The sequence below is a fragment of the Dromiciops gliroides genome, chromosome 1 (assembly GCF_019393635.1).
Source record: "Dromiciops gliroides isolate mDroGli1 chromosome 1, mDroGli1.pri, whole genome shotgun sequence".
Taxonomy (NCBI): domain Eukaryota; kingdom Metazoa; phylum Chordata; class Mammalia; order Microbiotheria; family Microbiotheriidae; genus Dromiciops; species Dromiciops gliroides.
In genome coordinates, this window is record NC_057861.1 from 557,794,515 (window position 1) to 557,866,603 (window position 72,089).

Here is a 72,089-nt window from a genome sequence, read left to right on the forward strand (position 1 = left end):
TATCTTTTGTTATGAAGTTATAGAGAGGCTTCTTACTGATGTCCATCAATAACCATCCAGATCAGAAGAGATCATTTCACTTGTCAAGTCACCAAAGTAATTAGCTATCCTGTCCTGTTTTGTTTTGTTGCATGGGTCTAGAAATATTAGAGCTATAGCTTAAATTAATGAATCTATAAGCCTAGTTTAGTTCCAGTCTTATCATTTCAGCATGATTCCACAGGCACAGTTTATTTTCAGCCCTATCATTCCAGCAATATAGTCTATTTTATGAAGACCAGTCAATGCAAACAAAGAATGTTGGCCTTTGTGGTTTATTTAAGATCTTGAGAAGAATTCTCAAGCACCCATGGGCTTGTCACTGTGGTATTTCTAACTGAGAACCAGGCATTATCTTTCCATCCAATCATCCCAACCTCCATATCTGCAGTGCTCTTCAACTACCTCCATCCCCATCTGCCGTAACTCTTCCTAAGGTTTGATGTTTCAATGACATGAAGCACTTACAAGTCAATTAACAGTTAACAAAAGGTGGTTTACTTTGCACTGTTACAACAGGGGTGGGTAATAAGAATTCAGTAGCATTTAACTTTTCTGGATGATGCCTCTGGATAAAACACCATGGAAATGTATCTGCTCATTAGGGCAGAGTATTGAGATGGATATAGTAACTTTAAAAATCAGAAATCTGCCTATTTTGAGGGACTCCAAATTCATATGGCTGGGACTTTAATATCCACAGGTGCACAGAGAAAAAAATTAAGAAAACAGGGCCCAATGACTTTCTGGGAATACTCTGTCATCTTTTAGAAAACTAATCACTTTCATAGGAGGTAAGAACAAAGCTTGGGAATAAAGCACACTGTGGGGAGAAACTGGTAGGTATCAGTCCTAATAAAAGATTTAACCTGGGGAAAGTTGATACAGAGAGAAAACATTTCATATCAGAAAATGTTGGGCATCCATGTACAATATCCAGTTTTAGGAGAAAAGACATCTAAGATCCTTAGAGTACCTGGTACCACCATTGATGGGAAAACCTAGGTTGAAAGTTGATAATGAATGGAAAATATGAAATAAAATGAGCATTTGGAGGGAAGAGGATAAAACTGAATTGAATAAATTGGGTGACATGACAATTTACAAAACAATGCACTGATAAAAAGTGATCAGTGAACAAAATAAAACTCTGATATCAGGAAATACTTTGACAAATGGAAAGAACTGGGGAAAGAGCTTGTATGGCTATGCTTATATCAAAATTTATTAAGTAAAACTAATCATAGGAGAAAACAACTAATTTAAAAGGTAAGAAATAACAACAATAACAACAATCACATCCTCCTCATTATCAGAAGCAGCAGCAGCATGATTATGTGGTTAGCTGATACAGGTGATGGAGTGCTGGTTCTAGAATCATAAACACCTAAGTTAAAATTCAACTTCAGATACTAGCTCTGTGATTCTGGACAAATAACTCAATGTCTTCTGCCTACATTTCTTCACCTATAAAATAGATATAATAATAGTACTCACTTTACACAGTTATTTGTTAAGGTCAAATGAGGTAATTGTGAAAAGCTTACCCCAATTCTTGGTACATAGAAATACTATATAAATTTTACCTATGACGATGAAGATTAAAATAATAAAATAATAATCAATATTAATTTTAATAAACTGTTGCCTTTTCCAGTATTTTTGGAAGGAATTTCTACCAAAAATGGTATTTAGTATATTCTCTCCTTCATAGGAATTTTTCAAATGAATCACTCAATACCCTCAAAATTGTCACCTATAGTGCAAACCTCCTTGGTTCATATTTGATCTAAGAGTGGTGGTGGCCAGCAGTATCACTGCTGCAGGACCTTATTTTCTAACTGTCTTCAATTCAACCCTTCTGGTCTCTACTTTCCTCTTAGAGATAATCTTTCTTTTAACCCAGTGATATCCTCCTAGTTGAGGGTAAGATTCATTTGCCCTAATTCATAAAAAAATAAGCAGGTTATTTTGGACACTGAGAAGTTCTAAGAAACCCTATCAACTAATCTTCTTCTTCTCCTTCTCCTTCTTCTTCTCCTTCTTCTTCTCCTTCTTCTCCTTCTTCTTCTTCTTCTTCTTCTTCTTCTTCTTCTTCTTCTTCTTTTTCTTTTTCTTCATCATCATCAGATTCTCCTCCTCCTCCTCTTCCTCTTCTCCTCCTTTCTCTTTCTCCTTCTTATTATCCTTCTCCTTCTCTTTCTCCTTATTTTCCTCCTCCTCCTCCTTGTCCTCGTCCTTGTCCTTATCCTTCTCTTTGTCCTTCCCCTTCTTCTACCTCTCCCTCTTCTTCTCCTGCAGCAGCAGCAACTACCACTAATATTTATATAGTGCTTTAAGGTCTTCAAATCTCTTCATATGTATTTATTATTTAATTTTGCTCTCAAAACAACCCTGTGAGTTAGGTACTACTTTCATATTTTATATATGACACAATTAGGGTTAAAATTGATTAAATAACTTGTTAATGTATCACAAAAATAGTAAAGCTATTTGAGTTAGGATTTGAACTCAGTTCTTCCTAACTCAAAATCCACTGTGCTACTTCATTTCTATTTCTTCGCCTTTTCTCAATTTCCTGACTTATCTATTTGCTTCCTCTTTTATGCTATTAGACAACAACAAGACAAGGGCTTAAAAGACTAATTACCATAATTTTCCCTTATGTGAATTTACTGCAATGACATATTATTGCCTAATTATGTTATTTTTTTGCAAAATTTATTTTATGTTTTCTAGTTACATGTAAAAGTAGATTTCAACATTCATTTTCATAATATTTAGAGTTCTAAATTTTTCTCCCTCCCTCCCTTTTCTCCCCTGTCCACAAGACATCAACCAACCTGATGTAGGTTATATATGTACAATCCACAAATGCTCTTTTTATCAGTTCTTTCTATGGGGGTGGATAGTATGCTTCATCATTAGTCCCTTGGGATTGTCTTGAATCATTGTATTACTGAGAGTAGTTAAGTCATTCACAATTGCTCATCAAACAATATGGCTGTCACTAATGTGCAATGTCCTCCCAGTTCTACTCACTTCACTAGTTCATTGAGTCTTTCCAGGTTTTTCTAGGATCGTGCTGTTTGTCATTTCCTATAGCACAATACCCTTCCACTACAATCATATACCATAGCTTCTTCAGTCATTTCTCAATTGATGGACATTCCCTTGATTCCCAATTCTTAGCCACCACAAAGAATTGCTATAAATACTTTTGTACAATTTTCTCCCTTTTCTCTTTTTCATGATTACTATTGTAAATTGTTTCCCTCCATCCTATTCCCTTTCCCATGATATTTACTCTATTATCTATCTTCTTTCACCCTATTCCTCTTCAAAAGGGATTTGCTTCTGTCTGTCCCCTCCCCCAATCTGTCCTTCCTTCTTTTGCCCCTCTCTCTTTATCTCCTTCCCCTCCAATTTTGCTGCAGGGTTAGATAGATCACTCCACCCAAATGAGTGTGTATGTTATTCCCTCCTCCTTGAGCCAATTCTGATGAGATCTGTCATGCTGACACAAATCCAGTCCCAGGAAGGCCTCTACAGAGAAAGAGAGCCCCCCCCCCCAAGCCTCTGAATTGGCTAGAGCACCAATGTCATCTGGAACTAAGCTCACAGTCTGGTGAGAGGGCTGAGCCCTTGGCAGGGGGGAGGTTACAGGAGTCTATGCTGGGGCTGAGGCAGAACTTGGGTTTTTCACCCCTGCCTCATTACTTTAAGAGATATTTTTTGGATATAGCTGCTGAAAAGTACTTTAACAGCCAACCAGGAGGTTATAATATATGTTTTCATAGAGTTTGACTGTTTGTAGTAAAATGATTGAATTGATTAATGTTTTCCCACTGGGATTTAATCTATTACTAAATTAATTTTTGAAAGTGTACTTGGCCCAATTTTCAATTCTCTGTTTGCTGCTGAAGGAAATGTACTTATGGCAAAATTCATAGTTTCCAAAGGTCCTCTACTACATTTTCCTAAGCCTCCATAGAGATAAAATAAAATCAGAAAATACGTTTTGTAATGAGTTTTTTGTCAAGTTAAAAAAAAGCAATAATAACAACAAAACACACTTTTATCATAATTCAAATTTACCCAAGAAACAAATTCACAAAGAGAGCATCAGTTTACATCACAGAATCACTGGAACTCAGCCTTAGAAGGGACCTAAAAGGAACGTTAATCTTATAATCACTTATTTCATCTTCAAATTTTAAAAAAATGACATCATCATTAAAATTACTAATATTAAATAACACATGATTAAATGGTTATCCTAGAGACATCACAATAGAGATGTTCTTCAGACTTGACTCTGAACCATTAACAACTATCATTCCAATTCAATTGTTTTAGCCCTTTATGAGTCTGCCTAACTGGCACAAAACTCTATTTTGTGCCAAAATAAAATATGGCTGAAACTGCATTGTGAAATAAAGTTGTACTATGTTTTGTTTATTTGGTTTGATGGAAACACCAAAGTTAATTTATGCAGAGTAATTCCCAGTGTGCAAAGTTCATCAACCAACATAATTTAACACCTCATGCCTTAAGAACCATCTTAAAGAATTCTTTGGGGGTGGCAAAGAAAAGGCAGGAACTCACCTTATCTCTGCAGAATTCCCCTCCAAATAACTTAAAATGATACTTCAAAATGAAACCTGCAGTGGTAGAACACACAAAAAGAGAGATCAAACAAGTTCCCAGCTGAAGAAAGTTGTTAGGAAAAATCTGTCACACCAGGGTGAGAGTGGAGAGAAGTACAGTGCAAGCTGAGGCAGTGAAGGCCACACCATAAGGAAGTCAGCAGCAGACCTTGGGGGCAACTGAATCAGCAGCAATAGCAGACTTCCAGAACTCTAAGCCCACAGACAGTGAGAAGGTCACACAACTGGTCAGAAGAAAGTTATATAAGTCTCTTTTATGGCCTTGGGTATAGGAATATATTGAATTGCCCATAAGCAGATATGGGTCATAAACTTGGATCAGAGTTGCAAGGTGAGAAGAAGAATTAGCAAACCAGAAGTTGAAATTACATGAAAGTGGGCAACCTGCTTATAGGTGCAGGGCAGAAAAGAGTGCTTGTGGTCACTCACAGTCCAAAGCATGGGCCAGGAGAGTAGTAAAGCCATCTCTCCTTAGATTAAATCACCATGGAAGAACTAAAAAAGTACATATCCCTGTAATTATCTCTGAAAAAAAGCACAAGAAAAACCTGAAGCTTGGGACCATCTCCCTCCATCAAGGAGACAGAGTTCCATTTTAGCATAGAGGTGTGATTTAGAGAGAGATAAAAGTCAAGAAATAGGAGTGAAAACAAAAAATTAAAATTATTATGCTGATAAAGAACTCAGAAGAAGACAATAATGGCAAAAGAGAAATATGAAAAGACTACAAAAATATGAATTGGTCTCAGGCCTCAAGGAATTCCTTGGAAGAACTCAAAAAAAAAATATATATATATATGTATTGTTGGTGGGGCAATATCTTGCCCAGAGTCATACATCTAATAAATGCCAAGTTTCTGAGGCCAGATTCAAAAAGATTTCCAAAAACAAAAGGGAAATAGAGGAAATAATGGGTTAAATAAATGAAAGTGATGCAAAAACTAATGAAAAGGGAGTTAAGAGAATGATAAAAGAAGCACAAAAAGTACTGAAGAAAATAGCACCTTAAAAAAGTATAGGCTGGAGCAGCTAAGTACCACAGTGAATAAAGCACCGGCCTTGGATTCAGAAGGACATGAGTGCAAATTCAGCCTCCAAAACTTGACACTTACTAGGTGTGTGACCTTGGGCAAGTCATTTAACCCTCATTGCACGACCCCCTCTGCCAAATAGTGCAAATGGTAAAACAAGCACAAAAGTTCACTAAAGAGTACTCCTAATAAAGCAGAATTGGACACATGAAAAAGATATACCAAAATTCACTGAAGAGAACTCCTTGAAAAGCACAATAAGCCACTTAGAAAAAAATATGGACAAAAAAATCATTGAAGAAAAGAACTCCTTAAAATTTAGAATTGAACACATGGAAGCCAATGATTTTTTGAAACATTAAGAAACAAACAAAATCAAAAGAATGAAAAAAAAATAACTATAGTTATATAAGAAATGATGGACAAGATACTATGAAAAAAAACACTAAAAGATTTACATGAACTGATTCAAAATGAAATGATTAGAACCAAGAGGACATTGTAAACAGTAACAATAATACTATAGGATGATCAACTATGAATGACATATATTCTCATCAATACAATTATCCAAGACAATTCCAGAGCACTTATGATGAAAAGTGCTATCCATCTGCAAAGAAAGACCTAATGGAGTCTGAATACAGATCAAAGTATACTTAAAAAAAACAAAACACCTCTCTTATCAAGGGGAATGAGAGACTTAATGCAGTTACTTTGGGACTCTTATTAAAGTAGAAGGTGAAGTAATTTTCTAGGAATATGTAAAGAACAGAGTTAGAGATTTCAGGAAAGAAAAAACTTGGACAGTTATTTTAGGGAATGCGACAATGATATTTGTTATTTACTGAATTTCCCTTCAAGTATCCTAAGTCCACTTTCTTTTTCAGAATGTTTCAATCTAGAAGATTATTTTAAATACCAGGAAGTAAGATACATATTTAAATAGAGTGTATGAGTGGCAGAATATAAAAACTTGGAAGTATATGTAGGAGATGGAAAATGAGAAGAGACAGAAAGATCATTTTATATGGAACTAAGGGATAAAAGATGAAAACAAGAATTGATAAGAACAGAAGTAAGGAGAAAATGCCACAGAACCTTTGTAACTAGGAAGAAATAGCTGAAAGATCACACTAGTATATAATCAGAACTGGAAAGGATCATAGTAGTGTTGTTTGCCCTTCATTCTTTTTGTTTTGTTTTGTTTTGCGAGGCAATGGGGGTTAAGTGACTTGCCCAGGGTCACACAGCTAGTGTCAAGTGTCTGAGGCTGGATTTGAACTCAGGTCCTCCTGAATCCAGGGCTGGTGCTTTATCCACTGTACCACCTAGCTGCCCCCATTTGTTCTTCATTCTTTTTTTTTTTTTTTGCAGGGCAATGAGGGTGAAGTAACTTGCTCAGGGTCACACAGCTATTAATTGTCCTTCATTCTTGAAGAGGATCATGGAAAGTGAGTGATTTCATGACTTGCACTGAATTGGACTTTTAAGTATGGGAGGACTGTGCAAGGTTACTGACCTCACTCTCTTCCAGAGCCATCTGGGTTCAGTTTGCAAGACATACATCAGGACAACTGAAGATGTCCCAAGATTTTTTTTTTTTTTTTGGTGAGGCAATTGGGACTAAATGACTTGCCCAGGGTCACATGGCTAGTAAGTGTCAAAGGTCTGAGGCTGGATTTGAACTCAGGTCCTCCTGAATCCAGGGCCAGTGCTCTATCTACTGCGCCACCTAGCTGCTCCTGTCCCTGGATTTCTAAGGCAATTGTGATTAAGTAACTTGCCCAGGGTCACCCAGTTAGTGAATGTCTGAGGTGAGATTTGAACTCTGGTCCTCCCAACTTCAGGGTAAGTTATATTTAGGTCTGAATATTTCTATGCTTATATTGTTAAGGTAGTTATTCTTTTAAAGGCATACTTTTATATAATTTAATTCAAAAATTATATCATTTATAGCAGTGAATCATGAGATCACAATCTTGGTTCAAGTCCAGCACTAGTCAGGTAGTGTCCCTCTCATCTATGACCTAGTTTGACCTAGAACTCCGGTTCAAAATTTCAAAAATTGGGGTAGCTAGGTGGCACAGTGGATAGACCGCCAGCCCTGGAGTCAGGAGTACCTGAGTTCAAATTCGGCCTCAGACACTTAACACTTACTAGCTGTGTGACCCTGGGCAAGTCACTTAACCCCTATTCCCTCACTAAAAAAAAATAAATTTCAAAAATTAATCTTGTTGGTCAGAAATGTATTCAGAAGAACATATTTGGAAAACTCCCAATCCAGTCTCACTACTGATAAAAAAAATTCAGGTGTCATTTTTTTTCTATAGCAAAATTGAAATAACATTTATGGAAATTTATATTTTCTGATGTGCACAGAACAAATAATGTTCAAATTTTGATGAAGTTAAATAAGATTTTAAAATTCCATCTTCATAGTATACTACAATTGTTTGAAAATTTGCAATATCTCATAAATACTTGCAATGCAGTGTCTTGGTGTGAAAAGTCTTATATTCTAAGACTTTAAGAGTATTCACCAATTATAATATCATAAGATATGCTCAGTTACATTCATAGTGTGAATGATAAATCATTATCATTCACATTTTATTTCAGTGCCTTCATGAAACTCAATAGTCTATTAAAAAGTATTGTGACAAATGTTTTTTGTAAGTATTCTTTATCCAGAACACGCTGGTTTCCTACTCTTTGAACTTGATTTCAAACTAACTAGACAAGCAAAGGTCACTCATCCTATCTGACTTTGGCTGCACAATTGTGACAAATATACAGTCTCAGCGATGACTGCAACTATAGTCATTAAAGAAGTATGCAATAATTAAGTATTTGGCAAGATCAGTCAAATGTTCCCCCCAAAGATATGGCAGTCAGACTTCTTGTATTAAGATGATAAGTTGTATAACCAAGTATGTTTGAGGTAATACTTTGAACTAACAACTTCATAAGAACTAGAATTAAGACCCTAACTCTCTAAAAACTAGCCCTTCTATGACAATGTTGCTCACTTTAAGAGGAAAAAAAATTGATTAGATTCAGTTGACAGTTATATTAATTTCTAATATAAAGAGTTTCATGTTTACCCTAAACTTGGAACTTACATGAATAATGTCTTGATGAAGATATCATCTTGCTTGATAGTCTGGCTTGTTTTTTAGTGTCCAAATCTTCTCCAAACCTGCATGTAATTTTCTGTCTCCGGCCCCATGATTTCCAACATAATTTAAAACTTGCACAAGGAGACATTCTCATTATTTTTGAGGACAATGGGAATCTCCACAATTTGTGGAAATAGCAGTGAGGTATATTTGACAGAGCACTGGATTTGAAGTCAGGAACACTTAGCTTAAAATTCTTCTCAGACCCTTATTAGTTATGTGACTATGGGCAAGTTACTTAACTATTTTGAGCTTCATTTTTCTTGTCTATAAAAGAGAAGCATTGGACTTGGTGCATCCCTTCTACACCTGTCTATTATCTTATTATTCTAATACAACCAATCTTAGCACAAACATGGGACTCACTAACATAAGTACTTTTTGGTGAACTTCATCTTCCCTTTTAAAGCCAACAAAAAAAAATCTAGAAAAAAAACAACAAAAGGTTTATACCAATGGTCTCTATTCTTATTTACTTCTCAAGCCCATGCCATCTGGTTGCTGACCACCCTGACTTAATTTAAACTATTCTTTCCAAAGTTTCATCAGTTTTAGGGCTCTTAGGCAATAAAGAATCTCTGTTCCATTTAGTCCTCACAAGGACCTGATCAGGGTAAAATTAAGCTATGAGGTAATGTAGTGTTTGATAAACCCAAAGACTCTAGCTTCTGGGATAGGAACTCAGTATTTGACAAAAACTGCTGGGAAAACTGGAAGATAGTATGGCAGAAATTAGGCATAGACCAACATCTTACACCTTATACTAAAATAAGGTCAAAATGGATACATGATTTAGACATAAGAGGTGATACCATAGGTAAATTAGGAGAGAAAGATCAGATCTTTGGAAAGGAAAACAGTTTTTGACCAAACAAGAGATAGAATATATTATAAAATGCAAAATGGATGATTTTGATTATATTAAATTAAAAAATTTTTGTACAAACAGAAGCAATGCATCCAAAATTGGAAGGGAGGCAGAAAGCTGGGAAACAATTTTTGAGGCCAGTGTTTCTGATAAAGGCCTCATCTCTAAAATATATAGGGAATTAAATCAAATTTATAAGAATCCAAGTCATTCCCCAATTGAGAAATGGTCAAAGGATATGAACAGGCAGTTTTCTGATGAAGAAACCAAAGCTATCTATTCCTATATGAAAAAATGCTCTAAATCTCTAATGATTAGAGAGATGCAAATTAAAACAACTCTGAGGTACCACCTGACACCTATCAGATTGGCTAAAATGACAAAAAAGGAAGATAATAAATGTTGGAGAATCTGTGGGAAAATTGGAACACTAATGCATCGTTGGTGGAGCTGTGAACTGATCCAACCATTCTGGAGAGCAATTTGGAATTATGCCCAAAGGGCTATAAAGCTGTGCATACCCTTTGACCCAGCAATTCCACTTTTAGGTCTTTTTCCCAAAGAAATCATGGAAGGGGGAAAGGGACCCACATGTACAAAAATATTTATAGCTGCTCTTTATGTGGTGGCAAGGAATTTGAAGTTGAGGGGATGCCCATCCATTGGGGAATGGCTGGACAAGTTGTGGTATATGAATACAATGGAATACTATTGTGCTGTAAGAAATGATGAGCAGGAGGAGTTGAGAGAAATTTGGAGGGTCTTGCGTGGGCTGATGATGAGTGAGATGAGCAGAACCAGAAGAACATTGTACACAGTATCATCAACATTGAGTGTTGATCTACTGTGATGGACTATATTCTTCTCACCAATGCAATGGTAGGTACAGAAGAGTTCCAGGGAACTCATGATAGAAGAGGATCTCCAAATCCAAGGGAAAAAAAAAAAGAACTGTGGAGTATAGATGCTGAAAGAACCATACTATTTCTTTTGTTTTGGGTGCTGGTTTTTTTTTTTTTTCTATTTTGAGGTTTTGCGTTACTAACCTGATTTTTTCTCTTATAACAGGATTAATGCAAAAATAGGATTAATGTTATTATGGATATATATATGTGTGTGTATATATATATATATATATATATATGTATATAGATATATAGATATAACCTATATCAGATTACCTGCTGTCTAGGGGAGGGGGAGGGAAGGAGAAAAATCTGAAATTGTAAAGCTTGTATAAACAAAAGTTGAGAACTATCTTTACATGTAACGGAAAAAAAAAAGAATAAACAAAGAAAGATATTTTAGGAATACAGTTTCTTTATCCCTTTAATGCATCTAAGTACTGTTTAAAGGCCTAACATTCTAGCTACAATGTCTAAAATCTAATGAGTGGTCACCTTAAATTAGAAGCTTTATCAAGAGTTTAGACTTTAAAGTATTTATTAAAGTATTACACGTGAATAAAGTATGAGATTTGCCTGCTCTCCCTATCCTGCCTGTCTCTCCCGCCAAGCCCCTGTCCAGCCACAAAAAAAAGCCTCGCTCCTCCCAGAAGCCTGCTGTGAAACAGCAAACAGGGCTGTCCACACACACAGCTCTAAGCTAAGTGGTTGGTAGCACTGATTGACAGGACCCACGAGGTAGCAAACATCACTTCCAGACACTATAGTCTCATGGTTTATTTTCAGGCCAGAGCTCATAATGTCCCTCCCAGCAGGGGGTGTCATTCCAATTCTCACAACTGTCAATATGTGAATTGGTAGAAAATGGCTCCCACAAATGGAAGAAATATCTTAAAAGTTTCTTGTCTAAACATCCAACTCCTACTCTCTACCTCTCTACAAAATAAATTAACAAACATGTGAAGCACCTATCCCATTTCCTAGACATAGTAATAGTACTTTATTTTCTATATTTATTTATTTATTTGTTTATTTATTCATTCTTTCATTCATTCATTCGTTTATTTATTTGTTTGTTTGTTTGCTTATTTATTGATTGATTTATCGATTTATTGATTTATTTTTGCAGGGCAATTGGGGTTAAGTGACTTGCCCAGGGTCACACAGCTAGTAAGTGTTAAGTATCTGAGGCCGGATTTGAACTCAGGTCCTCCTGAATCCAGGGCCAATGCTCTATCCACTGTGCCACTTAGCTGCCCCTATTTTCTATATTTAAATATACATATGTGTTCATTTTGATATTTGTTTACCTATATCAGCATTATCTCAGTTTTATGTTCCAGAACATCCCAGGTTAGGCCTTTTCAATTTACTTTATATAGCATCCAAATATAGGGATGCATACTGATAAATGCTTACTAAAAGTTTTGGGAAAAAAATGATAATTTACAAATGTTTTGGAGTATTTGTTTTGGCTTGGATAAAGTGGGAACCAAATTCACTTATCTCTTCAATCCATCTCCCTTTTGGGATCTTTATATGAATTGAGCTCACACTTACCATTCTTCCATATGTTAAGGCTTGATAGGGTAGTGATGATATGAAGTAGAAAATGACACAGAAATTCTTTTAACTGACTGACCCTGTGGTTATAACCCCCTTCTGGGAGGAATGTTTCAAAGCTACCAATCCTCAGGGTCCCTGTGCTTCTCATTAGCACTAATGAGAATTGGACAATGAAGCCTTGTGCACTGAGATGAATTTTTTAAACTAATGATTGTTGTTTTTTTTTTTTCATTATTTTACAGGATGGGATTTTCTCTTTTGTGGCAAAAGAATAGAAATGTACATTAGATTCTCACATTAGCAAGGCCTTTATCTGAGGAAAGCGAACAAACTAAAAGAGCAGTTTTAATGGACTGTTGAAATTGCAAAATATTTTCTATCCTAAGTCATATAGAGCTTCTTCAGTAATTATAAGACCTCTGAGAAATAATTTAGAAATTTGGATCCAACTTTTCTTTAAGCCATCCTGATATCATTTTGCAATATAGAATTTTTCCCTTGTGGATTTTGATGCTTTATTTAGTAGGATTTTTTTTTCACTATTTACCCAGAAGCAATACTGTGATCACTATTGTCAATGTTTTACTTGTTTTAATGCAGTCATTTCATGTAATAGGAACATTAAAAGGATCATTTGAAATGTATTGTACACATCCTCAAGATCTGTTCCTCAGATAAACAGCTGGATTGTTTTGAATACAATATGTCATTTTCACCTACAAAGAAAAAATACTAGCTTCTGAAATGCATTCAGTGGACCATGACTTTATCTTTACAAATGTGCCTTGCCTTTACCTTTTCATACCCTGCCTGAACATTTCTATTTGAGTGCTAATTTGTCCTTCCTTCTCTCCTTCCTTATTCCTTCCTTCTTTCCTTCTTTCTTTCCTTCTTCTTTCTTCCTTTCTTCCCTCTCTTCCTCCCTCCTTCCCTTCCCTCCTTCTCTCCTCCCTTCCCTCCTTCCTTTCTTTCTGTCTGTCTGCTTTCTTTCTTTCTTCTCTTTCTTTCTTTCTTCCTTTCTTTCTGTGTCTTTCTTTCTTTTATTTATTTATTTATTTTGGTGGGGCAATGAGGGCTAAGTGACTTTCCCAGGGTCACACAGCTATTAAGTGTTAAGTGTCTGAGGCCAGATTTGAACTCAGGTCCTCCTGAATCCAGGGCCAGTGTTTTATCCACTGCACCACCTAGCTGCCTCCTCTTTCTTTTATTTTTAATCAGCCAGTTGCTTTACTGGTAACAGTAACTCCTGCTATTCAAGTATGCTTAACCAATAGATATGTACAACTCACCTTTTATAGTTTTATAGAGAGTTGTTTAGAGCACTGTGAGGTTAATCATGTTGGATCTAGTCACATGCCTAATATGTCATGGTAAGAGCTCAGGGTACATATTCCTTACTCCAAGGATAGACCTCTATAGACTATGATATGCTCTCAGGTGTCAACTTATACAAATAGAAAATATGAACATATTGGTGCTTATGGACTTAGTCTTATATAGTATGCCCCTTTGTAAGGTAAAGTTGTCTATTGGTAAGAGAAGTGAATTTACAGTCAGAGGGGAAAGGTTTAAATCTAAATTCTGTCCTTAATGATCTCTGGGGAAAGTCATTTTATCTCTCTGAGCATCAGCTTTTTTTTAAAATTTAATTTAATTTAATTTTTTTTTTTTGTATGTGAGGCATTTGGGTTTATGTGACTTGCCCAGGGTCACACAGCTAGTAAGTGTTAAGTGTCTGAGGCCATATTTGAACTCAGGTCCTCCTGACTCCAGGGCCGGTGCTCTATGCACTGTGCCACCTAGCTGCCCCTGAGCATCAGCTTTTTCATATATAGAATGAGAAGGTTATACTATCTGATCTCTAAGATTCCATCTACACAAATGCCAATGATTTTGAATCTCATAATATCTCTGTTTATTTTTACTATATTTTTGGGGTGAGAGGCTCATGATTAGAGTTTCCCATCCAATAGCATATCATCCTTATTTTTTTCTTTTATGAATTTACTAATATATATATATATACATATATATACATACATATATATATATATATATAATTTGTATTTATTCAGTGCTTGGTCTAATTTGTGGAAGAAAATATGTGGAAATATAGATAATAAAAACATTTGTTCACCAGTATAATCAAAGAAAGCCAGCTCTTAACATTGATCTCCATTTCTATAATAAAGTGGATATCTTTACATTCTGAGGCAATAAACTGCCAGAAAAAATAATACTGTGATGCCTTTGAGGCTCAGGACTAGTTGTTGAAAGAAGCTGAAGGAATGGAAAGTGGAAAAGGCTGGTAATTATTCTGTTCTTTCTATACCAATACCATGCATTGCCCTGAGTAAGACATATATACTGGATGTCCAAAAGGTGTTTGCCTTGGAAAAAGAAGCCATTTTGGGAACTGAACAAGCCCAGTCATGCTTAGCTGATATATCTTAATGATAACTTTCTTTAAATTCTAATAAGGTAATAGAAACAGCATGTACTTACATTTTGCCCATGTGGGTAGAAAGAATTTCCTGTGTCTTTTTGGAACTAAAGGGAATAAGCAGTTTTAGGGGGAAAAAAAACCCAAACAAACCTGATTTCACTGTTTTCTTTGCTACTGCTAAAGATGACTGCATATTTATTAGGGTGTAATATTTCATTGCTTATTATGTTTTGTTTTCTAAACATAATAGAATTACAATATTATTTTTATTTTTGAAGTATGACATGGCACAAATTTTGCATTAGGGCTGTGCTGAAAGAGAAAATAGAAGGAAAAAACATGGGTTCTGAGAAAGTCTATCTCTGTAGTAACATATAGAGGGAATCACTTATGACACTGTTTTTTCATTTTGTTTTGGTTTGTTTTGGTTAGGTTTTTATTTTTTCCTATAACTGCTCAGGTCTAGGCAGATAACAAAAAGCAAAAAAAAAATCCTTCTTTAAAATGAAATAGTGTTTTCCTAGTTTATTTTTGATGTGTGGGGTGCCCAGCTAATATCTCTCTAGCATTATAAATACTGTTTTCCTGCTGGTTTCTTCTGTTCTATGCACATAAGACAGTCCTACCAAAATTGTCTTTCTTGTCAATGCCCCAGATCTTCTGATGAAACTCAAATTGTCTATTTCCCATATTTCTAAAAAGGCTAATCATTAGGGATTCAGAAACCCTAGGATTTCAGGCTTCTTGGGGAAAAGCTTACATACAAAGTCACTGTAATCTGAGTTTGATTTTATATATATATATATATATATGTATATATATATATATATGTATATATATATATATATATATATATATATATATATATATATATACACATACATACATACATACATAGGGGTCAGCTAGGTGGTGCAGTGGACAAAGCACTGGTTCTGGATTCAGGAGGACCTTTGTTCAAATCTGGCCTCAGACACTTGACACTTACTAGCTGTGTGACCTGGGCAAGTCACTTTACCCTCATTTCCCTCCAAAACAAACAAGCAAATATATATATATATATATATATATATTTACCCCTGGGCTTATGGGGAACACTAATTAGATATTATCTGATTCTAAACTAGAATTTGAAATGCAACACATTTTTTAACTGTCCCAATCAGCAATGTGAAGTCTCAAAATGCTACATTTTCAATTCACTCTATTAAACAAAATTCCCACCAATTATTTTGATGACCTTCAGATTCCCCAAAATGTACTGAAAGGTAATTGTTGATATCAGCATTTTAAAAACTAAAATACTAAGATCTAAAGACAAGTATTAATCCAGAGTATTTCAGGTGAACAAAAAATATCTTGGTCCTAAACAATTCTGCATTTTATTTATTCTTATACTTCTTTGTATAGTATCTTTCCTATTTCAAAGCCAAGTAAAAGGACTCACACTGTGTTTCAGACTCATATTCTCATTGAATTCTTAATATCAAAGAATACCAGTATGGTACTCATATTTTCAAATTTTGCTTCACTGGTGTGTGTGTGTGTGTGTGTGTGTGTGTGTGTGTGTGTGTGTGTGTGTGTGTATTTATGGCAAAAAGGGAATGTTTTCAGTTACATTCACTGATCAAAAGTTCCATAAAATTGTTATGGTGGACTGGCTAATATTCATCCTCTAACAACTGAGCCAAGTGGTGTGTTGTGGAAATCTATGCCCATTAAATCTTTATTCATGAAAAAGTTATTCTGGATTTATTTTGTATTGTACTCAATGTAGAGGGTAATACAAAATAGTATAAGAGATGGACCATGACCTCCTGAAATGAACAGTCTAGTTAAAGAATATTATACGTAAAACATTAATACTTTTAGTTTTCTAAAGTACTTTTTACACAAAAAAATATATATGAGAAGTAAGAGTATCATCAATCCCATTTTATATGTTAGCAATTCTTTCAGGCACCCTCCTTGAGTGGTCCAGCTCTTGATATTCTCCCTATTTTTTACAATCCATTCCAGAGAGAAATGTGTTGAGACTGCATAGCTGCAGAAGATTATAATAAATAAATTAAGGCTGGTCACAGAAGATTTATGCCACAGGGGACATTTTAAAAGAGATATAATTTCAATTTGTATCTCTACCTAGAACACTTTCACTTTCCACTGTGAACTCTGATACCTTTTAGTTTATTGGGATCAGAGCTGACAAATTTGAGCTACTAATCTGACCCTAGTGGTCAGACTGGCAAAGATATTAGAGACCAGCAATAAAATAACTTTAGGTACATGCTATCAGAGATTTGAGAAGAGGGCCCAAAGTGTCTGGAAGGCAGGGTCTGCTCAAGTAAATATTTAAATTGTTTTGTTTTTCAAGGATGGGACCATGTTTGTAAAGAGTAGGGAAGCAGTCAGTGAAGAATACATGAAAAACTCAGAAGACTGGGTTTTAGAAATTCCAGGAATACGGTTTGAAAGAGATGAGTGATGATAGCAAAAAGGGAAAATTGACCCAAAGGTAGATGACCAAGTAAAGGTGAACTAGTTGGTGAGGATGAAAATAAGATTACAAAAACATAGAGTGAAGTGAAAAAGTAGGAGGTTATTGTCAAATAAAGGGATATCAGAATTATTATTTACTAGTTTAGAACACTTGTATGTGATAATGAATTCAATGGTACAATACCATGTAGACTCAGGTTAGTTACCTCCTTAACTATGAAGCCTTGTCTGATAACTACAATAATTATAACTTTTAACCCTAATAAATTACCACATATTTACTTTTGTATGTAACGACAATATCACATAATGGAATGTATACTCTTTGATAGCAGGAACACTTTTGGTTTTGTCTTTCTGTCCCCAGAAACTAACAAAGTGCTTTATATTGAAGGTAAGTAATACGTTTCTTGAATTATTGTACTTATTGTTATACATATAATTGAAATTTTGTACAAAATAACTCTTAGTCTTAGAGTAAGAATAAATCAAATCAATGTAAAACCAACAGATAGATAGTAACTTTAGTGTGTCCCAAAAAGAGCAACAAATATGTTGAAAGAAAAAATAGATAAAAGTTCTAGACTTGTTTAGCCTGAAAGAGAGAAGACTTAGAGAAGATGTGATAACTGCTTTAAAATGTTTAAAGATATTTCATATGGAAGATTTATTTTACTTGTCCTACAATGACTGAATGTAAATCAGTGGGTACAAGATTCAGAGAGACAAGATTCAATTTGAAGCCATAGAAAAGTCGAAGGCATTCATCCAGGTTACTGAGCTTTCTATATCTGAATTACTTCTAGTGTATGGTGGGCTGCTCTTTGACCACTTATGAATAGAGTGATTTATCAATAACTTAGAGTAATTTCTACATTAAATTAATTAGAGTAAATATATATATATATATATATATACACACACATATATATATGTATATATATAATGTCTAGATGCCTTCCCACTCTGCCTCACCCCTACCACTAATTTCATCTTTCATCAAAAAATAAGAAAAGTTACAGAAAAAGAATTACTACACTGACCTTGTCTGACAATAATCTGTCTATTCTAGTAATCTCTGACCTATCTTCTGACAGGAAGAAATGTGTCACTATGTATTCTGAAAAAACAATAATGAATATTTAAGTTATAGTTTGCTTACTTTTAGAATTCTTATTTCAAATGTAGGATTCTGGGTCACAAGAACAAAAGGATGGAAGACTGTATATTTTCTCCAGTCATAACAACCTCTCAAAACACAACCAATAGGAATTATATGGAGAAAGAAATTTCAGTTATCTTCATAGTCTAAGACCCCCAAAACACAAACAAGGCTATAATTCAATGAGCTAAAAAGACACTGGGCTAATAATTACTTTTTTTAAAAAGTAGAATTTTTTTTAAAAAATGAATTCCAAATTCTTTCCCTTGATTTTGCCCCTTTCACCATCCATTGAGAAGACAAGTAATATATCAATTGTATATGTGAAATCATGCAAAATATATTTCTATATTAACTGTCTCACAAAGAGCAAGAAAAATAAGGTGAAAAATTATATTTCAATTTATACTGAGTTCATTAGTTCTTTCACTGAAAGTAGACAGAAATTTTTGGGTCCTTCAGATTGTATTGATTAGAGTAGTTATGCATTTCACAGTTGATCATCATTACAATATTGCTGTTACTATCTATAATGGTTTCAGGGTTCTGCTTACTTCACTGGGCCAGTTCGTAGAGGTCTTTCTGAAAATGTTCCCTTCATTATTTTTATAGCAGAATAATAGTTTATTACAATTACAATTATAACTTGTTCAGTTATTCCTCAATTGATAGGCATCGCCTCCATTTCCAGTCGCTGCCACCACACACACACAAACACACACATACACACACTTACACATATAGTGCTATAAATATGTTTGCACATACATTTTATATTCTGTAGTGCTCTATCTCTTTTTTGCTCATAAATTTTTCCTTTATCCATAGATCTGACAGGTAAAATATTCCATGCTTTTCTTTCTTTCTTTATTATTTTTATTTTTTTGTTGAGGCAATTGGGGTTAAGTGACTTGCCCAGGGTCACACAGCTAGTAAGTGTTAAGTGTCTGAGGTCGGATTTGAACTCAGGTACTCCTGAATCCAGGTCCAGTGCTTTATCCACTGTGCCATCTAGCTGCCCCCCATGCTTTTCTAATTTGCTTATGGTATCATTCTTTATGTCTTCATCACACAACAATTTATATCTCAGTCATTTCTTTTGATTGAATGTCCATCTTTATTATTAATGATTAGTATCTGATATATAGTATACAATATTTTGGGTTGAATCTTGGGGAATTTTACTTTATTCTATTCATTCTTACATTTTCTGATAAGTAGCAAATATTCTTGTCTTGTTTGCATTTCTTTTCCTATATATTCAAATGTCCTTTTGTTCATTTTCAAGATTTATTATTTATTTGTGGAATGTGATATGCACATAGAATATACTTAATTAGTTTGTCTCTTGGAGTTTGTTGAATAGGTTTCACCATCATCACCATTATCATCATCATTATTCTGCAGACAATCTGTTGATTCCTTCCATTCACATTTTTTCTGTGTGAGAAATTCTGATAGATATTCTTTTATTATTCCTTATATTCTCTAAATTGCAGCTATACATCTTGGCTTCAAGTTCCATATATTTTGCTTGTAATGAGATCTTTATTTCTCTGCATATGCTATTTTTTGGTTTCCCTTGTGTTAAAATGCATTTTCAAGTTTTCTAATCTGTCATTCATTTCTGGTATATAGGCCACGAATTTGGCTTTTACAATTTTTAAACCATTCATTAACAACATGTTATGAGTTACACCCTCTTTTAAAATCCACAGGGTACTCTATAGCCTTAAGTAGTGATTCATTTCCCTTTTGTCTTCCCTGTTGTCTTTTACCTGACATGGAGGCCATATTGCCTTCTTTTATTAATATCTTTTGTTATTATATATCTGTTTATACCCAAAGCCTAAAATTTTGTTTTCTTCCTCCTGAAATATCTGCCAAATTTAGGTTTTTATGTTCTACTATTTTATACTTTTTGAAATTTTTCCCTTTGGTGGTATTTTCCCTGGAGGCTGGATTTCATAGCTTTCTCAGCGAGTTTACATTTTAGGTAATTCTAGGTTCACCAGCCTTTATCTCTGCTCCAAGTGATTTCCGGGAGGAAAGAATATGTTTCAGTTTGATTCTGAGCTTTTCCCCTCAGGTTTAGCAGAGTGTCACAAAGGCACACACTAGTTGTCTTTATTCCCAGCTATCTGGCTGAGCTCTTTTGAGACAATGATCTTTGCCACTGCTGTCCCATCCTGATCAAGCTCTATCATTTGGATTTTCCTGAGGTACTGGGGTAAAGTCTTGCTGAGTTCTGTCACAAGAGCATGAGTGAGCACATGAAACCTCCTTTAGGAGTATGGTGGTTGGTGAGGAGTTTTGATAAAGAATGAGTGAGTTAGGGATTAGGAATTATTTTCCTAAAGATGATGGAGTAGAGACAGTAACACAGTCAAAAACTCTCAACATTCTCCTCCAAACAACATTATAATAACCTGCCCATGTGAATTCTGGAGTGGCATCATTAATAAAAAGGCCAGGGTAAGTCATATTTCTAGTCCAAAACAGATTAGGAGGTTGGCAAGAGATGTCTGTGACATCAGCATGCAAATATAAAAAAGAAAAATTGATATTGAATTTGCACTCAGAGTTCATTAGTTCTTTCTCTGAAAGTGGACAGCATTTTTCAGGAGTACTTCAGATTGTATTGATCAAAGTAGTTATGCATTTCATAGTTGGTCATCATTAGAACATTGATGTTACTATGTACAATGATATACTGAAGAAAAGCATATAAAGGTAAACATGAAAGTAAAATCATAAGAGATCAAGTAGGTTTAAAGTGTTGATATGCACAGAGCACATAAGCAATAGTAGTGGTGAACCTTGCAAGCTGCAACAGTTATTATGGCAGTTTTGAGACCTCTCACCCAGAGACTATAAGGGGATCAGGCAACTTGTCAGATAGATATTACAAGGGGTTCAGAGCTGATACTGGAAGGACTGGGAGCTATTTGGCAGCTTTATTGACCACAGACATTACTTTGGTCATAATTCCAGAGCTGAGTTTGTGGATGTCGAAAGGAACAATGGCACTTGTCAAAGTAGCCATATCATTTATGGCTACAGAGAAGTAGGGGCCTGTAGTAGTAAAAGACCAGAACACAGAGCAGGAGAAGAGTAGCTATACCTCTCCCATTCTCAAACCTCCTTGAAATCACCTAAAATTTGGGAATGCCAAGAAAAAGTCCTAACAAAAATAAAACAAAAAATCCGAAGCTTGGGACAGAGTCTCTCCACCCACTAAATGATCAGTCAACTTAGCATAGTGTTCAAAGTCAAGAAATAAATTTGTAAATGAGAAAAAAAAAAGAATCAACAACAACAAAAAAGAACTTTGACATGGAAAGTTACTATGGTAGCAAGAAAGACTAAGATGCATACTCAAAAGAAAGCAATGAGAACAGAGTTGCAAGCAAAACCTCAAAGAAAAAAATGGTCATTAGACACAATTCCAAGAAGAATTCAGGAAGCAGCTAGGTGACACAGTGAATAAAGCACTGGCCCTGGATTCAGGAGGACCTGAGTTCAAATCTGACCTCAGACATTTGACATTTACTAGCTGTGTGACCCTGGGCAAGTCACTTAACCCTCATTGCCCTACCAGAAAACCAACAAAGAATTCAAGGAAACATTAAAGAAAAGATAAGAGGGGGAAGGGGGAAAAATCAGGAAAAGACACGGGAGTGATGCAAGAAAATTATGAAATGACAATTAACAGACCAAAAAGGCACAAAAATATTGGAGAAAATAAAACCTGGAAAAAAAATAGACCAAATGAAAAAAGGTACAAATTTCATTGATAAAAGCAACACTTTAAAAAGCATAAATAAGGGGCAGCTAGGTGGCGCAGTGGATAAAGCACTGACCTTGGATTCAGGAGGACCTGAATTCAAATCCAGCCTCAGACACTTGACACTAACTGTGTGACCCTGGGCAAGTCACTTAACCCTCATTGCCCCACAAAACAAAAAAACAAGACAAGACAAAAAAAAAAAAGCATAAATAGCCAAAGGGAAAAAAAGGGTACAAAAGCTCACTGAAGAAAATAATTACTCATTATTAAGGAAAAAATTGCTCTGTTTTCTTAGTTCCAGAGAGTCACTTCCTGAAAGAGATCCCAAAATGAAAACCCCCAGGAATATTATAGCCAAATTCCATGGAACATTGAAAAATTTAAAATTATGAAAAATAGAAGAAAATGTATAATATTTCTTTTTTTTGGTGAGGCAAATGGGGTTAAGTGACTTGCCCAGGGACACACAGCTAGTAAGTGTCAAGCATCTGAGGCTGAATTTGAACTCAGGTCCTCCTGAGTTCAAAAGCACCAGGGTCAGTGCTTTATCTGCTGTGTCACCTAGCTGCCCCGGAAAATGTATAATATTTCATCAGAAAATACAACTGACTTAGAAAACAGATAGAGGAGAGATAATTTAAGAATTGTTGAATGGTCTGAAAACCATAATAATATATATTTTTAAAAGCCTAGGCATTGTATGTCAAGAAATTATTAAGGAAAAAAATATTCTGTTATCTCAGATACAGAGAGTCATCACCTGAAAGAGATCCCAAAATGAAAACCTGCAGGAATATTACAGCCCAATTCTGTAGTTCCCAGATCAAGGAGAAAATTTTGCAAAGCAACCAGAAAAACACAATTCAAATATTGTGGAACTACAGTCAGAATCACACACAATTTAGCAGCTAGGATATAAAATTCTAGAAGACAAAGGAACTATGACTACAAACAAGAATAACCTTTCCAAGAAACTAGAGTGCAATCTTTGGATGGAAATGGATATTTTGTGAAATAGAATATTTTCAAGCTCTCCTGATGAAAAAATCAGAACTGAATAAAAAATCTGACACTGCAACACAAAACTAAAGAGAAGCATATACAGGTAAACATGATGGAGAATCAATAATGTTAAAATATCTATATTTTTATATGGAAAATGATATATGTAACTTTCTATATGCTACTTTTATGGCATCTAAAAGGAGTCCATATAGAAAGAAAACATGGAAGTGAGTTGACCATGTTGGAATGATCTAAAAATAAATAAAGAGGAATACACTAGAAGAAGAGGGACGGAAGAGGAAGAATAGGGAAAATTATATGATATGAAAGACATGTAAGAAAGATATTTTATATTGGAGGGGGAAAGGAGGTGGGGGAAGGGTGGCAGATAATGTTTGAACCTTACTCTCATCTGAACTCATTCAATTAGGGAAGAACACACATATGTATACATACATAAGCACACATAAACACACACATACTCAGTTAGGAATAGAATTATATCTTACCCAACAGGGAAGTAGGATAAGAAAGGGATATGAGAAGGAGGGATAGAAAGGAGCTGGGATTAAGGGAGGCAGTGAAATAGACTTCTCAGGAGGAACAGGGGAAAAATAGAGAAAATGAGAAACAGAATAAAATAGGATGGAGGAAATGGCTTTCTAAGTAATTATAATTGCGAATGTAAATGAGATGATCTTATTCACAAAAATGGAATCATGTACCAGAGTGTATTAGAAACTAGAATTTAACAATATGCTGTTTATAAGAGACACACTTGATACAGAAATATATACACATAAAGTTAAATAAAGTACTATAGCAAAATTTCAGCTGAAAAAAATGAAGGATATTAAGGGAACTCAGACAAAACCAAAGCAAAAATCATTGTTGTTGAGTCATGTCCAACTCTTCATGACACCATTTGGGTTTTTTATTTTTTTCATTACAACAAAAGGCTACTTTTATTAGGAGAACTGAGGATCTCAGCCTAATAGCAGAAATCAGCAATTCTGGGGAGGGCACCATCCAGCTTGGAGGTTAGTAGGCAAACCTCCTTGATTTGCAAGTGTTGGGAGGCAGGGGGTCATGGAGGGAAAAAGGGAGGACTTAAAAATCAGCACCCAGTCTCCAGCTACTTCCCACATTCTAGAGTCTGGCATTAATGGCAGTGTTCTGTTATGTCCACTACCACTGCCTTCTTCCAGCTGAAGAGAAAGTATCCTGTTCCAGCTCCTGCCACTACTGCGATGCAGAGGTATGCATTGTAGGTCATAAAGATAAGCATAAGGATGTAGCTGAAGACCACCTGGATGACAAGCAGCATTGTCTGCAGAAGGTGAGGGAAACTCAGCATCTGTTGTTCAGTTTTGTTATGTGTTTCCGTAAGCATGGTTCCATTTGGTCCTGGGACTGGCACGGAGTTCTGATGAATACTGACCTGGGACTTATGCAGCAAGATCTCCCGGGCTATCTTGAGGCCTTCATAGAACATGGCTAACAAAAAAATAGCCACAAATGCCCCAGCCATTTCCCCAGGTATATTGATCACTAATCCAGAAAACAGCACTTCCACATACTCATATCCAAAATAGAAGGTCATAGGCATCATGGGCATCATGGGCATAATGGGCAACATGGGCACCCTGGGCATCATGTCTCCTTCTCCCTCACCATGACAGCTTGTAGATGATTCATGGTAGGGGGCCATATTGCTATTTTCATCCATATGGCTCATTCCATGATGGTGTTCATGGTTCATCTTACCAGAAGATTGATTGAAGGTCAAAAATCAGAAGTTTCAGGTTTCAGAATACCGTATGTGGTCACCAACAATGTTTAAAAAAAATTATTAGGCTAAATCTTTTTTTAGAGATTAATTGCTATGGCTATAGATACCACATATCTATGCTGTCTTAAGAGGAAGGGCCAAGCCAAGAACCCATGCCAAGCACCAGCCAAGAGAGCCAGGAGCAAGCCAAAAGCAAGAACCAAGACACTGGGCTTTTTTTTTTTTCAAAGGCCCAGTAATGGTTTGCTATTTTCTTCTCCAGCTAATTTAACAGATAAGGTAACTGAGGCAAACAGCAAACAGGGTTAAATGTCTTGCTCAGGGTCATACAACTAAGAAGTGTCTGAGGCCAGATTTAAACACAGTAATATCAGACAGGTTAATAACAGAAAAGGAAAATTACAAATTCTGGAGGGAATGAAAAAAATAAGTACATTAATGCCCTGTGGTTGGAGTTGTGAATTAGTCCAATCATTTTGAAGACCAATTTGCAAGTATGGCAAAAAATGTGATAAATCTGTGCATATCCTTTGACCCAGCAATATTACTACTAGATCTGTATCCCAGAGAGAGAGAGAAAAAGAGAGAGAGAGAGAGAATGACCTATGCATATATTTCTAGGAACTTTTTTGTTGTGGCAAAGATTTGGAAATAGAGGATAGGTCCATCAATTGGGGAATGATTAAAGAAGTTGTGATTATGACTTTGATTATGATAGAATATTATGGTGTTATATGAAATGACAAAGGGGATATTTTTTTGGGGGGGAACAAACCTGAAAAGACTTACATAAACTGATGCAAAATGAAATGAGCAGAACCAAAAGAACATTGTATCCAGTAACAACATTGTATGATGATCTTTTAAGAATGACTTAGCTATTTTTAGCAATACAGTGATGAAAGAAAAACCCAAAAGAATTATGATGAAAAATTCATTCTACTTCCAGAGAAAGGACTGATAGAGTTTGAAGGCAGATTGAAGCATACTTAAATAACAAAAACAAAAAACCAAAACAAAACAAAACATTTTTCTTGGATGTACTTTATGGTATGTGTTTTCTTTTGCAACATAGCTAATATGGAAATATATTTTGCCTAATTGCTCATGTATAATCTCATCTCTTTTTTTACTTCTCAAAGGGGGGTGAGGGCAGGGAAGCAGGGAATTTGGAACTCAAAAATTTTGAAAATGAATTTTAAAATTGTTTTTACATGGAATTGTGAAAAATAACATTTTAGTGAAAATAGCATTTTAATATAAAAAGAAAATTAATTACTGAAAAATTCCTAGAAAGAAAAATGAACCTGAAGAAAGTATTTTCTCCTCAAAACCCCAGGTAACAAATTTTTTAAAAAGATAAAAAAATACCACAACCAAGAAGAACTACCTCAACAATATAACAATATAAAGATGATTATGAAATTTACTTTTAACTGCCCAAAAGGAAACAAGTGTGAAAGCAGAAATTAAATAGAAATAATGATAGAAAAAAGGCCTGAAATCTCATAGACTGAATGGACTAAATCTCACAATACTCAACACACAAGTTAATCAATGTTTGTTTTTTTTTTTTGTTCTATGTATGTGTGTGTGTGTGTGATTAAAAACAGAATGGTAAAGCATGTAAAATAGGGAATGGGGTAAGGGAGTCAAAGGGGATATGTGATGTATCTAATTAAGGTTTACAATGAAAGGAAAATAATTCCTATAGTCTCCCAAGAAGAAGAAAACCTATTGGAAGAATGAGTGGAGAGGCAAAGAGATGAATTGAAAATTCTAGAAAGAAAGGAGGAAATAGTGTTTCAGTGTTAGGAGGAGATATCACTATAAAAAACCTACAAAAAGTATAATCTGTGGGGTTTTGGGGCTTAGACACTATTCCTTCTACCCCAGGATAAGAACAATTAGACTCCTGTGGCAACAAGTTGAAGGGAAAGGAGAAAAAGTAGGGTTCCACTTCACTATTTAGCTGAGAGGGGAAAAAAAGAGGAGGGAAATTAAGTAACTAGAAAGAAAAAGGAACTAATAAGCAAAAGTCCCAAACCAGACAAGATGTAGGAAATGGGAGATGGTAGGGAAAATTCATTCATTTAAAGATAATCATTGTATATAAATGTAAGATGTGTGATGTCATATCTGCTTATCTTTGAACTTTCTTATAATTTGTAATAGATTTTGATATTTTTTTTAAATAAGAAAATCATCTGACAGGGGAAAAAAGCTGATTGGAACATGCCCAGATAGAAGACTGATAATGTATTGAACTCTTCCCCCACAAATTCCTCCAAATATATCCAGAAAGGCCCTTTATCAACTCCTGATTGGGAAATGTAGAACAATTTACAGTGAGCTATTGAAGACAGGTCAGTATAGGCAACAGAACAAAGAGGTCTGTTGACACTGAATATGTGTAGGGTCAGAATTATGAAATGGGCAACACTATAGCACCCACAAGAGTATTACACCAGCATAAGTATAGCTTCCAGTCATATACCTAGGCCCCGCTCAGATCCATACCAGGACACTACAAGAGAGATAGGTTCCAGCAGGCAGATTTGTTGCCCACTACCTAGTTTCTAGTCACAGATTCAGGGTGGATTAAGAAAGGAGCTATATTCCTTAGTTGAAATGCTCTAAGCAGTGAACCAAGGAATAAGGAAGTTCAAGAGCCACCAGCAGCAGCAAAGATGTGGCTCAGCCACCAGGCACACAGCAGGAAATCATTCCTATCATCTACCCAATCAAGTAGAGGAATGGATAGGGTAGGAATCTGCCCCAAAAGAGGAGTGTACAATTCTCTCACTCTGGACCAATAGAGATTTCCAGCTAGCTGATAGGGATAGAATCCAGTAGAAATCTATACTTGCAACCCATATTAGGAACTTGCCCTGATCAGTAGTGGTCATGGTGGGGCAACAAACTTTTCTTTGGATCACACAATTTGGGGAGCATTGAAAGCTTGCAGGTTCCCAGACTGTATCAGTATTCCTGGAACAACAAAACAGTTAATACTCAAAGAAAACAGCAGTAGGACCCACCCTGGCAGAGTCCAACACTAACATCAATTTCAAAGTCAAAAAGTAGGCTGGAAGAATGAACAAAAAAAGAAGCTATTATGGTGGCAGGGACACTACAAAGAAAAGTGCCCCCAAAAGGACAAAGACTCCCAAATACCCATAAGGACGCTTAAAAGAAAAATGCAGCTCAGGCACAAACTCAATTAGAATTTCTGGAAGAAATGAATCAAAGGTCTTTAAAAATGAGTCAAAATAAATTTTTATAAATAAGATAAAAAAACCTTGATAAAGAAAAAAATGGAAAAGAAATGAGAACTATGGAAGAAAGAACTGAAAAGAGATTTACCATTTTGGTGTGAAGCTCAAAACTTTGCCCATGTAATGAATTCCTTGAAAAGTATAATGAACAAATAAAAGCCATGAAGATTATATTAAAACTCCATGAAGCAAAACAAAATATTAACTAAAGTCAAACAGCTGAAAAATAGAATAAAATATCAGTTGTATCATAGCAAAAAACAACTGATGTGGAAAACAGATCAATGAGAAAAATAATTAAGAATCATTGAATTATTTTTTAAAAACCATAAAAGCAAATGTTGAAAACTATCCTTACATGTAACTGGAAAATAATAAAATACTTTTATTTAAAAAAAAACAACAATAAAAAGAAACTTGACATCATATTTTATGAAATCTTAAAACTGTCCCAGTTTATTACAACCACAGGGTGAAGTTAAAATAAAATGAATCCACTTCCAACCTCCTAAAGGAGAACCCCAAATGAAAATTTCCAAGGAGATGGTAGGCAAAATCCAGAACTTCTAAGTCACAGAAAAAATATTGCAAGCAGTAAGAAATAATTCAGGTACCAAGGAGTCACAGCCAGAATCACACACAATATGGCAGCTAATATAAAGAAGCAGACAACTTGGAATTTATTCTAGAGGGGAAATCATATCAGTTTGCCGATAATAACTTACTGACCAATAACAACTTACTAAGACTGAGTATAATGCTACATAATGGAAAAAAATGGTCTTTAATGAAATAGGACTTCCAGGGATGCATAGAAACTTTGAAGCTCAAACACAGAAGTGAAGAACAATATGAACACGTTTAAAAAAAAAATAACAAGAATTAAGGAATTACAAAGGGATAAAGTGCTTACATTCAAAAATAGGGAAAAACATGTATCCCCCCTGAACCCTATTTTCATCAGAGTTCATTGAAGGAGTCCCACTTAGACAAGTCTGGAAGTGGTTCTGTAAGAAAAGAATGGAAAGAAAAGGGAAGAATGCTCTAGAAAGGGAAAGAGAAAGAAAGGTTAGTCAATATTATCTCACATGATCTGGGGTACAAGTAGACATCTATACAAAAAAGAGGAGAGGGTGTTGGGAATGGCTAACACTTGAATATCACCCTCCTCTGAAGTGGCCAAAAATAGAAAGTGCAAACACACTGACAGTTGGGCACAGAAATATATTTGACTCAACAGGGAAATGGGGGCAAAAAGCAACAATGGAGAGGGGAAATTAGAGGAAGGTATGACTTCTAAGAAAAATAAATTCTATGAATATGCAAAAATAATTGCCTTTGTTGAGATGTCAAAAAATTATATTCCGACTATCAATAATTGAGGAATTTATGAACAAATTATGATAAATAATAATAAATAAATAAATAAATAATAAATAAATAAAGTGATGCAATACTATAATGCAGAATTTTTAAAAGGTTAATCACCAAGTGGTAATCCACAAATGTAATGATGAAACATGATCTCCTGATAGAAAGATGACGGACTAAGAAAGCAGAATGAGAAAGGTTTTGTTGTTGTTGTTGTTTTGGGTTTTTCTTTTTTGTTTTTTTGGTTTGCATGTTTGTTTCTGTTTTGATGTTTTTGTTTTTTGGATAGGACCAATGTGGAAATTTGTTTTGATTGATTAATCATGTTTGTTAGGAGTTTTATTTTCCTATGATCTCAATGGGGATAGGGCAGTAAGCCAAAGTGGTTAATGTGCAAGAGTAAGAAGAGAGATATTTTTTTAAAGAGATGATTCATAAATTGTTCAAATATTTTAACTTGGTATTCTATCAAGGTATAGTCATTTTTATTTTTCTGATCTTATTCAGCACTTTCACATCTTCCATTTCTATTCTTGTCTTCATGGTACATGCAGGAAATGTATGTATATATTTGGGCCCTTTAGACTCTTATGTTTCCTAACATTGAGTCATAGTGTCTGATATATTTTTCCACCATTTTCCTTTTGCTGATTTTTTATTAAAATCACTGGGTATTAGTACATATATTTAATTTGGAGAGATCCATTTAACTCCTCCAAGAATCCCACTCCAGCCTGTTTCAATCCTCATTATTAATAGTCTTATTGCATATAGTTAAGATAAATACTGCAAAGTAAGATGACAAGCTATTCTGTGAAATTCATATTCTTATTACCTTTGGACACATTATTAAACCACTTCCAGCATTTCCTTCATTTCCTCTCCAAGGAAAACCTGTGAACTGTCCATTAATTTAGCAACAACTTCCTATCTCTTTTGGCTTCATTTACAGGGAGAATATCAATATTCATGTGATTCAATTCATCTTTAAGTATATTGAGTCTGTCTATTGAACAAAGATTTTGTATTTAAATGACCAAAAATTAGATTAATGTTTATGTATGATCTGAAAAGTGTATTATTCTCAGCATTCTCTTTTTCATTACTCTGTCACAATCTTGGGAAAAACTGAAGAACACAATATTGAAAGCAAATCTGTGGGGTTTTTGTGTTTCCTGATGTTCATACTTAACATTCACTTACTAGTGGTGAGCCTCTTTTTCTATTAACTCCTGGGATTTGAGACATAATGACATAATATTTCATCAGGTTAGGCATTCATCATTTACTTAGGCAATAGATAGATAGATAGATAGATGGATGGGATATATATATATATATGTATATATATAGATAGATATAGATATAGATATAGATATAGATATTTGTGTATATATAGATGTATATATAGATATTTGTATATAGATAGATAGATATTTGTGTACACACACACACACACACACACACACACATATATATATATATATATATATATATATATATATATATATATATATATATATATATGCCCCAAGGGTCATCTTAGAACCTACATAGATGAAACCAGAGAAGGACTTTTGTGGAATTAGAAAATGAAATATAAAGAAATTAAAATTACTATACTGCTAGCATATTTTTTCAGATATAGCCCTCTAACACTTTTATATACTTTGTGAAACCACCCAACTCATCATTTATCACATACATTATCAGTTGAAAAATAGTTCTCCCTACCCATAATTTGACCCTGTCTATATACTCAGCAGCACTAATTTGGCTCCTTTGAAGTTAATACAAAAGAGCAAATCAGGGAGTGCCCAGAGGTCCACAAAACTAACAAAAGTTTTATCTGAAGATCTGAGCATAATTCTTCATAAAGAATAGTAAAATCATGTACTAATCCTATTTGAATTTCTAAAATCACTCTTTAAATTTTCAACCTGAGAAACCCAGGAGTCAGGTAATATACCCATTAATTTTGATAGCAAAGCAAATTTTTATCAAAAATAGAATGCAGTTTTCATGGTAAATTAATGCATCTACTTTATGACTCTTCAGCCAAGACTGGAATATTTAAATTCCATCCCTCATGTCTGTCCTATCTATCCATCCATCTAATCATCCATCCATCCATCCATCTATCTATCTACCTATCATTTATCTATCTACTTATCTATCTGTATTACAGATATATCCACAACTGTGTATATACATGGATACCTACATGCAAATTTGTTAATATATTCATTTTTAGACATGTCTATTTTAATTTAGTTATTTTAGTGACAAACTAAAATTAAATCCCTTCTATATTCCAGGCTCTGTGATAAGCACTAGAGACACAAAAAGAAGGAAAAGACAATCCTTGCCCTCAATGAGTTCCATTCAAATTAAGGAGACAATTAGATAGATAGATAGATAGATAGATAGATAGATAGATAGATAGATAGATAGATAGATAGATTTGGATAGATATATGTGATATGTATATATTGATATATATACACAAACATACACATACAGACATACAGACATATATGCATACACACACAAAGCAAGCTACGTACAGGACAAATGAATAATTTAAAAAGAAAAGCACTTAAAGTTAGAGGGGGAAGGCTACATAGAGAAGAAGGGATTTTAATTTGACTTAAAGGTAGTTAGGGAGGTGATTAGTCTGAGAGAAAGAGGGCAAACATTTGAGGCATGTGGAACAACCAAAGAAAATGCTCAGAAACAAGAAATGGAGCATCTCATTCAAGGAACAGCCAGGAGGCCAGTGTCATTGGTACAAAGATTACATGTCAGAGAGCAAGGAGCAAGTGTGCGGAAAATGTGGGTGAGAACTAGTATATGAAGGGTTTTTTTTGTTTTTTTTTGTTTTTTTTTTTTAGTGAGGCAATTGGGGTGAAGTGACTTGCCTAGGGTCACACAGCTGGTAAGTGTCTGAGGTCGGATTTGAACTCAGATCCTCCTGACTCCAGGGCTGGTGCTCTATCCACTGCGCCACCGAGCTGCCCCATATGAAGGGTTTTTAATGACAAATAGAACATTTTTCATCTGCTCCTGAAGGCAATAGGAAGGCAATGGAGCTTGATGAGTAGGAAACTGATATTATAAGACTTGCATGTGGGAGCAGAGCCAAGATGGGCTCTTACCATTGAGAGCTTCTGTGTTGACAGGGAAGAGCTAAACACAATCACATTTGAGTACAATACTTTCAAATTGCCTACATGTGAAGCCTCAAGAGGGAAGATGAATTGGTCTCAAGACCAAAAAGCCATCTTGTAAAAACTCAAAAAGGATTTTAAAAATCAACTGAGAGAAATGGGGAGAGAAATGAAAGCAACACAAGAAAATTATGAAAAAATAATCAACAGCTTGGAAAAGAAACCACAAAAATTGACTGAAGAACTTAATTCCTTAAAAATTAATTTGGCCAAATAGAAAAGGAGGTTCAAAAGATTACTGTTGAAAATAATGCCTTAAAAATTCGAATTGGACAGTTGGAAACTAAGGACTCCATGAGACACCAGGAATCAGTCAAACATAATCAAAAGAATGAAAAAAAAAGAAGAAAATGTGAAATACCTCATGGGAAAGACAACTGACCTGGAAAATAGATCCAGGAGAGACAATTTGAGAATTACAGGACTGCCTGAAAGCCATGATTAGAAAAAGAGTCTAGACACCATATTCTAGGAAATTATCTAAGAGAACTGCCCTGATGTTATAGAATAAGAGGATAAAATCATCATTGAAAGAATCCACCAATCACTTCATGAAAGAGACCACAAAAGAAAAACTCCAAGGAATATTGTAGCCAAATTCCATAATTATCTGGTGTGGAAGAAAATACTCCAAGCAGCCAGAAAGAATCAATTTCAATATCATGGAGCCACATAAGACCTGGCAGATTTTACATTAAACTATTACAAGGCCTGGAATACCATATTCCAGAAGGCAAAGCAGCTTGGATTGCAGCCAAGAATCAAGTACTGAAAAACAACATTAAATAACAATTAAATAATAAATTCAAAATCCTGAAAATCAAAGGAGAAATTAATGAAATTTAAAGCAAGAAAACAATAGAATTAGTCAATAAAACTAAAAACTGATTTTATGAACAAAACAACAACAATAAAATAAACTTTTGCTTAATTTGATTAAAAAAAAGAAAACCAAATGACCAGTATCAATATTAGTGTTGATTTCAGCAACAATGAAGTGGAAATTAAAGCAATAATTAGGAACTATTTTGCCCAACTGTATGCCAATAAATTTGACAATCTAAATAAAATGGATAAATATTTATAAAAACAAAAATTGCCCAGGATAGCTGAAGTGGAAATAAAATCCTTAAATAAGTCCATATTAGAAAAAATGAACAATCCATTAATGAACTCCCTAAGAAAAAATCTCCTGGACCAGATGAGTTTACAAGTGAATTCTACCAAACATTTAAAGAACAAACAATACCAATACTATATAAATTATTTGGAAAAATAGGTGAAGAAGCAGTTCTATCAAATTCCTTTTATTACACAAATAGGTTGTTGATGACAAATCCAGGTAGAGCCAAGACAAAGAAAATCATAGAACAATTTCCCTAATGAATATTGATGCAAAAATCTTAAATAAGATATTAGCAAGGAGATTACAGCAAGTGATCACCAGGATAATACACTATAACTAGGTGGGGTTTTTTTTTGTTTTTTTTACTGAGGCAATTGGGGTTAAGTGACTTGCCCCGGGTCACACAGCTAATAAGTGTTAAGTGTCTGAGGCCAGATTTGAACTCAGGTATTCCTGACTCCTGGGCTGGTGCTCTATCTACTGTGCCACCTAGCTGCCTCAACTGGGTGGGTTTTAAACCAGGAATGCAGTTATGGTTCAACATTAGGAAAACTACCAACATAATCAACCATATCAATAAGAAAACTAAACAAAATTATACGATTATCTCAATAGATTCAGAGAAAGCTTTTGACAAAATACAGCACCTATTCCTAATAAAAACACTAGAGAGCATAGGAATAGGTGGAGCTTTCCTTAAAATAATAAGCAGTATCTACCTAAAACCATCAGCAAGCATTTTATGTAATGGGGATAAATTAGAGGACTTCCCAATAAGATCAGGGGTGAAACAAGGATGTCCATTATCACCTCTATTATTTAATATTGTACTAGAAATGTTAGCTTTAGCAATCAGAGAAGAAAAAGGAATGAAAGGAATTAGAATAGGCAAAGAGGAAACAAAACTATCACTCTTTGCAGATGATATGATGGTGTACTAGATAGTCACCTAAAAAACTACTTGAAACAATTAACAACTTTGGCAAAGTTGCAGGATATAAAATAAATCCACATAAATTATCAGGATTTATATACATGACCAACAAAGTCTAGCAGCAAGAGATAGAAATAGAAATTCCATTTCAAGTATTAGTAGACAACATAAAATACTTGGGAGTCTACTTGCCAAGGCAAACCCAGGAAATATATGAACACAATTACAAATTTTTTTTCACACAAATAAGATCAGATCTAAATATTTCGAAAAATATCAATTGCTCATGGATAGCCCAAGCTAATATAATAAAATGACAATTCCACCTAAAGTAATTTACTTATTCTGTGCCATACCAATCAGACTACCTAAAATTATTTTATAGAGCTAGAAAAATAATAACAAAATTCATCTGGAAGTACAAAAGGTCAAGAATGTCAAGGGGATTATTGAAAAAAATGCACAGGAAGTTGCCCTAGTCATACCAAATCTGAAGGTTTACTCTAAGGAGGCAGTCATCAAAACTATTTGATACTGGCTAAGAAATAGAGTGGATGATCAATGGAATAGGTTAGCCACAAGAGACACAATAATAAATGACTTTAGTAATATAGTCTTTGATAAACCCAAAGACTCCAGCTTCTGGGCTAGAAACTCAGTATTTGACAAAAATTGCTGGGAAAACTGGAAGAGAGCATGGCAGCAACTAGGCATAGACCAACATCTTACACCTTATACTAAAATGAGGTCAAAATGGATACATGATTTAGATGTAAAATGTGATACCATAGGTAAATGAGGAGAGTATGGAATAGTATACCTTTCAGATTTATGGGAAGAAGAACATTTTATGACCAAACAAGAGATATAGAATATTATGAAATGCAAAATGGATGATTTTGATTACATTAAATTAAAAAGGTTTTGTATAAACAGAAAGAAGCAATGTATCTAGAATTAGAAGGGAGGAAGAACACTATGAAATGATTTTTATAGCCAGTATTTCTGTTAAAGGCCTCATTTCTTTTCTTCTTCTTCTTCTTCTTCTTCTTCTTCTTCTTCTTCTTCTTCTTCTTCTTCTTCTTCTTCTTCTTCTTCTTCTTCTTCTTCGTGGGGCAATGAGGGTTAAGTGACTTGCCCAGTGTCACACAGCTAGTAAATGTCAAGTGTGTGAGGCTGGATTTGAAATCAGGTCCTCCTGAATCCAGGGCCGTAGCTGCGCCCCCCCCCCCCAAAGGCCTCATTTTTAAAATATATTAGGTACTAAAACAAATTCATACAAATCCAAGTCATTCCCCAATTGAGAAAAGTTCAAAGGATACGAACAGGTAGTGTTCCAATGAAGAAGTCAAATATGAAAAAATGCTCCAAAACACTATTGATTAGAGAAATGCAAATTAAAACAACTCTGAGGTACCATGTGACACCTATCAGATTGGCTAATATGACAAAAAAGGCAAATAATCAATGTTGGAGAAGCTGTGGAAAAATTGGAACACTAATGCATTGTTGGTGGAGTTGTTAACTGTTCCAACCATTCTGCAGAGCAATTTGGAATTATGTCCAAAGGCTATAAATCTGTACATACCCTTTGACCCAGCCATACCAGTATTAGGTCTTTTTCCCAAAGAGATAATAAAAAAGGGAAAAGGAACCACATGTACAAAAATACTTATAGCTGCTCTTTATGTGGTGGCAAGGAATTGGAAATTAAGGGGCTACCCATCAATTGGTGAATGGCTGAACAAGTTGTGGTATATGAATTTAATAGAATACTATTGTTCTGTAAGAAACAATGAGCAAGAGGATTTCAGAAAAACCGGGAAGGACTTACATGAACTGATGCTGAGTGAGAGGAGCAGAACCAGGGGATCATTATATCCAGTATCAACAACATTGTGTTTTGATCAACTGTGATAGACTTGACTGTTCTCAGCAATACAATTGTCCTAGATAGTTCCACAGGACTCATGAAAGAAAATGTACTCCAAATCCAGAAAATAAGAACTAAGGAATCTAGATGCAGATTGAAACATACTATTTCTATTATTTTTTGGTTTTCTTTTTTGAGATTTTTCCCTTTTGCTCCAATTCTTCTTTCACAATATGATTAATGTAGAAATATATTTAATGTGATTGTCCATACATATATATCCTATATCAGAGTGCTTTCTGTCTTGGGGAGGTTGAAAATGTTGAAACTAGAAATCTTATAAAACAAATTTTGAAAAATATCACTGCATGTAACAAGGAAATATTAAAATACTTTTATGATTAAAAATGTTCAGAGGGCTTAGAATATGATATTCTGAAGGACCAGGAAGATAAGAATAAAATCAAGGATCACCTAGCAAGCAAAACTGAGTATAATACTACCCTTTTTTAATCAAATTATCAACCAACTATCATAAACAAATACTGATAACAACACCAAATATTAAAAGCCAAATTTAAGGCTTAGGTTTTGTGAGATTGAGTCAAAAAGACACATGACAAAAATAAATTAAAGAAAAAAATTACTAAACTACAATATGAAGAATAAAGAATACATGCATACAATTAAACAAGATATGGAATGGCATGTGAATAATTCAACAGGTTTCCCACTTCTGCAAGCAAATGTTCCTAAAGAAGCAGTAACATCAACCTACATAGGAATAAAGAGTCCATAAAATCCAAAGAAATGTTTTATTTTTCAGCACTGTTTTTCTTTATTTCTTTATTTTTGGGGGGGGGGTCAGGGTAAGTAGAAGAGGTATCACAAGTCAAAAAGTAGTTTTTAGCATTAGCACAGTTAGTCTATCAGTGAAGGAGGTAGCATACCATTAACTATTTTTAAACTTTACTGGCTGTTTTTTCTAAAGAATGAATTCCCTTTTTATTCCTACTTATATCCTTATTCTGGATAACTGTGATATAAGAATAATCTGAAGCTTTGCATGCACCTTGAATTTCTTACAATGCCATGTGGCCTAATCAGGGGTCAAAAGTCTGGATTTAATTGGCTCATATCAGGATATAATATCTGTCCCACTACAGAAAGTAACAAAAGAAGGTCTTGAAGTGGTCCCTATCTATTCATTCATTTACGAAATACTTATTAGGCCCATAGTGCCAGGTACTGTGCTAGATTCTGGGGCTGCAGATAGAGAAAGCAATCCTCCTCTGCCCTAAGTAGCATTAGATTCTATTGGGAGGGGATGAAAGAACACATAGATGCAAAATATAGAAGAAGTAAATCCAAAGCAATTTTGGCAGTTGTACTATAAGAAGTATTAAGAACAGCCTCATTTAAGGGAGGTTGTAGGAGCTATCAACTTTGAAAGAAGGTAGGTGTTATCAGAGATGTCAATGAGGAGAAAGTATGTAATTGACTTTGGTCCCAGCTTAGGTAAAGGCACAGATACTAGAGAGAATATCATTACCAAATATTTTTTAAAGACAATTACATTCTTCGCAATGTATAAAAGGACAAAATGAATACAGTTGAGTTCGCAGCAATACCCTTTTATGTGTAAATCTAATACTCCAGTCAAAAAGGCTGATGCCTTTAAAAGACTGTTCAAGTTCAGCCTATGCCATCTAATACACCAATAGGAACATCACAGTCCATCACTTCTGAAAGTTAATGTACCATCCTTCATCAGATTCTCTCTAGACTAATATTGCCAAAGGTTAAATGATATTAATAGAGAAGTTCATGACTGCATAATGCAGTTGATAATCCTGAGGACATACTTTAATGGCAACAACCATTCCTCATGTATTCCCCCTGTCTTATAGATATAAAACCTCTTCAAGTGGAAAATTGTCATTTCCCAGAGGTGCAGTTCTTAGTAATGGGGGGATATGGGGAGCACAAAATAGCTGAAACTTTAGAAAGGGACAAAAGGGAAAGGGATATGCATATTAGGAATAGCTAATGACTAATTCTTGATTCTCTAGTCATTCACCTTCTCCTGATCCGGAAAAGAAGGCAGGAAAGGAGAGAGAGAGAGAGAGAGAGAGAGAGAGAGAGAAACTCCATGTTGTCTACATAGTGTGTGTGTGTGTATATATATTTCTGTTTCTTCATGTTTATTGGTATAGCTATGTTTTTCATGTTTATGTGCAAAGCTCAAGAGGTATAATTCTCCAAATCATTGTCAGTAAATGTTAAAATTCATTAAAATAAACAATTTGCATAAAAGGATTATGGAAACAATATTTAAATCTACTTATGAGGGTGGGGGGAATTATTTTCACATACCCTCAGATTCTCCTGAAGAAATCATTAGTTTAAAAATAATTAGTATGTCCATCAATATATTTATTTCATCATTTAAAAACCTACCACTGACTTCTGGGAAGATGACTGAGTGAGAGATGGTCTATAAAACCAGCTTTTTTCCACTGTGCCAAAACAGCTAGAAATGTGCCAAATAAACTCCAAAACACAACTAAAAGAATGGGAAAGAGGAAATATCCCTAGAAGAAAACTTCCAAAGGGAAGGAAGTGAAAGCCATAGCAGAGAGAAAGAGGATATAATTTTTTTTTAATTTAAAACAATGAAGAAATGTCAGATAAGAAAAATAAAACCATGAGGTTAAAGCTGGAAAACATAGTAAAATCCATTTATTCTGACCCCCCTCTCCCTTATTTAGAAGATAGGGAAATAATCATGGAGATTAAGTGACATATAATTATATACTTAATCAAGATCTGAGGAAGAATTTAAACCTAAGTCTAGCCCTCTAACCCATTATACTCTATGCTTTCTCTACTCCCAAAATGAAACTACAGAATGACTATGGCTACAAATTCTTAAGAGTTTAGAAGTCTTAATTTAAAAAAAAAACAAAAAAGTAAGAGTCAAATTAGAGATTTTAATTAAAAAAACTTGAATGAAGAATGGAAAAGGGGGGCTATTCAAATAGGAGACACACATAATAAACTAAGTAAAACAAGAGAAGAGGAAAAAAAAACTTAAAGATTCTGTGACAACATAAATATTCCAACAGTCAAAAGGCAGTAAAATTGGAATAATGAATAAAACAAGTACTATCAAAAATAGCTGATGAAGAAAGCCAGATTCAGGATCTAGAAAGATAGGGTAAGACTCATCAGCTTCCTAGAATAATATGTAAACAAAATTGAAAAGCTGGTATTTTAAAAGGATTTTATTTAGATTTTAACTAGAGAGGGAGGGAAAGGAAAATGATCAGAAATTATAATCAATAAAATGTAATGCTTACATGATGTGGATTAATATTTAAATAAAATATTTCACAAAATACCAATATACCTACACTACCTAATTGGGCTAAATGCCCTGAGTTTGATAAAACCAAAACAATGCAATGAACCTCCATTATTTTGAAATAATTAAACCTTTTAGGAATGTGGTGGAAGAGTCTATTAATGATGCAATAGTCCTTGACACATATTTCACTATTTTACATTTTACTCCTGAAATCTTTCCAGATTATTTCCCTTTTCAAAGTTTAGCTCAATCTTTATCTTAGTACAGCAGTCATTTTATATAAAGGAAACAAAAAGCATTATTCCCACTTGCTTTCCACTACTTTCCACAATCTCTTTCGCTCTTCAGCATGTTATCTTAAGAACAGTTTGTTGGAAATGTTTGAGAATTCAATAACTGAAAATTCGTGCAAAGGGAAAAAGAGGAATAGAAGCTTCTTCTCCTTCTCCTTTTTCTCCTTCTCCTCCTCCTCCTCCTCCTCCTTCTTCCCTCAGAGCTTTATTGTTCCCCATGTGGGGCAAATGCAGGGGGAACAAATCCGTACATGGGAACTGATGATGGCTGGAGCGGACAGTGCAGAGAAGGGGTTGGGCAGCCCACATCCAAGCTGCACCCACAATGTCATAGCCCCACCCCTTCCTAACCTCCTTGACACACCAAGGCAAGCAGTGAGCCCTTTGTCATCAAGGAGCAAGGAGGGACCCCAGTTGCAGCGGAGGAGGGATGCCCCACTCCGCAGGGTCCTCGAACTTGGATTGGGATTGAGAATCATTAGACTACAAGGCGTCCTTTTCTTGAGGCAGACACGACTCTGTGGTTTGGGAGGGGGAGAGGCGTCGGGGTTAAGGCAGGAACCTACACTAGGAGTGGGGGAAATTACAAGACAGTCATGGAAGAATATCCCCCCTGCCCACAGGTAGAAGAGATGCAGGAAGGGTCTAGGGGAAGTCTGACTCCAGAACTTAAAGTTTGAGGGGAAAAGACTGAGAAAGACTGGGGGTCCCTAATTTTAGATGAGCCCCCAAAGTCAGGGAGCCCAGTGGGGGCTTCCCTACTTGGCAAAAAAAAAAAACAAACAACATTCTTCAGCCCAACCAGCCAGAGTAGTACACGCCCTTTGGTGCCAGTGAATTTCCTATGACATGGAACTTGATGAGATTCCGGGATGCTCCTCTAGCAGAGCAGTCTCATCTCCTGCTGTGATGGCTGAGAGTAAGGTGGTCTTAGGCCCAAGCATGGCTGCAGGGTCGGTAATAGTCAACATGACCTCACTGACCGATTCCATGGGAATGCCCCTCATCACTGGGAGCAGCTCTGCATCTTCCAGGGTCAGGTTCTCAGGAAGTCTCCTCTTTAACCCTGACATGGGCTCTACCCTTCCAGGGTCCAGGCCAAGGGAGTTGCTGCTGCTGTCGCCACCCAGGCTTTGGGTGAATAACGGGGCACTTGGTACAGCTGCAGCACTTACAGTGGCTGGCTGGAGAACAAACAGTGGCCCCTCTGGGCAGTCATGGTGAACCCTGATTCCCAAAGGGGGAATTTTCCCCATAGATCTCTTCCTCCAACATGGACAGGATCTTGGGGAAATGGGTAAGGGTAAGCGTCCTCTTCTCAGGCACCAGTATGTTCTTCTCAATTCATAATTTCCCCAGCAGTTGTCTGCGAGTAACAGTGGTTAAGGCAGAGTAGGAACATCTTTGAGAGCTCAAAAATTGTCTGCTGCTCCCTTGGGGCCAGGTGGCTGAACTTAAACTGCATTAAATTCAGTAGCCCTGCTCAAAATTGGGCTTCTAAAAGGGGGGCTTCCCAGTGACCCCTCCACTACCAGATGTGTCATGTGTAGGATGCATTTTCTCAAAAGGTTGAAGAGGTAGAAGTAAACCTGAAAACAAAAACAAAACAGAAATAAACAATTTGTAGGGAGCAGCTAGGCGGCTCAGTGGGTAAAGCACCAGCCCTGGATTCAGGAGGACCTGAGTTCAAACTTGGCTTCAGACACTTGACACTTACTAGCTGTGTGACCCTGGGTAAGTCACTTAACCCTCATTGCCCCTCAAAAACAAAACAGAAAAGAAGTAAACCTGCTTGATGCCTGAGTCTTCTTCCTCGTACACAGACATAAACAGATTCTCTATGTCAGGCCCACCCCCAGCAGCCTGTTGATCTTATTCTCAGACACTTTCTCCAGGTGGTTCACATGGTCAGTGAGGGGGTACTCGCAGTCCCCCACCTCCTTGGCTCTGGGTGCCCCACTCCCTGCCCCAGCATCATTTCCCCCCTCCCCCCCCCAGCTGGCGTCACAGCCCAGCTCTGGCGCCAGACCTGAGCTGGAGCCAGAGGCTGCAGGCTCCGTGACTGCAGGGCCTGAACCTGGATCTGGGTTTGGGTTGGAACCTGGACTTGGGTCTGTGCAGGTTCCGCCATGTTCTCTCCCGCGTGTTGAGGTATACCCAGCCTAAGGGCCAAATGAGCCTCCCTGGGCCACCATGCAAGCTGATGAATGACTTCTTTAGCATTCCTAAGTATAGAAATATTAAAGGAAAATAAAGGCTAATGACTATGTTTCAATATTCATATGTTTATAAAAATAATTAAAAGATGCTTCTTTCATTCTGGTTTTGCGAATAAGTGGCTTTTAATGAATGAAATCTCTGTCTTTTTCCTAAATGTACTCATACTCACTTTTCTCCCGTCAACTTCTGTGCCCTCATTGTCCCTCTTCAGTCATTGTCCAAGATATATAAGTATATGGATTAAACCAAATGGCTGAGTTCCCATCTAATTTCAACTCATAGGGAATAATTCCTTCTTTATCCATTTACTTTTTCCTGTGGCTCAGCCTAGATATTTTGCTGGGCTGATAGCTTTGTGTGGTCATGCATTACTTTGAGAAACTTTGGAATTATTTTGGAATTTCATCTAAAAACACAATTTCAGGGAGTGACAGAGACAGTGATACAGAGAGACAGAGAATCTAGAAAACCTATAGGCAATCACAATCACTGTTGCATTTGGATACTTTTTTCCAAGAGACTGGTGTATAATGCTATGAGTGTATATATTCCTGCTTTACACTTTATTTTTTCTGATAATCAAAATTATTGCTAATAATAAGCAAAGTCATGACTCTTTCATTTAATGAGAAATTGGATATCATCTTAATATCAACATGAGAGGCAACATATTGGATATTTTCACTGGGATTTTATATGATTTTGTATAGATAGAATATGATAGTATATCAGATTTATATGTAACTTAAAGGGTAAAGAACATATATATAATGGAGAGAACTAGGATATTGCCAAACACATTTTCAAGATGTAGTACAGAAGCCATCATCCAGAAAATGTATAATCAAAAGAGGTAGTGGACTGGTCATGTAAGGAAAGGGAATGATAACAGAAAACCCAATTATTTTATGGATATTCACAATATGTTTAAAGATAAAAAACATAGGAGAATCACCAGCATAAAGTGGAAGTACTATATGGAAATTATATAGGATTAGATTACATAGGCAAAAATAGTATAGCTTAACATACCACTTAAGGTAATACTTGAGATATTATGAAACCACTGAAATATCAAAATATAAATTTGTTAATAACTATTCATTTAAACATTATCAAAGTGATTTTCAAGTTAAAGGAAAAGAACATAATTTTACTTATACATGTTTTTGTTTTATGTTTCTATTGTTTAAAAGTACACTTTAGGTTTGATTAGTTAGTATAAATTCTACTTAGATATAAAGAATATGAGCTCAGGGCAGGGAAGGGGAAAGAAAAGGGAGAGAAGATTGAGGGAGGCAGTGGTCAGAAGCAAAACACTGGTGAAGAGTAATACGGTGAAAGAAGAAAAAAGTACAAAGGGGAAAATAAGATGGAGGGAAATACACAGTTAGTAATCATAACTGTGAATGTGAATGAGATGAACTCTCCCATATTATTGAAGTGAATAGCAGAGTGGATTAAGAACCAGAATCCTTTGGGGCAGCTAGGTGGCATAGTGGATAAAGCACCGGCTCTGGATTCAGGAGGACCTAAGCTCAAATCAAAGCTATCTATTGCCATATGAAAATGTGCTCTAAATCACTATTGATTAGAGAAATGCAAATTAAAACAACTCTGAGGTATCACTTCACACCTATCAGATTGGCTAATATGACAAAAATGGAAAATAATAAATGGAGAAGCTGTGGAAAATTGGAACATGAATGTATTGTTGATGCAGTTGTGAACTGATCCAACCATCCTGAAGAGTAATTTGGAACTATGCCCAAAGGGCTATAGAATTGTGCATAACCTTTGATCGAGCAATACCACTATTAGGTCTATATCTCAAGGAGATCATAAAAAAAGTTAAAAAGGACCCACATGACAAAATTATTTATATTAGCTCTTTTGTGCTGGCCAATAATTGGAAATTGAGGGGATGCCCATCAATTGGGGAATGGTTAAACACATTGTGAATGTAAAGAAACACTATTGTGCTGTAAGAAATGATAAGCAGGCAGATTTCAGAAAAACCTGGAAAGAATTAGATGAATTGATGCTGAGTGAAATGAGCAGAACCAGGAGAAGATTGTACACAGTGTCAATGATATTGTGCGATGATCAATTCATATATTTGGCTCTTCTAACCAGTGCAATGATCTGAGACAATTCCAAAGGACTCATGATGAAAAATCGTATCAACATCCAGAAGAAATTACTGTAGATCAGGATGCAGATTGAACCATACTCTCTCCCCTTTTTTATTTTTTGAAGTTTTTCTATTTTATTCTGATTCTTCTTTTACAACATTATTAATGAAGTAATATGTTAAATGTGATTGTACATATATAATCTATATCAGATTGCATTCTGTCTTGGGAAGAGGGAGGGAAGACAAGGAGGGAGAAAAATTTGGAAGTAGAAATCTTATAAAAACAAATGTTGAAAACTATCTTTACATGTAACTGTAAAATAATAAAATATTTTATGATAATAAAGAAAAGAATATACAAAAAAGAATATAATCTTCTTAAAAGCAGGGACTACTCTTTTTCTTGTTTTTGTTTGTTTGTTTCCTCCTCATTTTGTATCCTTTTCTTATAGTATAGTGCCTGGCATATATTCACTTAATATATAAGTGCTGAATTGAGTTAAATGTGGGTTAACTGTATTTAACTTTAAAAGGTGGTGTTTGTGTCATGCCTGTTCAAGATTTTTCCAGGGTCATTTGAGGGAAATTTATAGAGCATTCTGTGTCTTACTAGCATCTTTTAATCATTATTTTCTATATTGTTTTCAATTAAATTAAGATTTTTGTTTTCATAAAAGCCCTCTGTCAAAGTGGGGTTTATATTGAGATTCATTTTAAATGCCTCTAAAAGGTTGTTTGAAATTGGGCTGATTAACAACTAAGACAGTATCTTGCAAAGTGTACTTTTTAAAATGGTCAATGTTTTCTCTTTACTTAGAGTAAATTAATTTAGTCAATTTTTTTAAACTTTAATCATTATTTCTCTAAAATGTTAAAATTGATATATATGATTAAAATCCCTAGAATTACTCTATTTTACTTTCTTCTCATCTAGACAAATGGATATTTAGAATAATTATTTAGTTTACTTTGACTTCCCCTTAAAATTTTTATTCTCAAACCATAGTGTCCCAGAGTGACCTCTTTCCTCAGAATTCAAATTTTATACCCTTATATAGCAATGGATTATGTAATGTGTTATATTTTATTGTGGTGGGAGCTAAATTAGACTTGTTTTTCCATCAAATGTATTGAAACCAACTTGGGTGGCTCAGTGGACTTAAATATCAGGGTGTTGACAAGACTGCCTTAGTGCCAGAATACATAATAGTCACAAATAGTTTGCTCACTTGCTGAAGCTTGGTCTATGGAAAAAAAATGTGCAGTTCAGCAAAGCAAGTGTTACTCAGCTAAATCCAATAGAGTTGTCCTCTTTATATATCTTTCTCAAATAGTCTATGGTTAAATAAATTATTTCTTGTTTACCATGGAGTGACCTATGTATGACTTATTATGTTCCAAAATCAAATATGAACTTCTTTGGAAGTGGCCTGGTGCAGGCTTCCCTTAAAACCCATTTAGTTAGTGAGTTAATAAATATTTATTTTGCACCTATTATATGTCAGGCACTGTGAGAAATACTGGGGATACAAAAAAAGACAAAAGACAGGCACTGACCTCAAACAGGTGAGAGAAAATAATGAAATAAATATGCATAAACAAGGATAAATAAGAAATAATTAAGAGAAAGAAAACACTAGAAGTGAGGTGAGGTTTTTGTTGGGAAGTAAATGAAGCCAGGTAGGTCAGCTGTTGGAGATGAGGAAGGAAAAGATGAACAGAGAGAGCATTCCAGGCATGGGGGACAGGAAAAAAAAAAATTGTCCAGAAAAAAGAGAGTGTCTAGTTTGTGAAATAGTTAGGAGGTGAATATAACTGGATGAAAGAGTATATATCAAGGAGTAAGAAGTAAGAAGACTGGAGAGGTAGAAAGGGGCTAGATTATGCCAGGCTTTGAATGACAGGAAATTTTGTATTTGCTCCCAGAGACAATCATGAACCACTGAATTTTATTAAGGAGAGTGTACCTAGTCTTTAGCTACATCACTTTGGAGGCTTAATGGAGGATAGATTGGAGTGAGAAGAAACTTGAGGCAAGCATACCCACCTGCAGGCTATAGTCCAAGCAGGAGGTGATGAGGGCCTATATTACAGTGGTGGTAATGTCAGAGGAGGGTGCGGGCAGCATTTGAGGGATGTTTCAAGGGTGAAATTAACAGGCCTTGACAAAAGATTAGATATGAGGGAGTAAAAGTTAGTGAGGAGTCCAGGATGACTCCTGATTGTGAGTCTAAGGGACTCATTCATAGTCATAGAAAAGTTAGAAGGGTGGTGGAAGGGTTCTGGAGAAATATAGAGTTCTATTTTGAACATGTTGAGTTTCTTAAGTCTCCTAGACATGCAGTTAAAACTGCCTGAAAGACACTTGCATATGTGACATCAGAAAAGTAGTCACCAGATAGATCTGAGAACATCTTCATAGAGAGGGCTTCATTAAAGTAGTATAGAAGGAGAAGAAGAAAGTCCAGGACAGAGACCTGTGGAGTACATATGATTAAAAGGCTTCATCTAGATACAGCAGCCAAGGAAACTTAGAAGTGGTCATGTAGGTATGGGGCAAACCAGGAGAGAGTGACATCACAAAAACCTAGAGTGGAGAGAATATCAGTGATGAGAGGGTGATCAACAATGATAAAGAATGCAGAGAAATCAAGGAGAATGAGGAGTAAGAAAAATCTTTTGAATTTCGCAACTAAAAATATCATTAGCAAATTTGGAGAGGGCACTTTTAGTAGAATGGTAACATCATTATCCAGATTATAAGGGGTTAAGAAACAAGACTGTCCCAGAATTCCTCATGGTAGTTTGAAGGTGAGTCTGGTTGCTGGAAGTAATGCCAGCAGAGTACAAGTTCTGTTAGGACCTTTGAAGCAGTACAAATCTTGAGTATAGGCCCAATGCTTCATAGTATGTATCTCATCTGAAGAGTAGCCTGACTGAATATGAAGAAAATCATCTGGAGTTGGCTATGGGGCAATCTTTTGTGTTTTTTTCCCTTACATATAGCACAGGGAACATGTCATCTAAAATATTTACCAAAGTGCTTATTAAAATATGTATATAGACATAGACATATGTAGACATAGGCAAAGTATGTATATAGACATGCATTAGTCAGCTTAGTAAAGTATGTCTATATACATATATATGAAGTATGTATATAGATATACTTTAATAAAAACATGTACTTTAATAAGATGTGCGTATATATGCATGTGTGTATGAAACCTTTGATTTGATTTGGATGTGCATAAATTTCATTATTTTTTGAAATGTGGGGGAAACAGGATTTTTTCCCCTTGTTTATTGTATATGTAATTAAAAGTTAAGAAATGTTACTAGATAAAGCTCAAATGAATCTTCACTGAGTCACTGAAACTCTAGAAAAAACAATGCTGGTTGAGTAAGAACTTTGACTCAACATGATAAATTGATTTGAAATAAAAACTGTCCTTGCATTTAAAATTTTAGCAAAAATATTTCTTTTGTCAATTTTAATGCTATGAGCTTGTATTTATTTCTTTTTTTTTTCTTTTTTGGTGATGCAATTGGGGTTGTGACTTGCCCAGGGTCACACAGCTAGTAAGTGTCAAGTGCCTGAGGCCAAATTTGAACTCAGGTCCTCCTGAATCCAGGGCCAGTGCTCTATCCACTGCGCCACCTAGCTGCCCCCTGAGCTTGTATTTATGACAAAAATAAATTTCATGTCATTGTTGGGTATGACATTTTATTTTGCATTTTTAGTGTATGAGAGAATAAGAATGTTTATCATTTAGTTAGAATAGAAGAACTCCTTGTATGATAATTCCTTATACCAGAGATTCTAAAACTTTTTGTTATTAAGATCCCTTTATACTCCCCCTCACCTTTTTACATTTTTGTGGGGCAATGGGTGTTAAGTGACTTGTCCAGGGTCACACAGCTAGTACGTGTCAAGTGTCTGAAGCGGGATTTGAACTCAAGTCCTCCTCATTCCAGGGCTAGTGCCATATCCACTGCACCACCTAGCTTCCCCAACCTTTTATACTCTTAAAAGTTATTGGAGACTTCCCCAAAGAGCTTTAGTTCATGAGGATTATATCTATTGATATTTACCTTGTTAGAAAATTTTTAAAAAATTGTTTTATTATGAAAATAGTATTAATCTCATAGCCCCACCCCAAAGGATTTTGTGGACCTTGAGGTGTCCCAAAACTACATTTCATAAATCTACCTCACACAAGTACAGATCTCTGTTAGTTTTGCCTTTGTAGTTAAATCTCAGGGAACTGCCTGAGGCACACAAATTTTAGGTAACTTTCCCAAAACTAACTAGCTTGTATCAGAGCTAAAACTTGAGCCTGGGTGGAGCCAAGATGGCAGAGAGGAAGCAGCAATCTGCCTGATCTCTCCTTTTGTTCCCTCAAAAAAGAACATTAAATCAAGCCTCTGGATGGATTTTGAAACCACAGAACCTGCAAAGAGACAGAGAGACACAGTCTTCCAACCAGAGATAATTTACAAGACTTCAGGAAGAGGTCAGTCTGACTCGGGCAAAAGGGAGGCCCAGCACAGGGAAGCAGCCCAGCGCCGAGGGGGCTGGGGAAAGTCAGCAGGAGCTGCGGGCCACAGCCAAACAACTGAGGCCCCTGGAACCTGGCTCAAAAATCTGGTGGCCAATAAGGACAGTGGAAAATCCTACCTGTACCAGCCAGGAGGGCTTGCTGTAGGGCCACGAACGGGACAGGCAGGATCGGGCACCTGGTCAAGTGCACCCAGACAAGAAGTGCATGGGGTCAAACTGCACACACTATAAAGGCCTCAGAGTAAAAAGCTGGTCACACAGCACCTATACCCCTGTACAAGAAGCCCAAAACAGGGACCCTGGTGACCCCAGTGCAGACCTCAAATTTAAAAATAAATAAATAAGCTGCAATAATGAGTAAGAAGCAAAAAAGTACCCTCTCCATTGAGAGCTTCTGTATCAGTAGGGAAGAAGCCAACACAAACTCAGATGAGGACAATACCCTCAAATTGCCTACATGTGAAGCCTCACGAGGGAAGGTGAATTGGTGTCAAGAACAAAAAGCCTTCCTGGAAGAGCTCAAAAAGGATTTTATCACTTTTTTTTTTTTTTTTTTTGCGGGACAATTGGGGTTAAGTGACTTGCCCAGGGTCACACAGCTAGTAAGTGTTAAGTGTCTGAGGCCGGATTTGAACTCAGGTACTCCTGAATCCAGGGCCAGTACTCTATCCACTGCACCACCTAGCTGCCCCCTCAAAAAGGATTTTAAAAATCAATTGAGAGAGAAGAAAAAAATGGGGAGAGAAATGAAAGCAAAACAAGAAAACTATGAAAAAAGAATCAGCAGCTTGGAAAAGGAAGCACATCATTTCACTGAAGAAAATAATGCCTTAAAAAATTCATTTGGCCAAATGGAAAAAAAGGTGCATAATCTCATTGAAGAAAACACTGCCCTAAAAAATTCACTTGGCCAAATGGAAAAAAAGGGTGCATAATCTCACTGAAGAAAACAATGCCTTAAAAATTAAAACAGGACAGTTGGAAGATAAGGAATCCATGAGACACCAGGAATCATTCAAGCAGAATCCAAAGAATGAGAAAATAGAAGAAAATGTGAAATACCTCATTGGAAAGACAACTTATCTGGAAAACAGATCGAGGAGAGACAATTTGAGAATCATTGGACTACCTGAAAGCCATGACAAGAAAAAGAATCTAGACACCATATTCCAGGAAATTATTAAGGAGAACTGCCCTGATATCATAGCATCAGAGGATAAAATCATCATTGAAAGAATCCACCGATCACCTCCTGAAAGAGACCCCAAAAGGAAAACTCCAAGGAATATTGGAGCCAAATTCCAGAATTATCAGGTGAAGGAGAAAATACTCCAAGCAGCCAGAAAGAAGCAATTTAAATATCATGGAGCTACAGTCAGGATTGCTCAGGACATGGCGGCTTCAACATTAAAGGACTGCAAGGCTTAGAATATGATATTCCGGAAGACAAAGGAGCTTGGATTGCAGCCAAGAATGTATCACCCAGCAAAACTGATCTTTCTCTTTCAGAAAAAAGATGGACATTTAATGACATTGGGGACTTTCAATCTTTCCTGGTGACAAGACCAGAACTGAATAGAAAATTCGATCTTAACATACAAGACTCAAGAGAAGTTTAAAAAGGTAAATAGAGGGGAAAAAAAGGTTACCCAATTAGATTAAACTGTTTATATCTCTACACGGGAAGATAATACTCATAATTATTAAGAATTGTAAATCTATTTGGGCAGAGAGAAGGACTTTATAAAGAGGGTATAAATATAAATTGTCTTTGATGTGATGACACAAAAAAAAATTAAGGGGTTAAAAAGGGAGCCTATGGGGAGGAGAGGAAAGGGAGGTGGAATGGGATGAATTATATCATATGAAGTGGTGAAAAAAAAAACAACCCTATTACAATAGAGGGAAAGAAAGGAGGGGTGGACATTGTTTCAACCCTACTCTTATTAGATTTGATTTAAAGAGGGAATAACACATATGTTCATTGGGATAAAGAAACTTAGCTCATTCTTTAGGGAAGCCAAAGGGGAAGGGAAAGGGTTGGGGAGTGATAGAAGGGAGGACAAAAGCGAGGGAGAAAAGGGTAAAGAAAAGAGAGGGGGGTGCTAAAAAGGAAGGGCAGATTGGGGGAGGCAAGGGTAAGAAATAAAATGTCAGTGAGGAGGAATAGGGTGAAAGAAGGGGGGAAAAGTACAAAGGGGGTAAATAGAATGGAGGGGAATAGACAGTCAGTAATAATAACTGTGAATGTGAATGGGATGAACTCTGCTATAAAACAGAAGCGAATTGCAAAGTGGATTAAAAAACAGAATCCTACAATATGCTGTTTAGAAGAAACACATTTGAAGCAGAGAAATACACACAGAGTAAAGGTAAAAGACTGGAGGAGAATATATTATGCTTCAGCTAAAGTAAAAAACGCAGGGGTAGCAATCCTTATCTCAGACAAAGCACAGGCAAAAATAGATCTCATTAAAAGAGATAAGGAAGGAAATTACATCTTGCTTAAAGGTACTATAGATAATGAAGTAATATCAATATTAAATATGTATAAGGATCTGAACAGGTAGTTTTCTGATGAAGAAACCAAAGCTATCTATTCCCATATGAAAAAATGCTCTAAATCTCTAATGATTAGAGAGATGCAAATTAAAACAACTCTGAGGTACCACCTGACACCTATCAGATTGGCTAAAATGATAAAAAAGGAAAATAATAAATGTTGGAGAAGCTGTGGGAAAATTGGAACACTAATGCATTGTTGGTGGAGCTGTGAACTGATCCAACCATTCTGGAGAGCAATTTGGAATTATGCCCAAAGGGCTATAAAGCTGTCCATATCCTTTGACCCAGCAATACCCCTTTTGGGTCTTTTTCCCAAAGAAATCATGGAAAGGGGAAAGGGACCCACATGTACAAAAATATTTATAGCTGCTCTTTATGTGGTGGCAAGGAATTGGAAGTTGAGGGGATGCCCATCCATTGGGGAATGGCTGGACAAGTTGTGGTATATGAATACAATGGAATACTATTGTGCTGTTAAGAAATGATGAGCAGGAGGAGTTCAGAGAAACCTGGAGGGTCTTGCGTGGGCTGATGATGAGTGAGATGAGCAGAATCAGAAGAACATTGTACACAGTATCATCAACATTGAGTGTTGATCTACTGTGATGGACTATATTCTTCTCACCAATGCAATGGTAGGTACAGAAGAGTTCCAGGGAACTCATGATAGAAGAGGATCTCCAAATCCAAGGGAAAAAAAAAACAACTGTGGAGTATAGATGCTGAAAGAACCATACTATTTCTTTTTTTTTTTTTGGTGCTGTTGTTTCTTTCTATTTTGAGGTTTTTCATCATTGCTCTGATTTTTCTCTTATAATATGACTAATGCAGAAATAGGATTAATGTTATTATGTGTGTGTATATATATATATATATATATATATATATATATATATATATATACTTTATCAGATTACCTGCTGTCTAGGGGAGGGGCAAGGGAGGGGAGGGAGAAAAATCTGAAATTGGAAAGCCTGTATAAACAAAAGTTGAGAACTATCTTTACATGTAATGGGAAAAAATAAAATACTTTATTAATTTTTAAGAAAAGGTGAAAGAGGAAAAGAATTATCAGTGGGACATTTTAAAACACAGAGCAGACCAGAGGGGAGTTCAAAGAGAGATGCAGATAAGCAAGACAACACTGTTACTGCCATGTTATATGTATGATATTTAATGTAACAAGCTATATTTTGTAGATTGATGGTTTCATGTATAATCCCTATTTTCTGACCTTTGTGTATGGAAATGTCCATATTCATTGATTATTTTCTAGTACATAATAATTTTTTTTAAGTTGAAAGGACTTTTCATGGGAAAAGTTTTTCAAAATGGCAAAAAAACAAACAAACAAAAAAACTTTAGCCTAGATCTTTTTGACAAAGCCAACATTTTCCATTACATCAAGTTGTCTTTCTAAGCATTATCTTTCTTTCCAATATTTCCAGCATATTCCAGTATTTTTTCCCTCAATAGTATTTTTTCCAATTACGTGTAAAGATGGCTTTCAACATTCATTTTTGTAAGATTTTGAGTGCCAAATTTTTTTCTCCCTCTATCTTATATCCCCCCTCCAGAAGATATCAAGCAATCTGATAGATTATCCATATGCAATCATGTTAAGCATATTTCCACATTAGTCATGTTGTGAAAGAAGAATCAGAATGAAAGGGAAAAGGCACAAGAAATAAAAATAAAGTAACAATTGTATGCTTCAAACTGCATTCAGACTCCATAGTTATTTTTCTGGATGTGGAGAGCATTTTCCATCATGACTCTTAGAATTGTCTTGGATCATTTTATTGATGAGAAGAACTAAGTGTATCACCACTGATTATCACACAATGTTGCCTTACTGTGTAGAATCTTCTCCTGGTTCTTCTCACTTCACTCAGTATCAGTTCATATAAATATTTCCAGGTTTTTCTGAAATCTACCTGCTCATTATTTCTAGCACAGCACGATTGAATAGCTAAGGATTTAAAACTCAATGTCTTGCTCACTGCTTAGTTGTTTTTTTTTCCTCTTCTGAAACAAACATCTAATATACATACCTTAAGGAAAGAATGTTTTGGAAAAAAGGTAAGTGAAATAGCAACTATGTTTATTTTTCAGATCATAAAAACAAATAACAAATGGAAAAATGTTACAAATATTTTAAATAAATGGAATAGGAGGTACAATTTTCTGAATTGCTGTTTTAATTCATTTTATTATTTTTTCTGTGATAAACCAATTAATCCAATAGCGTCATGGTACCAAAGAAGAGACAGCTATTTTTTAGAAGTGAATAAGGTGTCAGGTAAAAATTTTGCTACGACAACTTTAATGTTTATGAAAACAGATATAGCTTTAATAAAGAAGTGGATTCAACATTTTTGCTTACATTATACCCAACCATTTGATTGATTTACAATATATTATACTGATTTATTTATAGTGTTTCAATTCTAACATTATCTGTCAACCAAAAAGCATCATTTACTATGTGCCAAGAATTGTTCTAAATACTGAGAATACAAAGAAAAAGCAAAAAAATCCCCAAATCCCCCAAAACAACCCACATACTAAATGAACTTCTATTTTAACAAAATAAATTTGAATACTTATATGTCTTTCCGCCCCTAAGATTTAAAACAAATATTTATATGCTTGATCTCATTTGATCCTCACAACCACCCTGTGAGATAAGAAACTTTCATATTAGCAACTGCATTTTACAGAGGAGGAAACTGATCTTTATACTGACATGCTCATAGTCATGTAGCATCAAATGTGGAATTCAAATCCAGATCTTTTTTGATTCCAATACAAGTCTTATCCATGTCATTTATTAACGCAGTGGAATTTCCACTGCAACTTGTGACCCCTGAACCCCAACCACTGGTTTTATGTATACTAGGTTAAATCTTGGGAAGAAACCAATTGAGATCTGTAGCACTTAGTGTAAGAATGAAGGTTCATTTTGACTCACCCTTCTGTTTCTCTGGAACCTTTAAAAAATGCCTAAGTCAGTATCCCTATAGATAAATCCGCAAGTTTGTTTTTAGAGACTAAAAGTAATAATGAATAACAGATATGTTAATATTTACTGCAACACACAGAAAATACAAACTCAGCTTAGTCCATTGCAATTATGAAATATAGTCTTCTTCCCTCCACTAAGACATACTTTTACTCCCAAAGGCCTAAATAGGCCTTCAGATTTATAATACTACCCTAAGAAACTGCAATCCATCCCAGGAGGGGGAAATAATAACAACAGTTTGATAGAGAAGCAATTCCTTACATTCTGGTAATCTCCTTATATCAAGGACTGCTTATTTTGTCTTTATATTTTTTAGAGTGCTGAAACACATTATGGTGTATGAATGGGATTCAAGAAGGTGGTAAATATAAAGAACATGTGACATATAAAGGAAGTGATGAGAAGAGAACTAAGCAGAGGGAAGAAAACAATATACAGTATGACTACAACTTTGAACAAAATAAAAAATAAAAATTTAAAATTTAAAAATTACAAAGAATATTTTTTTCAAAGAAAAGATATGAGAAGACACTCCCACTCAACTATTTTGCAGATGTGGGTGGTGCACAATTGTACATTTCACATATTTTCAGACTTTTTCTATGTATTTTTCCCTTTTCCTTTTAAAGTGAAGGGAGTAGAGATCACGACTTTGTGGGTTCAAAAAAATTCAGGAATATGGCTCAGTAACTCACCAGTCTAGGTATTAGAGTCTCTGCCTCAAGAAGCCAGGATGGGACTTCGAGTAACCTTCTGAACCCAAGTTTAGGAAAACAGCTATAAGGGTTCACTAAACTAATAATTCTGCCATTGGAGTAAATTTAGTTAGATATATGTTATGTAGCAACTAAGGTAAGTTGAGACTACTCTCAAATTTAGGTTATTCTGTGGATAGAGCACTGGGCCTAGAATCAAGAAGACCAGAGTTCAAATCTAGCCTCAGATACTTTTTAGCTCTATGATCCTTGAAAAGTCACTTAAGTTCTATTTTCCTTAGTTTCCTCAATTATAAAATAGGGATTGTTTTGTGTAGGTGTAGTTGTCAACATGTTAAGTCCTTGTCTGGCTATTCAGTTTATGTCTCAGGAGAGACCCATGAGCCAGCCAGAGACTTTGGGGGTGGGGCGGGGGGGGGGGGAACAAACAAACTTAATGAGTTTGGCTACTGAGAATAACAAATAAAACAATGGAAAACAGTTAAGTCCAAAACTTTATTGCAAGCAATGTAGAAGAGGGGGAAAGGGAGAAAACAAAAGGGAATCTGATGAACAGCTCAAGCATATGCACTAATTTAGAGTAGAACTTACTTAAGGGCAGTTGGGGAGCAAAGGGACAAAAGTTCATTCAGCAAAAAGGTGGGCTCCAAAGTCTCCTTCTAAGAGTGGAGTTCAGATGCCTTGCCTTGAAGATGGCTGAGCCCCATATCAGAGACTGGGGCAAAATATTTTGTGGGTTTGTTATTAGGGAGAAAAACTAGTTGATAGTAGGTAAGATATTATTTGGAGGACACAGTTGTACTAACCTTTCAAAAGTGTTGTAAGGAATTAATTGTTATTTGGAGTTTTTATAACCCCATCTTTGCTTCATCCTGGTCAGACAGAAAAGATGCAAGCTTTAAAAGCCTAAGAGAAGATGGATGTGTACTTTAAGAGGTTATGGAACAAACAACACAAAGAACATTTATTGAGTCAAAGTATCAAACTAAGTACCTAACTCCCACCTAGAATTTCCCCTATGCCCACATGGGCCTGGCCAAATTATAATGGGGATAGCCCAGGGGGTATGTTAAACCAATTGGAGACTCTGCCTGGCTATAGAATCACCCTGCCTGTGAGAGAGGCAGGAAGTGGGGGTGGGGAGAGTATTCTTAGAAAGGGATGGGGGCGGCTAGGTGGCACAGTGGATAAAGCACCGGCCCTGGATTCAGGAGTACCTGAGTTCAAATCCGGCCTCAGACACTTGACACTTACTAGCTGTGTGACCCTGGGCAAGTCACTTAACCCCCATTGCCCTGCAAAAAAAAAAAAAGAAAAAAAAAAAGAAAGGGATGGTGAAGGAAGAGGGAGAGAGGAGCTGGTGTGTTTGATCTTCATACCTAACCAAGAGTCACTGAAAAGCTGATTCTCCTTAGAACTGGAGATTCCAGGTGGCAGTGAGTTTGTGTTCCTTCCAGCGAAGCTGGCTTATTAAGCCAGCTGAGCTTGAAACAAGTTTGGGGTTTGAGTTAGTTTTGGCCAGACCCAAGTTGTTCTGAATAGCCAAGGAAGTAAAGCTTACTAGAAGTACCTGGGGCCTTTTTACCCTAGGGATTTAGAGTCTAAATTTCTCTATCCCCTTTCTCATTGCCTCTAGCTTTACTAATTCCACTTGTATTGTAAATTTTGTTACCATGAATAAAATCTGATTTCTTTGTGAAAAAGAGGCTGTTAATGTCCTTTCTTATTTGCCTGGGAGACATAACTGAAAAAGAGGCAGTTTGGACAAGGGGAAACTCTGGACCTAGAGGTCCTCCATTATTTGCTGAACCCCAATATAATGGTGAGCCACCCAATTAATTCCCCATACTAAATTTGGCCCTTACAGTGAAATGGGGAAATTATCATCATAATTCAAGACCATTAGGCCAAATCTTATAACAATGGTTTCCATGAATAGATTCTATAAGCTACATCCTTCCCAAGACAAACAGGTCTAATCTTATAACAATCCACTCCTTGGTTTGTGAGACCACCTGAGACATTAAGCATTACTTGTCAGACTATTTTGGTTAGGGGTATAACCAGCAAAGGTTTGACTCAATTCCAGGGTCTTCCTCATAACATGCAGTAGAAAGGTACTCTGCAATATGAATCAGTTATGAGACAGATATTTCTTTCATGGAAGAAGAATAGTTAACACTTAGCCTTTCATAAGTGCACATTAATAAAAACTTAAATAAGCGATAGTAATAACCATTACTATATTACTCTGGTGGGTTGTGATTTAAATATTAAAACAAAAAGTGGTGTGTAGATCTGCTAAATAGGAATTTTATGTTTCAGCTTGCTCTGTATTGCTCCTCTTTAAAAAACAAAAACAAACAAATGAAAAAAAATACAATGATTTCTGCCAAATCAAGCAATATACCAGGATCATTGTCCAGTTAAGGTTCATTTCCTGGAGCAGAAACTTTCCATCTGCTACTGGTCATCTCAAACCAAAGGTAGACTTACAAGGTAGTCTCTAATAATGTACAATTCCTTGGGATCATTGTTCAGTCTCCTATACTGAGATAAGATACAAAGCAGAAAATGTACTCAGAAGCCCTAAGAGCCAGGCTCAATTTACTTACTTCCTCCTCTAGTTTAATGTAGGATTATTGCTTTGTGTCTATAATGGAAAACAACTTCCTTGTTGTCCCATCATGGAGGAGGCTTCAGTAGCCCTAATAAGATCTACATAGAAAGAGAAGACAGAGCCTGAATACATCTCCCTCCCTCCCTAAGTCTACTGAGTCATTTGGTCTTCCTGTTCTGTGTCCAAAAGGTCACTTATCCTCAAAGTGATTAAGTTCATCAATTCTGATACACAAATGTCCTGGGGGGAAGTAGACAGAGGTTTCATCATCCCCCAAATGCCCAAATGTTTTAGCTTATATACATTGCTCATTGGAAGCAGGCAATCCGGCTTTGGACATGCCTTTTTACAAACAGATATATGTGTGTACATATGTATGTATGTATGTATACATACATACATACATAGATAGATACACACATTTATAAATACACATATATGTATGTTTTTGCTTATATGCATATGTATATAATATATGTTTATATATGTGTATATATACGTGCATACACATACATATAAATGATTGTAGTTATATGTATGTATGTAAAACAAATAAGTAGTCTTTGAGCAAAAATGCAGTATAAATTATTTCTCCACATCTTTCATGTTAAATATGTGTCTAATCAAAAGCTAGACAATGTGCTTCAATAAGTGGTAGGGCAAGATGAATAAGAATTGTTGAGGCATATTGATTTTTTCAGAATATTTTATCTGAAATTGTTCAATACTCATTTGGCTTTTTGACCCTTGACTGAAATGATGGACAGTTTTCAAGATTCTGTGTTTCCATTGTTATTTCTTGTTGATTTCTCATCATGATTAACAAAGTGCTAAGCACAAAGTAGATGATGATAATTGCAACTTGGTCGCTATAAATTTGACATGACTCTAGATCATTGGACTATTATTTGAATTTTGAAAAAAATTATTACTATGATTTAACCAGTTCTCTCTTACAGAACTTTTCATAGCAAGAGAAGTTAGATACTTACTTCTTGATGGTTATGATCTAGCATGGGCAACCAATAGAGAGCCATCAGATTTGTGAATTGTTCAGTTTTCAGAGACACTATTATAAAATTTTAAGTTTTTTTTTTTAATTCGTATCTTTTAAAACGTGGTGAAATACTTACTGTTTGTCAGATGAAATACTTTTTGTTTTCTTCAAATCTAAGCTAAAAAGCTACAGAAAAAATTTATTTTTATTCTAGATATAGCATAACTAAAATTAAGTCTATAAGGCAAGATAGAAACAACACACATAGTGTTAAAAAACCATGAAAGAATACCACACAAATTAATTACTTCGAACTCTTATTCTATTTCTTTATGCCTCCTCTTCTCTTTCTACATTCCATTCTTCAAATATGGGTATCATGAGTGAGATTTTCCCCATCCCTTAGTTGTGAGAGATTTAAAGTAATTTGATTCTGATAACAATCAGTATATTAACTGAAAATTTTGATTTATTATATCTAGATATCTTATTTTAATTGTATTAGTAGATTAAGTCTCTTCTTACTACTTAATAATGTCAGATGATACTTTCCAATGTCAGTCATTAAGTAATATCACAAGATACAACAGTCATCAATACTATATTTTAGAAAACATGAGTGTTATGCTTGACTCAAGGGGGTCATGCATCTCACTAGTGATATGCTTGATTAGAAGGGGCCATGCAGCAGAATTATGATCCTTTTGCCAAAAGAAGGTTGATATGAGTATTGGAAAATGCTGACATTTGTCACAGAGGCAGTTTTGATATTTTCTAAAAAGATTCTTTAATTTTAGATATTTTTAATTAGTATTGTACAGAAGCATTCAAGCTCTGGAGGGGTATAAAAACCCAATGATTTTGTAACTCAGGGTCTTTCAGGTCCAAATCCTGAATGACCAGTTTTATTGTGAGGCCTTCTTTCAATAAACCTATTTTCTATGGCTTGGAGACTTCATTGTTTCTGTTCCTTTGTAGGACTTAGAAATTTTCCCGACAGTATGGACATCACAAGTAGTATCAGGCCTGTGTTTTAGGGTGCAGCACTGAGTAGCACTACCTAATCCCTTCACTGAAGTTAACTTAGCCTGGAAAATCCATTCTAGGCAAGAGATAGTAAACATTTATTTTACTGAGAGAATGGGGAAAAAGGAAGAGAAAAGGGTGACAGAACAGCAGAAGATTCAGGAAGTAGACAGAATGGTACAGAGGGAAAAGTACACATTAGAAATATAAGAAGTATTACTGGAAAACCAACTGAGATCAGTCCTCAAAAGCATGTGGTTTTGAACTCTGGCCAGGAACAGAGGATAGAACAATTTTTTCTATATATCAACCAATGCCAAATAAGTGGTAGTTGTAATCATCCAAGAAAACAAAAAGGAATATAATTTGTCTTTATTACTCTTCCACAGTGGCATGTCCTTTGGGGTAAAAGAACCCATTTCATGCCTGGGCAGTGTAATGAATATTTCTAAATATCAGGGTTTGCTTCAGACCTTAACCTATAAAAAAAGGATAAGAAGAAAAAAAGAGGAAAATTAACAGCAATAAAAGCAACAACAACATGGAGAAAAAGAAAAACAAATAGAAAAGAAGAAAAGAAAGAAAAAAAAAACAAAGAAAGCAAAATGAGGAAGGAAAGAAAGAAGTAAAGAAAGAAGGAAGGAAAGAAGGAAAAAGGAAGGAAAGAAATACATTTTAGAAGAAAGTCATCCGAAGCATAGAGATTCCAGAAATAATTGTAAGCAGATCAAATTAGCTTACACAGAGAAATTATCAATGAAAGTGATGGTGGATATATGCTTAATTCATCCTATGAGCTATGGAATATGCATTTGTTTTTTTCTGATTAAGAAAGGATTATGACCCTCTCTCCTTTCCTCTCTCTTTACTAAGAGAAGAAGAGCATCCATATGTACTATTTCCTCTTTCTTATTCCTGCTTCCATATGATTCTGCTAGGCTGCTGAAAAGACAGCCTAGGTTTGGCAGTTTTGTTCATTTTCTAAATGCTTCCTTTCTAGCATAAGCTGTTAACCTGATGATAAAGCTTTGGCCAACAAAAGAACCAAATCATTTATGTATTAATTCATGTGCAGACAGTGATAAGGAGAAGAGGTGAAGTTCCCCTATCAGAGACCAAAGACATAATTGTCTGGTAAGACTATACTAGAGTCTGGAGATATAGAAGCAAAAGGAGGGAACTGGCATTATCTTTGACAAGCCTTGAAAAAAGCACTCGAGGCTCAATATAGGCAGAAATTTTCTTTCTATTTGCAAAAGTACAGTCAAATATATGTTGTCTACTTTATGTTTGTGTATGTATGTGAGAGGCAGGTAACTGAAGGGGGAAAGCAACTGCTGCATCAGATTCATGGGGTTGAACAATCTACTTTTCAGTGTTCTTTTCAAAAGCTTAACCTGAAGGATGAGGTCTAAGAAAGGTCCATGATCCCTTGCAGCTACAGAAGTCTGCAGGTATAAAAAATATCTGAACATATGCACTTATCATAGTAACTCTACCATAGCAACCAAGTGATGCTATCAGTGATGGCAATGACTTGTTCTCTTCCTTTAATGATTAGAAAAAAAGATAAATTTTCACTGAGGGCCCCTAGTGGTGTGACCCTGGGCAAGTCACTTAAGCCTGTTTGCTTAAATTCCTCATCTGTAAAATGAGCAGGAAAAGGAAATGGCAAAGCACTCCTATATCTTTGCTAAAGAAATCCAAAGTGGTGGTCACAAAGAGTTCAACATGACTGAATAACGACAATAACAAAGATATTCACTGAGCTAAAAAAGACAAAACATAATCTTTAAATATTAAAGAAACCATCAAAAATAATAGCACTAAATATGAGTCTGATTCACATTTAATTTTGTAAAAGTGAATTCTTTTGGGGGTGGAGCCAAGATGGAAGAGTAGAGGCTGTGACTCCTATAAGCTCCAGATGAACCCATCTACTCAGTCCCAAATAATGCAATTCAAAAAAAAAGAAAACAAAAACAGAAACAAAACAGAGCAACCTAATGCACATAAGAATTGAGTGAGACTATTTTTCAGCAAAAGATGACAATTGGGATCTCCTGCTGATTGGGCTGAGAGAGGAGCTCAGCTTGTGTTCCAGACCCAGCCAGGAACAGACAATGAGTCTTCAGCACCAGCAGCTTCTTCTGAAACTCCACTTGCAGACCAGTGAGGGGATTTGGCAGTTGGCTGGAGTGAAGTGGCTGCAGTCTCTGCTGGAGTTTGGGCAAAGTGCTCTGGAATATTATAGCCAAATTCCAGAGATCCCAGGTCAAGGAGAAAATATTTCAAGCAGGTAGAAAAACAGAATTCAAATACTGTGGAGTTACAGTAAGGATAACACAAGATCTAGCAGCATCTATATCAAAGGACAGGAGTGTATGGGATTTAATATTCCAGAGAGCAAAGGAACTGGGACTACAACCAAGAATCACATTCCCAGCAAAACTGAGTATAATCTTTCAAGGGGGGGAAATGGGACTTCAATGAAAAAGAGGACTTTCAGACAGTTGTGATGAAAAGCCCTGAACTGAATAGAACATTTAACTTTCAAATACAAGACCCTAGAGAAGCATAAAAAGGTAAACAGGAAAAAGAAATCATGAGGGATATTAAAAGATTAAACTGTTTACATTGCTACACGGGAAGACAATACTTCTAACTCATAAGATCTTTCTCAGTATTAGGGCAACTGAAAGGAATATACATAGTGGGCACAGATGTGAATTGAATATAAAGGGATGGTATTTGTAAAGCATTTATTTTTTGTTTATACTTTTTTTGTGGAGCAGGTACAGTGGGGTGACATGTCTGGGGCTGAATGTGGGCTTGGGGCTTCCTGGGTCCATGGCTGGTGCTCTGTCCACTGTATCACCTAACTGACCCATGATGATATCTTCAAAATAAATTTAAGGGGTAAGAGGAATGCACTGGAAGAAAGGGAAAGGAAGAAGTGGATTGGGGAAAAGTACTTCACATAAAAAAAAAACAACAAAAGAAAGAAAAAAGAAAAAGCTAATGGAGTAGAGGGGAAGATGGGGAAGGAGTAGGGGAGTGAGGGGAGTGAGTGAGCCTTACTCTCATCAGAACTGGATCAAAGAGGGAATAACATACACACTCAAGAGGGGCTAGTAATATATCTTGCCCTGTGGGAAAGTGGAAGGGGAATGGGAAGGGAGGGGGAGGCAATGGAAGGAAGGGCAGATTGGAGGAGGGAGCAGTAAAACCAAAACACTTTCGAGGAGGGATAGGGTGAAGGCAGGTAGATAATAGACTAAATATCAAGGGGAGGGAATAAGATGGAGAGCAATATATACTCCCTGACCTGTGGCCATTGAATTGTTTAGCACATTTTTGGCCTATCATGGACTTATTAGCTTTAATCATTACTTTGAACTTTTCTAAAAAGTAATAGGAATCTCCAAATTATTGTGAATTCAATTCTGCAATACATTTTCCCCTAAAACTGAAGCTCCTATTGTGTTTGTCATTTTTATTATGTTAAATATATTATAATACTTGTTTTCATGCTTGTAATTTGTTATGGCAGTTTTTACTTTCACATTAAAGTACAGATTTCCTTAAATCTGCCTCTTTTTCCACTCTGCTTTTTTACTGCTCTCTCTCTGCCTCTTTGTCCGTCTGCCTTTCTGTCTGTCTCTCCCTCTCATATTGTTTTCTATTTTATTCCCACATTTATATTGTTGTCCATATCTATTCATCCTTCATCCAAATGATACAATATTATCATTAGCATGTGGTGGGCATAATATTCATTATGTTCTATCATACCATAAAGAAATTGTTCTTCTAATGAAGATTGACAGTAAATATGGGAAAATGCAGTTTGGAAAGCTGATTCAAAAGATCATTTCCTTTTTAATTTCTGATGCATCACATAATCACATAATGTGTCATGTCACTGATGCTAATAGCCCTATATTACTTTAAAATCATTATGTTGATTCCTTAGCATGACATTTAAAAGCTATAGTCAGTCATGACACTAAAGGATAAAAATGACCCAGATGTTCATACTTCATGGATGACTTCACAGGATAACACATGCTTTGCATTTAAGTGGGCCAGAGAGTCATATGGAAAGGAATGTGGTTAAGAGATTTTCATATATATTTAGTTCTGTATGTCAATGGGTGTGGATCAGTGGGCCATTGCGAAATTACCTTAGAAGTGAAACACTTATGTGAAAATCTGGCCCAAGCATGGGTCAAGAAAAAGTCATTGTTTTGTATTACTGACTTGAAGGAAAGCTATGGATGACAAACTCTCACATCTGTTTTACAACACCACTCCCAACAACTCTGTCTGTACTCTCATAGATAAGTTTTATATAGTTGGGAGGAGTGTAAAAATAATAGAGGACATTTTTTATAATTGCTTTAAGGTTTTCAAAATTATTTGTTCTGCATAAAATTGTGGTATATGCTATATTATTATATCCATTTTATGTAGGTATGAAGAGCTTAGGTGACTTGCCCAGGTCATACACTTAATAAGAGTCAGAGGTAGTATGCAAAACATATCATTCTGACTCCCATGTCCAACAATATAATCAATGCACCAAAGTCCTTCACATCTGGTAATAACAACCTATGTAGAAGCAGTGAGGTCATACAGTATTTATAACACAGAGCCTGGAGTCAGGAAGAACTGATTCAACTCCAGCCCCACACACTTACTCTGTGTAGTTCAATTCCCTTAATTGCGAAATGAGGATAATACTATTACTTCCCTCCACCCCCAGGGTTGTGAGGTTTAAATGTGATATTAGCATAATAAATAAATAAATAGTAAATCAATTATCAATAATTAATAAATGCTTATTTCCTTCTTTTTCTCTCCTTCCTGCTTTTTAACTTCCTCTCTCTCCATTTTATTTCTGTCCTTCTGTCTTTTGTTCCTCCCTCCCTTCCTTCTTTCCTTTCTTCCTTCCTTCCTACCCTTCATGCCTTTGTCTCTTACTCCTTCCCTCCTTCTCTCTCCCTCTCTTTCTTCTTTCCCCCACCTCACCCCTAATACACCCCAATCTCTTTTACCATGCCATTTCTCTTTTACCATGGGTTACTTTCAAAATATAGTACTGATTTAATAATCACTCGTGTGTGTGTGTGAAAAAGTTCGTCTTTAAATTTTAAGGCTCCTATTTTTATCATCAGTATTATTGGAGGCATCATGAAATAGTGTTTGGAGTGCTACATTTAGAGTTAGGAATCACTTAATCTCTCTGAACCTCAGACAACTTACAGATGCTTGATGTATTGCTGTTACTGATATAGATTAATAGGATAATCGATCTAGAGCTGGAATTGACCTCAGAAGTCATACTGTTTAGTGATTTCAAATAGAAATAAATTTCTGTGGACCTCATATTGACCTAGAACACCACAAATTAACATCATCTATATTGCATTATCTTTTATTTACCTTGTTAAACATTTCCCAAATTATATTTCAATCTAGTTTCTGGCTACACTCCACATGGGTTCATGAACAATTTTATAGATGAGGAAATGAAATCAAGGGAAGTCTAAGGTAATAGAGCGACTAAGCATTTGAAGTATGATTTGATTCCAAGGCCTTTGACTCCAGAGGCAGTTCTCACGTCGCTCTCCTTAGTCTTTTACAAACACAATGTTTCATGTCTTGGTGATAACGTATTTGATATGCGTATATCAAATAATTAGGGGTATGTGTGTATGTATTTATGTAATGAACATGTATACTGTATATGTGTGTGTGTATAGACACACACACACACACACATATACACTATGGAATTTTAGAGGAAATTAGAATGACCATAGAAATACAAGTGTTTGAACTATACCTGTGATTTCATAGGTACATAGATTTTCTAGTGAGCAAATTCCCTATACAAATGAAAATAGGTATCTTTGAATAAATCATAAAATCTACAATTTACTGTCTTAACGATTTGCCTGGGACACAGAGACATTAAGTGTTTTGCCCAGGGTAACAGCCAGTATGTTTTTGAGAAGGGAATTAAACTTGTGTCTTCCTAACTCTGATCACAACTCTATATAATCTAGCCTATTTTTGCTTAAAGAAATAACTATTTTAAAGAATTTATCTTAGGATGAGAGGTGGTAACCCAGAATTTTTTCAGTTTTGTTGAATCTTGCTTTTTAAAAGTCACTATTCCTTTTTTTAGTAGGTGAACCTTAAATAGGTTTTTAATCTTTAATTAAAAAAATGTTTTCTGTGAAAGTACTGTGTAAATTCATTATCACATTTGTCAGGAAGAGTCAATAAACACCACATTCATGCTGTGTTTGTTTTGGATAGGTTCTAGGTTAAATTTCAAAGTAAAGTGAAACCCGTCAAGTCAACAGAAAAACTAGGATGAGCAAAGACTCTGAAATAGCACTTGCCTTCACTTTATGGATACTTTAGTGACCACTGAGCTGGATAGTGGAAAGTTGTTTCAAATGGCTAGTCACTGTGTTATCAGCAATGAGCACATGTGACATTTCTACTGATGACAGGCCTTAGTAATTCATGCTGTTTCCTTTTTCTCTCCAGAAATGGATTTAACCATGACCTATCTCTGGTGTAGTTTCAGTAACCTCTGATCAGTATAGAACAGCCTGAGAGCAGGGGCTAGAATTTTTATTGCTTAGGGGCAGCAGACCTACATCCAAGCTGTTGTGTGAGAAAATAGATAGGAGTGAGAACTTTTGGGCATTGACATATGATGGATTAACAAGTGCAATAAATGGCATAAATGAAAAACATGAAGGCATGAACAAGTGTATTATGTGAGAGAATCGTTTGCTCCTAAAAAAAATAATCCTGTCCTAAAAGTTGCTAAAGGTCTGTAACACTCCACAATTCTATGTTTGAACATTGGCTGGCAATTTCTGAGAGCTTATAGAAGGATTTTCCTGAGAGAGGCATGGAAGAAGAAGAGATATTTTAAAGATTAACATTCTCCTTTAAGTTAGTTGGAAAAACATGGGATGACATGGATTCAATGGAAATAAAATTTGGTCTGAAAGTCATTTTAACAACCCATGATGATAAAAAGATGAGAGAAATATTAATGTAATTATGAAACTAGCAAACTCTAGTTTTTAACCTGTGAATAAACTGTGAAAGATGCTTGGATTTTTGCATTATAAACTGGGATAATATGAACCTGCATAGTTTGGGTAACATGGAGGTACTGGGAAGAGTTTGTGGGCCATATTGTAAAAAATCGTGCCTCTTCAGCCTGTATGAGGTAGATGGGGGTCCTTTGGCCATAAACATCTTTAAAACTTGTGAGACAGAACCCTTTAACCATTTTTAACTCTGTTCATTTATGACCTCTTTTCAGCTCTGTCTTTGTGCACACACACAGGTGACACACACACATGTGTATTTGTATGCACTATGGTATAGATACACATATTATATATATATATGTATATATATGTATATATGCACACATGTGTACATCCATATGCAATTCACTATAATTGATTTCTTTTTAGTCACAAATATTTTGTTTCATGTATTTAACAGCATTATTCTGAAGAGTCCATAGGTTTCACCAGACAACCAAAGGGGTATATGATTTCCCCTTGCCCTCACTCATAGTTTAAGAACACTTAGAATAATGCTTTTTAGGAAGCCAAGATAATAGAGTAGATGAAGGAACTTAGCTGAACTCTCCAAATTCCCCTCTATCCAACTTTAAAATGATGGCTCAAACAAATTTCTGGAGCAACTGAACTAATTAAAGTTTAGGGTGACAGAATCACCAGCACAATACAATATAGGAGGTCATCAGGAAAGGTCTTTCATACTAAGGTGGCAGGCCCTCCCATGGCCAGCAACAAAATGAGGATGTGGCTACATCAGCAGTAACAGCTACTTTGAAAGCTCTCAGCCCACAGATGGTTAAGGGGATCACAAAACTGGTCGGAAAGAGGTTACAGGGACCCTTCGTTGGTACTGATTTTGCAATGTCCATACACAGTTCTAGGTAACAGTCCTAATGCAAAGAGTAGCATTATTAATGAAACAGAGGATTTTCAGGCATTTCTAATGGAAAGATCAGAGCTGAATAGAAAATCTCTTTCAAAAATAGGACTCAAAAGAAGCATAAAAAAGGTAAACATGAAAGAGAAATCATAAAGGATTCAATAAGACTAAACTGTTTATATTCCTGTATAGGAAAACAATACTTGTAACTCCTAAGAACTTTATTACTTTTTGGTGGGTTAGAGGGAAGATAGATAGATAGATGATAGATAGATAGATACATACATACATACATACAAAGGGCACACTTATAATTTGACTATGATGAGATGATTTCAAATAGATAAAATTTAGCAGTGAGAAAGAGGAATGGACTTGGAAAAGGGGTAAGAGAGAGGTGGAAGGGGAAAATATATCTCACATTAAAGAGGCAATGAAAGGAAGAGATTTTATTGTGGAAGGGAAGATGGAAGGGGAAGAGGGCAAAGACTGAACCTTATTCTAATTAAATTTGGCTCAAAGAATGGATAACATATCCCTTCAGTTAATTATAGAAATCTATCCCTGTAGGGAAGCAGAAAAAGAAGGTGATAAGAGAATGAGACGGGGGCTGATAGAAGGGAAAGCAAATTAAGGGAGGAAGTGGTTAGAAGTAATAGGCTTGAGAAGCAACAAATTAAAAAGAGAGAAAAGAAGAAATGGAAAAATACACTGAATGGAAATATACAGTTGGTAATCATAACTTTGAATTTGAATAGGATTATTTTATCCATAAAACAGAAGTGGAAAGAAAAATGGATCAAAAGCCTGAATCCAACATTAAGTTGTTTATAGGAAACATTGAAACAAAGACACACAAGGGTAAAAATAATGGATGATGCAGGATCCTTTATTCTTCAGTTAGGGGAAAAAATGTATGGGATAACAATCATGATCTATGACAAGACAAAAGGAAAAAAATAGGGCTAATTAAAAGAAATAAGCAGAACAACATTTGCAAAAATACACCAGATACAGTCAAGTAATATCAATACTAAATGTACACACCAAATGGTATAGCTTCCAAGTTATTATAGGAAAAGTTAAATGTGTTATATGAATAAATAGACAGTAAAACTAATACTAGAAAAAGACCTCAATATTTCTCTCTCAAAAGTAGGTAAATTTAACCATCACATAAACAAGAAATAAGCTAAATAAATGAATATAATTGTAGAAAAGTTAGATAAGAAAAACCTCTGGAGAAAGTCGAATGAGAATAGGAAAGAGTAGAATCCTTCACACTTCCCTACTAATGAAAAAGTTGTTAGAAGTTACATGTATTTTCTTTCCTTATAGAAATGTAAGCAGTTTGCTCCTTTACTCTGTTAGAGGAACTGGAACTTTCCCTGCCAAGCCAAACCTCTCTGTCCTTTATTCTATTTTCTCCTCTCTTTGCCATTCTGGAAGCTTACTTCCTTGATAATCCCCATTTTTCATCTACTAGTTATTTCTGTGACACCTAAAACTATGGCCACATCTCTCAAATTCTTTAAAACTAAAAAGAAAATGCTTTTTTTCTTTACACTATTATCTGCATAAACTACTTCCTATGTTCTTCACAGTCAAACTACTAAAAACAAAAAGCTGTTTTCCCACATTGCTTTTAATTCCTCACATCCCATTTACTCCTCAGATCCTTGTAATCAAGATTCCACAACCAACATTCAAATCTTTCTCCAAGGTTATTAGTTACATCTTAATTGCTCAGTCCAATTACCTTTCCTTAGTATGCAAACTTCTGACTTCACTATAGTGTTTGATTTGCTGAAAATCCTTCCCTCCTAAATTTATGATATCTACTGGGTTTTTATGATACCGTTCTCTTCAGGTTCTCTTTCTACCTCTCTGACAGTTGACACTTGGTATCCTTTGCCAGATCAGCGTTCATGACATCACTCTCATGCATCTGAGAGCTCTCTCCTAGATTCTTCTCTTTTTTCTCTATACTCCTTAACTTGAAGATCTTATTTGTGCACATAAATTAAAATATCAGACCTTTGCAAAAACTGTTAGATCTTTACCCCCAGCTCCAAACTCTTTCCTGAATTTAAATGCCTCCTCACCCACTACCTATTGAACATCTTCATCTAAATGCTCCAGATATATATCAAGCTGAAATGTCCAAAACAGAACTCATAATGTTTCCAATTAAATCCACCCATATTCCTCACCTTCCCATTTATGTTTAGGCCCCAACACTGAAGCATTCATCAAAGTCCACTACATCAGAGTCATCCTTGATGCTTCAATCTCCTTTACTCATCCCAATATAACAATCAATTGTCAAGGCTTATAAATTCTGCCTTCTTGTCATTTCTTTCTTCGGTATCCTTATCTGTATTCATATGGACACTGTCATAATCTGTTCCTTATTTCAGCCAGTATCATTTGGACTATTGCAATAGAATCTTAATTGGTCTCCATTAATTGGTTGCCACAATCTTCTCCTTTTCTCAATGCATTCTTCACCCAGTTACAAAGCTGCTAGAACTGAAGCATGTTTGAAAAATCCAACCTTCCTCAAGAAACATTAGGAGCTACCTATTGTCTCTAGAATAAAATACTTCCTCTGTTTTGCATATAACTTTCCTACAATTTCTACAAATTATCTTCCTAGACTTCTTTCACATGAATTTGATTCTATAACACTATTTCATTCTACCTGGTCTTTTTCCTTTTTTTATACAAAATTCCATTTTCCTCCACTACCTATGTCCAATCTTTTCCTCTTTCTAAATTGTTCCCTTCCTCACCACTACATCTTAGAATGTATAACTTTTTTGAAGACTTAATTTAAGTTCCACAGACTCTAAAAATTCTTAATTTCCCAAATTGCTTGTTAGAGTTTCCCACCTTTAAGTGAGCTTTTGTTTACTGTGTTTATATTTCCCATTTATTTATCTGTTTGCCACAGTAGAACACAAACTCTTTCAGGTCAGGGGCTATTGTGTTTTTGTTTCTGTATTCATAACCCTTTGTGTCTGTACTTCATGACACAGAATAGAACACTAACAAATGTCTGTTTTATTGAATTAATGTAATGTTTGTACACGTTCTACAAGTTGAAAAAAAAAGATGATAAATGTTAAGACCAAGAAATTCAGTCTTGCAAAATGATTGCATTTATTCTATTATTTATTTATTATTTAATAATTCTTTAAAAAGATAGAATCAAATCTTTGTGGAAAGATTTCCATTTCAGCCAACAGTTTCCAATTCATCTAAACTAATAAATGGTACTTAATGAGGTAAGATTTTTTTATTTATATTGTCACCAGGAAAAAAATGCACTTTTAGGAGTTTTTTTTTCTCATCCACACGTAAGAATTTAAAGCTTTAGGAAGTGTTAATTAGACATAATTAAAATTTTGTTAATGTGAATTGGCACAAAAATACTCAATGCAACTCATTCTCCACTTGAAGTTAGTATTTTTTTTTCATAAACACATAGTTATCCCTTCCCCATCACAGTGGTGAGCAGTGCAGTGACCTTGCAATCTGGAAAATCTGAGTAAAAATTTTGGCCCTCTCTTCATACCAGAAAAGAAGTCTTATATTTTTTCTTTTTTCTTTAATGGGGTGTATATAATACCTTATTGTAAAATTTGGTCTTATGCTCTCTGTTGTCTGCTGGTCTTCACATGTTGTCTGTGGTTTCCACAAAACTCCCCCCAAATTCCCATTTAAGATTTTATGCTGACTCGCAATGTGTCAAAATCACTATAGCAAAA

The 72,089-nt window shown here is 35.5% G+C and overlaps 1 protein-coding gene and 1 pseudogene across 1 annotated transcript; both read right to left on the reverse strand.

The window, feature by feature from the left end:
• Window positions 1-24,325: 24,325 nt before the first annotated feature.
• Window positions 24,326-24,925, reverse strand: LOC122739724 (high affinity copper uptake protein 1-like). Its single transcript, XM_043981382.1, has one exon. The coding sequence runs from the start codon at window positions 24,923-24,925 to the stop codon at window positions 24,326-24,328; it is 600 nt and encodes a 199-aa protein (XP_043837317.1).
• A 15,702-nt stretch (window positions 24,926-40,627) lies between these two features.
• On the reverse strand, window positions 40,628-44,819 carry LOC122751674 (annotated as a pseudogene).
• Window positions 44,820-72,089: the final 27,270 nt, after the last annotated feature.

Excerpts from the sequence above, each read along its gene's own strand:
- LOC122739724 (XM_043981382.1), bottom strand. The coding sequence starts at position 24,925 with ATGAACCATGAACACCATCATGGAATGAGCCATATGGATGAAAATAGC.